This window comes from Carassius carassius, chromosome 32 (assembly GCF_963082965.1).
Source record: "Carassius carassius chromosome 32, fCarCar2.1, whole genome shotgun sequence".
In the NCBI taxonomy this organism is placed as follows: domain Eukaryota; kingdom Metazoa; phylum Chordata; class Actinopteri; order Cypriniformes; family Cyprinidae; genus Carassius; species Carassius carassius.
Window position 1 is genome coordinate 14261050 of NC_081786.1, and position 72089 is coordinate 14333138.

The window sequence follows — 72089 nt, forward strand, 5'->3', positions numbered from 1 at the left end:
ACAAACTACTCCTAGAAATTTTATGACATCAATGTTATTTTTGTGGTCAGTCTAATCTAAAGACCTGTGTGATGTTTAGTTGTGAAGATCTTGAGTTTTCGTTAAAAGGCATGTCCATGGCGCCGTGACGAAGTTCGATGTGTCGCCATGGGAATAAAAGATGTTATAACTCAGGCATAAAATGTCCGATCTTGCCCAAACTTCACATGTGTGATAAGGGTCCTGGCCTGAACAGATCTGAAGGCCAATATTCCATTGGGTGTGGCAAAATGGCTCGATAGCGCCACCTATACACTTTCAACTGAGTGCATATACACTTTCAACGGAGTGCGCCTCAAGCTATGTTTCACGTACATGTACAAAAATCGGTACACATGTAACACACCAATATCTACGAAAAAGTCTCTTGGTACGAAATCCGAATCCAAACAGGAAGTCAGTTATTTAGAATGTTCTCTGCAAAATTGGTGTTGTTTTTGGCATTTTCAGGGGTTGTACTTTACCAAACTCCTCCTAGAGATTTATTCAGATCAACATCAAACTTGGTCAGTTAAATCTAAAGGCCTTTGCGAAGTTAAATTGGGAAGGTCTTGAGATTTCGTTAAAGGGGGTGTCCATGGCGGCCTGACAAATTTTGATGTTTCGCCATGAAAAAGGAAGTTGCTGTAACTCAGACATACAATGTCCAATCTGCCCCAAACTTCGCATGTTAGATAAGACTTCTACCCTTAACAGATCTACATGCCCATATTCAATTATAGTCATAGTGCCACCTGCTGGCAACAGGAAGTGACATATTTTACGCTGAGACAAACTACTCCTAGAGAGTTTTTGACATTAATGTATTTTTGTGGTCAGTCTAATCTAAAGGCCTCTGTAATGTTAAATTGTGGCAATCTTGAGTATTTTCGTTAAAGAGCGTGTCCATGGCAAAAATGACTAAATTTGATGTCTCGCCACAGCAAGAGAAGTTGTTGTAACTCAGGCATAAAATGTTTGATCTTCCCCAAACTTCACATGTTCGATAAGAGTGCAGCCCTGAACATATCTGAAGGCCAATATTCCATTATAATTATAGCGCCACCTGCTGGCAACAGAAAGATTGGCACATATATGGAATAAACTTTGATATATTCCACTTATATTTATGAGTTTAAATGCATATTTCTCACCGTTCACCTATTTACTAAAGCCACTCGCTGCCGGTGAACCCGGGTGCGAGGGCCCGTTCATCGCTGCTTGCAGCTTTAATTATTATTATTATTATTCTTCTTCTTCTCTAAGATGAATCGCATTTTTGAGAGCCTAAACATGCTCGAAAAGTCATGAAACTTTGCACACACCTCAGAACTGGCGAAAATTTACGTCTGATATGGGTTTCAGAAGTGGGTGTGGCAAAATGGCTCGACAGCACCACCTATACACGTTCAACGGTGTGCGCCTCGAGCTACGTTTCACGTACATGTATGAAAATTGGTATACACATGTATCTCTTCAATACCTACAAAAAAGTCTCTTGGAGCAAAATCCGAAACCCAACAGGAAGTCGGTTATTTTTAATTTTATGAGCAAATTTTGTGTCATTTTTGTCATTTCCATGCGTTGTATTTTAACGAACTCCTCCTAGAGATTAATTCAGATCAACACCAAAGTTGGTATGCCTAATCTAAAGGCCTTTGCGATGTTAAATTGCGAAGATTTTGAGTTTTCGTTAAAGGGCGTGTCCGTGGCGGCCTGGCGAATTTCGATGATTCGCCATGAAAAATGAAGTTGCTATAACTCAGACATACAATGTCCAATCTGCCCCAAACTTCACATGTTTGATGAGACTCCAAACCTGAACAGATTGACATGCCCATATTCAGTTATAGTCATAGCGCCACCTATTGGCAACAGGAAGTGACATATTTTACACTGCGACTAACTACTCCTAGAAATTTTATGACATCAATGTTATTTTTGTGGTCAGTCTAATCTAAAGGCCTGTGCGATGTTAAGTTGTGAAGATCTTGAGTTTTCGTTAAGGGGCGTGTCCATGGCGCCGTGAAAAAATTCAAAGTCTCGCCATGGGAATAAAAGATGTTATAACTCAGGCATAAAATGTCCGATCTTCCCCAAACTTCACATGTTTGATAAAAGTCCTGGCCTGAACAGATCTGAAGGCCAAAATTCCATTGGGTGTGGCAAAATGGCTCGATAGCGCCACCTATACACTTTCAACTGAGTGCATATACACTTTCAACGGAGTGTGCCTCAAGCTATGTTTCACGTACATGTACAAAAATCGGTACACAAATGTAAAACACCAATATCTACGAAAAAGTCTCTTGGTACGAAATCCGAATCCAAACAGGAAGTCAGTTATTTAGAATTTTCTCTGCAAAATTGGAGTTGTTTTTGCCATTTTCAGGGGTTGTACTTTAACGAACTCCTCCTAGAGATTTATTCAGATCAACACCAAACTTGGTCAGTTAAATCTAAAGGCCTTTGCGATGTTAAATTGCGAAGGACTTGAGGTTTCGTTAAAGGGCGTGTCCATGGCGGCCTGACAAATTTCGATGTTTCGCCATGAAAAAGGAAGTTGCTGTAACTCAGACATACAATGTCCAATCTGCCCCAAATTTCACATATTAGATAAGACTTCTGCCCTTAACAGATCTACATGCCCATATTCAGTTATAGTCATAGCGCCACCTGCTGGCAACAGGAAGTTACATGTTTTACGCTGCGACATACCACTCCTAGAAATCTTTTGACATTAATGTATTTTTTGTGGTCAGTCTAATCTAAAGGCCTGTGCAATGTTAAATTATGGAGATCTTTAGTTTTTGTTAAAGGGCGTGTCAATGGCGCCATGACAAAATTTGATGTCTCGCCACAGCAAGAGAAGTTGTTGTAACTCAGGCATAAAATGTTTGATCTTCCCCAGACTCCGCATGTTCGATAAGAGTCCTGGCCTGAACACATCTGAAGGCCAATATTCCATTATAATGATAGCGCCACCTGCTGGCAACAGAAATATTGGCAAATATATGGAATAAACATTGATATATTTCACTTATATTTATGAGTTTAAATGCATATTTCTCACCGTTCAACTATTTACTAAAGCCACTCGCTGCCGGTGAGCCGGGGTGCGAGGGCCCGTTCATCGCTGCTTGCAGCTTTAATTATTATTATTATTATTATTATTATTATTATTATTATTATTATTATTATTATTATTATTATTATTATTATTATTCTCTAAGATGAATCGCATTTTTGAGAGCCTAAACATGCTCGAAAAGTCATGAAACTTTGCACACACCTCAGAACTGGCGAAAATTTACGTCTGATATGGGTTTCAGAAGTGGGTGTTGCAAAATGGCTCGACAGCGCCACCTATACACGTTCAACGGTGTGCGCCTCGAGCTACGTTTCACGTACATGTATGAAAATTGGTATACACATGTATCTCTCCAATACCTACAAAAAAGTCTCTTGGAGCAAAATCCCAAACCCAACAGGAAGTCAGTTATTTTTAATTTTATGAGCAAATTTTGTGTCATTTTTGTCATTTCCATGCGTTGTATTTTAACGAACTCCTCCTAGAGATTAATTCAGATCAACACCAAAGTTGGTATGCCTAATCTAAAGGCCTTTGCGATGTTAAATTGCGAAGATTTTGAGTTTTCGTTAAAGGGCGTGTCCGTGGCACCTGGCGAATTTCGATGATTCGCCATGAAAAATGAAGTTGCTATAACTCAGACATACAATGTCCAATCTGCCCCACACTTCACATGTTTGATGAGACTCCGAACCTGAACATATTTACATGCCCATATTTAGTTATAGTCATAGCGCCACCTATTGGCAACAGGAAGTGACATATTTTACACTTCGACACACTACTCCTAGAAATTTTTTGACATCAATGTCTTTTTTGTGGTCAGTCTAATCTAAAGGCCTGTGCGATGTTAAGTTGTGAAGATCTTGAGTTTTCGTTAAGGGGCGTGTCCATGGCGCCGTGACAAAATTCAAAGTCTCGCCATGGGAATAAAAGATGTTATAACTCAGGCATAAAATGTCCGATCTTCCCCAAACTTCACATGTTTGATAAAAGTCCTGGCCTGAACAGATCTGTAGGCCAATATTCCATCGGGTGTGGCAAAATGGCTCGATAGCGCCACCTATACACTTTCAACGGTGTGCGCCTCGAGCTACGTTTCATGTACATGTATGAAAATCAGTATACACATGTATCTCTCCAATACCTACAAAAAAGTCTCTTGGAGCAAAATCCGAAACCCAACAGGAAGTCGGTTATTTTTAATTTTATGAGCAAATTTTGTGTCATTTTTGTCATTTCCATGCGTTGTATTTTAACGAACTCCTCCTAGAGATTCATTCAGATCAACACCAAAGTTGGTATGCCTAATCTAAAGGCCTTTGCGATGTTAAATTGCGAAGATTTTGAGTTTTTGTTAAAGGGCGTGTCCATGGCGGCCTGACAAATTTCGATGTTTCGCCATGAAAAAGGAAGTTGCTGTAACTCAGACATACAATGTCCAATCTGCCCCAAACTTCACATGTTAGATAAGACTTCTGCCCTTAACAGATCTACATGCCCATATTCAGTTATAGTCATAGCGCCACCTGCTGGCAACAGGAAGTGTCATGTTTTACGCTGCGACAAACTACTCCTTGAAATTTTATGACATCAATGTTATTTTTGTGGTCAGTCTAATCTAAAGACCTGTGTGATGTTTAGTTGTGAAGATCTTGAGTGTTCGTTAAAAGGCGTGTCCATGGCGCCGTGACGAAGTTCGATGTGTCGCCATGGGAATAAAAGATGTTATAACTCAGGCATAAAATGTCCGATCTTGCCCAAACTTCACATGTGTGATAAGGGTCCTGGCCTGAACAGATCTGAAGGCCAATATTCCATTGGGTGTGGCAAAATGGCTCGATAGCGCCACCTATACACTTTCAACTGAGTGCATATACACTTTCAATGGAGTGCGCCTCAAGCTATGTATCACGTACATGTACAAAAATCGGTACACACATGTAACACACCAATACCTACAAGAAAGTCTCTTGGTATGAAATCCGAATCCCAACAGGAAGTCGGTTATTTAGAATTTCTCTGCAAAATTGGCGTTGTTTTTGCCATTTTCAGGGGTTGTACTTTAACGAACTCCTCCTAGAGATTTATTCAGATCAACACCAAACTTGGTCAGTTAAATCTAAAGGCCTTTGCGATGTTAAATTGCGAAGTTCTAGAGGTTTCGTTAAAGGGCGTGTCCATGGCGGCCTGACAAATTTCGATGTTTCGCCATGAAAAAGGAAGTTGCTGTAACTCAGACATACAATGTCCAATCTGCCCCAAACTTCGCATGTTAGATAAGACTTCTGCCCTTAACAGATCCACATGCCCATATTCAGTTATAGTCATAGCGCCACCTGCTGGCAACAGGAAGTGACATGTTTTACGCTGCGACAAACTACTCCTAGAAATCTTTTGACATTAATGTATTTTTTGTGGTCAGTCTAATCTAAAGGCCTGTGCAATGTTAAATTGTGGAGATCTTCAGTTTTTGTTAAAGGGCGTGTCCATGGCGCCATGACAAAATTTGATGTCTCGCCACAGCAAGAGAAGTTGTTGTAACTCAGGCATAAAATGTTCAATCTTCCCCAGACTCTGCATGTTCGATAAGAGTCCTGGCCTGAACACATCTGAAGGCCAATATTCCATTATAATGATAGCGCCACCTGCTGGCAACAGAAAGATTGGCATATATATGGAACAAACTTTGATATATTCCACTTATATTTATGAGTTTAAATGCATATTTCTCACCGTTCACCTATTTACTAAAGCCACTCGCTGCCGGTGAGCCTGGGTGCGAGGGCCCGTTCATCGCTGCTTGCAGCTTTAATTATTAGTTTTATTATTATTATTATTATTATTCTCTAAGATAAATCGCATTTTTGAGAGCCTAAACATGCTCGAAAAGTCATGAAACTTTGCACACACCTCAGAACTGGTGAAAATTTACGTCTGATATGGGTTTCAGAAGTGGGTGTGGCAAAATGGCTCGACAGCGCCACCTATACACGTTCAACGGTGTGCGCCTCGAGCTACGTTTCACGTATATGTATGAAAATTGGTATACACATGTATCTCTCCAATACCTACAAAAAAGTCTCTTGGAGCAAAATCCGAAACCCAACAGGAAGTCGGTTATTTTTAATTTTATGAGCAAATTTTGTGTCATTTTTGTCTTTTTCATGCGTTGTATTTTAACGAACTCCTCCTAGAGATTAATTCAGATCAACACCAAAGTTGGTATGCCTAATCTAAAGGCCTTTGCGATGTTAAATTGCGAAGATTTTGAGTTTTCGTTAAAGGGCGTGTCCGTGGTGGCCTGGCGAATTTCGATGATTCGCCATGAAAAATGAAGTTGCTATAACTCAGACATACAATGTCCAATCTGCCCCAAACTTCACATGCTTGATGAGACTCCGAACCTGAACAGATTGACATGCCCATATTCAGTTATAGTCATAGTGCCACCTATTGGCAACAGGAAGTGACATTTTACACTGCGACTAAATACTCCTAGAAATTTTATGACATCAATGTCTTTTTTGTGGTCAGTCTAATCTAAAGGCCTGTGCGATGTTAAGTTGTGAAGATCTTCAGTTTTCGTTAAGGGGCGTGTCCATGGCACCGTGACTAAGCTCGATGTGTCGCCATGGGAATTAAAGATGTTATAACTCAGGCATAAAAGGTCCGATCTTGCCCAAACTTCACATGTGTGATAAGAGTCCTGGCCTGAACAGATCTGAAGGCCAAAATTCCATTGGGTGTGGCAAAATGGCTCGATAGCGCCACCTATACACTTTCAACTGAGTGCATATACACTTTCAACGGAGTGCGCCTCAAGCTATGTTTCACGTACATGTACAAAAATCGGTACACACATGTAACACACCAATATCTACGAAAAAGTCTCTTGGTACGAGATCCGAATCCAAACAGGAAGTCAGTTATTTAGAATTTTCTCTGCAAAATTGGTGTTGTTTTTGGCATTTTCAGAGGTTGTACTTTAACGAACTCCTCCTAGAGATTTATTCAAATCAACACCAAACTTGGTCAGTTAAATCTAAAGGCCTTTGCGAAGTTAAATTGGGAAGATCTTGAGATTTCGTTAAAGGGAGTGTCCATGGCGGCCTGACAAATTTCGATGTTTCGCCGCTGTAACTCAGACATACAATGTCCAATCTGCCCCAAACTTCACATGTTAGATAAGACTTCTGCCCTTAACAGATCTACATGCCCATATTGAATTATAGTCATAGCGCCACCTGCTGGCAACAGGAAGTGACATATTTTACGCTGAGACAAACTACTCCTAGAGATTTTTTGACATTAATGTATATTTGTGGTCAGTCTAATCTAAAGGCCTGTGTAATGTTAAATTGTGGCAATCTTGAGTTTTTGTTAAAGAGCGTGTCCATGGCAAAAATGACAAAATTTGATGTCTCGCCACAGCAAGAGAAGTTGTTGTAACTCAGGCATAAAATGTTTGATCTTCCCCAAACTTCACATGTTCGATAAGAGTGCAGCCCTGAACACATCTGAAGGCCAATATTCCATTGTAATGATAGTGCCACCTGCTGGCAACAGGAAGATTGACACATATATGGAATAAACGTTGATATATTCTACTTATATTTATGAGATTAAACGCATATTTCTCACCGTTCACCTATTTACTGAAGCCACTCGCTGCCGGTGAGCCCGGGTGCGAGGGCCCGTTCATTGCTGCTTGCAGCTTTAATTAGGGCCCGAGCACCGATGGTGTGAGGACCCTCTTGGAATTGCTCCGTTTATTATTATTATTATTATTATTATTATTATTATTATTATTATTATTCTTCTCTAAGATGAATCGCATTTTTTAGAGCCTAAACATGCTCGAAAAGTCATGAAACTTTGCACACACCTCAGAACTGGCGAAAATTTACGTCTGATATGGGTTTCAGAAGTGGGTGTGGCAAAATGGCTCGACAGCGCCACCTATACACGTTCAACGGTGTGCGCCTCGAGCTACGTTTCACGTACATGTATGAAAATTGGTATACACATGTATCTCTCCAATACCTACAAAAAAGTCTCTTGGAGCAAAATCCGAAACCCAACAGGAAGTCGGTTATTTTTAATTTTATGAGCAAATTTTGTGTCATTTTTGTCATTTCCATGCGTTGTATTTTAACGAACTCCTCCTAGAGATTAATTCAGATCAACACCAAAGTTGGTATGCCTAATCTAAAGGCCTTTGCGATGTTAAATTGCGAAGATTTTGAGTTTTCGTTAAAGGGCGTGTCCGTGGCGGCCTGGCGAATTTCGATGATTCGCCATGAAAAATGAAGTTGCTATAACTCGGACATACAATGTCCAATCTGCCCCAAACTTCACATGTTTGATGAGACTCTGAACCTGAACAGATTGACATGCCCATATTCAGTTATAGTCATAGCGCCACCTATTGGCAAAAGGAAGTGACATATTTTACACTGCGACTAACTACTCCTAGAAATTTTATGACATCAATGTCTTTTTTGTGGTCAGTCTAATCTAAAGGCCTGTGCGATGTTAAGTTGTGAAGATCTTGAGTTTTCGTTAAGGGGCTTGTCCATGGCGCCGTGACAAAATTCAAAGTCTCGCCATGGGAATAAAAGATGTTATAACTCACGCATAAAATGTCGGATCTTCCCCAAACTTCACATGTTTGATAAAAGTCCTGGCCTGAACAGATCTGAAGGCCAATATTCCATCGGGTGTGGCAAAATGGCTCGATAGCGCCACCTATACACTTTCAACGGAGTGCGCCTCGATCTATGTTTCACGTACATGTACAAAAATTGGTACACACATGTAACACACCAATACCTACAAAAAAGTATTTTGGTACGAAATCCTAATCCCAACAGGAAGTCGATTATTTTGAATTTTCCCTGCAAAATTGGTGTTGTTTTTGCCATTTTCAGGGGTTGTACTTTAATGAACTCCTCCTAGAGATTTATTCAGATGAACACCAAACTTGGTCAGTGTAATCTAAAGCCCTTTGCGATGTTAAATTGCGAAGGACTTGAGGTTTCGTTAAAGGGCGTGTCCATGGCGGCCTGACAAATTTCGATGTTTCGCCATGAAAAAGGAAGTTGCTGTAACTCAGACATACAATGTCCAATCTGCCCCAAACTTCACATGTTGGATAAGACTCTTGACCTGAACAGATCTACATGCCAATATTCAGTTATAGTCATAGCGCCACCTATTGGCAACAGAGAGTGAAATATTTTACACTGCGACAAACTACTCCTAGAAATTTTATGACATCACTGTTATTTTTGTGGTCAGTCTAATCTAAAGACCTGTGTGATGTTTAGTTGTGAAGATATTGAGTTTTCGTTAAAAGGCGTGTCCATGGCGCCGTGACGAAGTTCGATGTGTCCCCATGGGAATAAAAGATGTTATAACTCAGGCATAAAATGTCCGATCTTGCCCAAACTTCACATGTGTGATAAGGGTCCTGGCCTGAACAGATCTGAAGGCCAATATTCCATTGGGTGTGGCAAAATGGCTCGATAGCGCCACCTATACACTTTCAACTGAGTGCATATACACTTTCAACGGAGTGCGCCTCAAGCTATGTTTCACGTACATGTACAAAAATCGATACACACATGTAACACACCAAAATCTACGAAAAAGTCTCTTGGTACGAAATCCGAATCCAAACAGGAAGTCAGTTATTTAGAATGTTCTCTGCAAAATTGGTGTTGTTTTTGGCATTTTCAGGGGTTGTACTTTAACAAACTCCTCCTAGAGATTTATTCAGATCAACATCAAACTTGGTCAGTTAAATCTAAAGGCCTTTGCGAAGTTAAATTGGGAAGATCTTGAGATTTCGTTAAAGGGAGTGTCCATGGCGGCCTGACAAATTTTGATGTTTCGCCATGAAAAAGGAAGTTGCTGTAACTCAGACATACAATGTCCAATCTGCCCCAAACTTCGCATGTTAGATAAGACTTCTGCCCTTAACAGATCTACATGCCCATATTCAATTATAGTCATAGTGCCACCTGCTGGCAACCGGAAGTGACATATTTTACGCTGAGACAAACTACTCCTAGAGATTTTTTGACATTAATGTATTTTTGTGGTCAGTCTAATCTAAAGGCCTGTGTAATGTTAAATTGTGGCAATCTTGAGTTTTTGTTAAAGAGCGTGTCCATGGCAAAAATGACAAAATTTGATGTCTCGCCACAGCAAGAGAAGTTGTTGTAACTCAGGCATAAAATGTTTGATCTTCCCCAAACTTCACATGTTCGATAAGAGTGCAGCCCTGAACACATCTGAAGGCCAATATTCCATTATAATGATAGCGCCACCTGCTGGCAACAGAAAGATTGGCACATATATGGAATAAACTTTGATATATTCCACTTATATTTATCAGTTTAAATGCATATTTCTCACCGTTCACCTATTTACTAAAGCCACTCGCTGCCGGTGAGCCCGGGTGCGAGGGCCCGTTCATCGCTGCTTGCAGCTTTAATTAGAATTGCAATTATAATTTTTTAAACCATTGCTTTAAATTGCGTTGTTGCCTATATCGGCGCGTTCGGCCGAAAAATAAGTAAATCGTAACGCAGTAAACCCCTTTTACATTCAGCATCAGAGGAGCATAGTAAATATAATGATTAGCATCTTGGTCTGCTCTAGGAGATAACATCGTCATCGAACCTGGTCTGTCTTACACCGAAAGACGTTAACGTTAGTACCAAACACTTGTTGCACTGCAACAACTCGCTAATCGAAAAACATAAGCAATATAAAATAGATCAACTTACCGTGTGCTTTTTTTCGTTGGAAAACAGCAGCTCGCTATTCTTGGTCCTCGTTGAGAAGCATTGCGTATTCAAATCATAATCTTTCAGTTTAGTAAATAACTCATGATTGCGTAATCATGAGTTATTTACTAAACTGAAAGATTATGATTTGAATTTGTGAGTGACAGACAACTAGAAGGGTGGGGGCACACTGGGGGGCCAATCAGTTTTCAGGAGGGGCCAGTGCCCCCATGGCCCCTCCCCTGGCTACGCCACTGCCTTTCGGGGTGAACAGTCTCTTTAAAGTTGTATTTAACCGAGTGATTATGGGAATTATGTAATTTTGTAAATATAGTAAATATCATAACATAATTTTACCCCTGGAAACATAATTAAGTATAAAGTTACAGTATACTGACTGACTGTTTTTATTGTACTTATGTAGCAACATAAGACTAATCACTGACCACTATTTTAAGTCACCACTGGGGGCCGCGATATTTTTGTCAAAATTTAAACACGCGATGATGATTTGAACCTGAAACCCAGTATGCATGACTGCTGAAATCTAAAATTGCTTATTATTGCATACCTGAATATTATTATTGCAAAACAGAATATATATATATATATATATATACACACACACACACACACACACACACACTGGCATAGTGTATATATCAAAACAAAACATATAAAGTTGAATGCACAGAAAAACAAAAACATACAGTTCAATGTTTTTTTTTATTAATGTTATTATTTTTATTATTAGTTTGCCTTTTCAGTGCTGATTAATTTGAATGACATACATAGCCTTATTCACAAGCAAACATCAATGACCATTTGAAATGTATACATTGTTTTTATATTGAAATATAAAAAGAGTTGCTGTACTAGAATAGCATCTGCAGTTGATAGAATGTGAGACCAGAAGTTTTTCTATTACATCTATCCTTCATACACTTCATACATTGAAAGAAATGATTCAGTCACTATTCACTTCCAATAAATGGATGAAAACCCAAGTCCCTACCTTTTGCATAACATCTCCTTTACGTTCCACAGAAGATAACTTTCATAACTTTAACAAAAAGTACTGTACAACACCATCTTGCAAAACTTCCTGCTTAATGCAGAAGTTAATTGCTGAGAAAGATTCAGCAGAAGCAGCTGTCATACAAGCATTATGTTATTTTACAATGTGCTAATGCAACAAGGAAATAAACATGATTGAATAATTGTCTAAAGGACCACCATAAAACACACAGCGTCCCCTTGGAATTATAAGGTTCTATCTGCATTCCGAGTAGTTTTGAGATTTTGAGCTTCAATGTTTTTGCATTCCATTCGACTATATAGATACAACTTTGTTGTTTATTTAAATAAAAAGTCCCAAACTGTACAGAACATTAAAAAATCTATCACATAATATAAATAAGTTGTCCCTGAATAAGAATATGTGAATAACTAAATTTTGACAAAAATATCAAATAGAACCTTATAATTCCAAGGTCATGTACACACCTTGTTAATTAAACAATAGAAAAATGGCAAGATATTACTGGGAATCTAAACACATATTTTCTTAAAAGTCTGGATTTGCAAATCCTTACATATAAAAAGAAAGATATAAATATCTTGTAAAAAGATATAAGAGATCAAGAAAAGGGCAGTTTATTGGTAATTTCAAAGTTTAAGTGCACATTTCCAGGGGATGTGTGGTTCAAGTTCCCCATTCTGGAAATCAAACCACTGCAAAATAATACTTGGGTTTCCTTTGTGGCATAAGAACTGGCCCACAGGAATGCTCCTCACAGAGCTACTTCAAAACAACCAACGTAGTACAATAAATATGTGTTGTCATATTAACATGAGACAGAAATAAACTATCAAGAGCAATTTGACGAAGAGCAATTTATATTCCTGATATTCCAAACTCCTCAGCAGCACCACAATCTCTCCCTTATTTAAGATAGACAGTGAAGCTCTGTCATCTGCATTGTCTAAAATAACAATTGAGCTGTCTTCTGTTCTTATCACCTCTTGGTTTGGTCAGAACTACCACAGCATCCTCTTGGCTCATTTGTCATCCTTATTCTAGAGAAGACTGTCTACTGATATGACATCATGTTTTCATTTGTTCAACACAAGAATGAACACCACATCTTATCAAAAATAACAACCCTTTTACAGATAATATGCTTTTCTAACCAATATAGATATTTCACTTACACAAGTGCAAACATTTAAAGGCATCATGCACATTCCTTTTTCGGTGATTTTTTTCTTTAAAAGACAATATTATAATACATGAATCAAATATCAGGTGGAAGAAGCTTAATATTTCAGTATATAAAGCATTTATCATATGCATTGAACAATTTGAAGAGATGGAATTATCTCGTTTATCTGCAAAGGGCAGCAACTGAAGATCATGTCAATAATTTGATTACCATTTAAAGGGATGGTTTACCTAAAAATGAAAGTTCTGTCATCATTTGCCCAGTCTCACGGTAACTCCTGTGGAACACAAAAGAAGAGATTTTGACTGGTTTGTTTAAGGCATTTTTATAATAATTTTTAAAACAAACAAACAAACAAACAAAAGTCATACCTTTGGAACAATATGAGGTTGAGTAAATGATGACAGTATTTAAATTTTTAGATGAACTATTCCTTTAAGAATCCAAACAGAACCTAATTTGGAATTGAAATTAATTTCAACTAGAATCTAAATCTAGATTATAATTGGTTAAAATAAACAGACAATAAATATTTCACAGCAGTTTTCTAATCTACAGTATATAAGATTACAATTTGCTAAAATAAGCAGACACCAAATATTTCTCAGCAGTTTTCTGATCTTCATTTTTCACTCTGATGTCTGCTCTTCAGTGACATAGCTGTGCTTAATGTGTTGCGTGAACAGTTTTTGCTTTGCTTGACCTTTGTGAAATGGTTCTGGATGTACTTGCGGAACATTGTAGTGGCGAAGCAATACACCAGCGGGTCCAGTAGGCAATTGAGCCCCATAAGCATGAGGGTGATCTGGTGAGCATCGTTTAATCTTTGGTGAGTTTTGTCTTCCCAATCTTTCCTCAAGTGCAGCACAGACAACACCCAGGGTCCCTGCACCACGTGGTGGGGGAGGAAACAGATCACAAAGACGCCTATGACAGTACACAGCATCCTCAAAGCTCTGCGCTTAGTACCACCGGGACGCTTTCCTGTGCTGGCTCGAGGCTGACTGATGGGCTGCTTTAGAAGAGCTCGAGCAATCAAAATGTTGCAGACAATCACCATCAAGAAAACAAGAAAGAACACGGCAATAATGATGAAGTGGGTGACGGCCACTGTTTTTATTGTAGAGTCTTCCTCATTTTGATAACCCTCAAAACAGCGAGAAATGTTATTGTCCTTCTGGATTCCCGTATTAGTGAGATATTTAATTGAAGCTGCAAGAGTGATGACCCAGATGAGCGCTGAGATGATTGCTCCACGTTTCCAGCAGTCAGAAGAAGCAGCCACCAGTGGCCTGGTAACGGCCCAGTAACGGTTAATGCTGATGACAGCAAGGAAGAGAATAGAGCAGTATGTGTTGATGAAGAAAAGAGAGCCTGTGATACTACAGAGGAATTCTGGGCTCCTCCAGTTGCCGTGATTCTTGTAGTAGTCAATCCAGAACGGTAGAGCGACCACAAACAGCAGGTCTGCAACAGTCAAATTGGTCATGTAGATTCGAATCTCATTCATGGCTTTACACTCCCGCATATGGTGCAGCACATAAAGAGCGTAGCAGTTGGCCATCAACCCCAAGGGAAAGACCAGTCCATAGAATATAGGAAAGAGAGTGTAACGGAACTCTGAGTCAAGGAATGTGTTGGCAGGGCTGTTATTTCCAACAGTCATAAAGTCAGTGTTAGGAGTCGTCATCTTGTTCTCCTGAGAACAAAACAGACCCAAAAAGCAAAATACAATTAAATTTGGTTCCTTCTAGTACACTTTGAAGTAGTCATCTTAAAATGATATTGGCTGAGCTGTAGATGGAGGAGGTACTATCCCCCTCTCTTGATTATAATGGTTCTCTATACTTTTTTTTTTATGGTAAGTGTTGCCTTAGAAGTAAAGTTTCTGCACCACATTGAAATAATGAAACTGAAATAGTTTGAAACGGTTTCAAACATGTTTCCCAAACACCTTAACCCCTGGCTTCCACTGGCTGACCAAACTAACAGTCCTGCCCTGAACTCAGACACTGGTTTGGACAATGTTTGATACTGTCACAAAACATGATGTTTACACTTTCATCCTTTAACTTGTTTTTTTTTTAGGGGGGGGGGGGGGGGGGGCTGTTCACACAGAACACACTTTTCAGTAAATTTCTAGGCCTATACTTTGGTATTGAGAGTTCAAAATGTCACTTTTATTAACTAGAAATATGGGAGTGGAGCATTGAGAGCAGTAAATCTTATTACTCATGTTCTAGAAAGCATTCAGTTTTTTCTCATCGTTGCATGTTTATCTGCAATCTCTTACTGAAAGCAGGAAATGAATTTGTGAAACTTTTTTTTAAAACCACAGCCACCATATCATTTCAAAATATGTTTTTACCATGACTTACAATGCCAGATACTATCAAGTACTTTTTGTTCAGCATTTCTGTGTTATATTTTATGATTTTTCAGTATATAATGTAGAAATAATGTAGAAGCTATTCTATTCAAGTTATCTTGACCTCAAAAAAGCATGAGAATATTTTTGCTGTTCCACCCAGGCACTTCACTGACCCTGCTACCCTTTGTGACCTACAAAGGGGACATTCGGCACTACACAGCATATAAGACCCTGTTTGTGAAAACCCAGCTAAAGTTATTTTGTTGGTGATTTAATCTTTTATATATAAAAGCATCCTACATAAGGTAAAGAACATTGTTAAAAATGTGATATTGATATCTTTATTACTGACTAAGACCATGTCAAAAATCGAAATCATAGTAAAAATTAATGGTTGAAATCAAACTTTGATGCTTGTTTTCTCATAAATAGATTTTGAGACTTTAGCCTTGTCTTCACAGAGAGAGTCACACCAATTTATACTCAATTGAACCTGCAGCTTTTCAGCAACAATACAATACAGTATACAGTTTCAACAAATTATACAATGTCTCACAATAAAACAGTGACAACATTATATAGCAGACATTTACCTGAATATATGCTTAGCGTATTTTCTAGTCTAGTTGTTCGATATATGCCTACAAACGCTGTGACAACTAGCCCCGGCCTCCCTATAATTGTTTACAATAGCAATAACACAACTCGTAATTGTAAGCAGGACCATAGACCACATAGCATTACTTATTCACATTACATCGAATTTTTTGTTTTACACTAATAATAAATTGTTCATGTGTACTTTTAAGTTAAATATTACACTCTATTGGATTTTTTATTTGCACTGCATATTAATCACACGGTGGGCTTTTCCAGCATTACATGTGTCAATATTGCATCTTCACCTTATAGGCAGAACAAACGACATTAAAATATCGTAGTCGATGTCGAAACACCCAAAAACTGTCGAGTTTTACATAACTGATATTTATAACAATAATTCTGCTGCTCTTGGTTGGTATCTGCTCACAGTGAATATCATAACAAGATAGCGCGCGGTCTCCTGCGAGTGACGCCAAACTATTCTAGTCTCTGACACATGAAAAAGCTTTTACGCGTGCTTTTCTTATTCTTTAACAATTAACAACTCTTTTAAATTAGCAAAACTACACTTATATCTTATCCTACCTTGTAGTTCCCGGTGAATGTGACGCTCGAAAGCAGCGCTCTGAGCGTTCAAGCCTTCAGCGCTCAGCTTTTCATATTTCACACATTGTCACACCTCCCGCTGTCACTTCCTATTTTCACCCCGGTTATATTCCAGAGAACGCTGTGATAACACTTCGTTTTCAGTATTAATAAAATGTAAAGTTACGCAGCTATGCATCACCTCTTCATGAGATTGGACGAAAAAACGCACAGGCATGGGGTACTTTGAAGAAAAGATCAAACCAATAGTTGATGAATCTCTGCTTTGTTTTGCTGATCTCTTCTCTGTTTTTATTTTTAGGGGTAACTGTTAAAGTAGATCTCTACCAGGGACCTTCAAAGTTCCCTTTCATAGGTCACTTCGATGCTGCGGTGACGTCACCACGTATGGGAACACCTTCGGTGTGACGAATGTCTGAAGCCCTATACCATCCCGCCAATCCTATTGGCCAAATAGCGTGTGGCACCGCCCAGCATGCGTAAGCATATATATACCTGGTGCCGCGCACCATTTACCTCAGATTTCATTCCTTCAGTACGAAGCGAATCTTCTGTGCCCTATTGTCTCGCATTCTCAGCGATCATCTACGAGCAGTATACTCCTCTCCGCGGACGCGATGAGCTTCAAAAAGAGCAAGGACCCGTGTACCAGGTACATCGTTAAGGGGAACACTCATGACAGGTGCGTAGTTTGCCTAGGCTTACACCACGCACAGGAGGCGCTTAGCGGCCTTTCTTCATGCCCCCATTGCGATGGCCTGCGGCTCAGGGTGCTTCGCTCTAGGGTAGATGTGTTCTCCGATGTCGCCGTGTCTAACCCCCGCCACACCACTTCTGCGACTGCCGAGGCACTGCACGAGGTGATAGCTTGGGGTGACATGTGTGACATGGAGTTTGAGGACATTTCAGCGATGGAAAATTATTCTCCACATCGCTCGCTCTCCCCTACCCTAATACACAGAAAAACTTTTGAACCTGTCGTCTTTTCCTGTGAGGATTTACGGCCCACACCGGAGGCATGTAGTGCCATCTCCTTCGGTTGTGACCGCCATGATGACGACGTTCCACTGCGGCCTCGGGGTCTGAGGACTTCGTGGCCGACACGAGCCCTCTCCCTCCTAGTGGACAGGAGAGGCGTGTTTCCCCCTCCTACAGTGAGCTGTTGGATGTGGTTTCCCGTGCAGTGGGTACATTGGGGCTGGAATGGGAGGTTGAGAAGGCCGGGGCCCAACCTTCTTCGAAGCTGGACGACCGTTTCCTAACTAGTCGGACACCTGCGCAGCCCCGGATGCCTTTACCCTTTTTCCCGGATCTCCACCAGGAGGTTTCGAGGTCCTGGAAACAGCCGTTTTCGGCGCGCATCACGAACGCTGCGGCTGCGGATTTCACCACCATTTCGGACATGGCGGGCCATGGCTATACAGCGATACCGCCGGTGGAAGAGACTCTCGCCGAACATCTTGCGCCTAATTCGGCCGCGGCGTGGAAGTCTCGCCCCCTCCTCCCCTCGAAGGCGTGTCGAGTCACGTCTAGTTTAGTGGGGAAATCCTATATGGCCGCTGGCCAAGCGGCTGCTTCGCTTCATTCTATGGCGGTCCTTCAGGCCTACCAAGCGGAGCTGTTAAAAGGATTGGACGAAGGGGAGGGCATTACACCTGAGGCGGTTAAGGAATTACGGCAAGCAACTGATTTGGCGCTTCGTGCTACCAAACATACTGCTCGAGCAGTGGGCCGTTCCATGGCTGGATTAATTACGGTTGAGCGCCACCTCTGGCTTAATCTCACCGATATAAAGGAAAAGGATAAATCTTTCCTCATGGATACCCCTGTGTCTAAGGACGGTTTGTTTGGAGAGGCTGTCACTTCAGTGGTGGAGAAATTCAGAGCAGCGAAACAGCAATCAGCCGCTTTCCGCCAGCTGATTCCCCGCAGACCCAGAGAGGTTGAACGCCGTCAGGCGCCCGCGTGTTCTCGCTCAACCTCCTCTCACCGCCAGCGAGTGCCCTCTCGGGAAGAGCCTTCACCTATGGCGCCCCCTCGCAAGGATTGGGGCCTTAGGGTTGTTCCACCGGCTCAACAACGCCAACGAAAAAGGTTGAACCTGAGTTCGACGGCCAATGCCTCTCGTTCTCGGGCACCGAACAGCAGCTCCTGATTTTTTCGCTGCCTGCCAGGGACTGTGCCCTCCGCTAGAAAGCGCTGTTGGACCGCTTTCGCACATCCAACACTCTCATTGCAGTCCCCACGCTCAAACCCTGACTGTTTCGCCGCAAACAGCGCCTCGAACAGCATTGGAGCGAACTGTAACACCAATCGCTTCCTCAGACACTCTGCACGATCCAGTTTTCAGAGCTCGAGGAGCGCTTCAAAGGGTCGTCATCGAACGGCCCGTCATGACGGCTCGCACAGCCGCCGCTATTTCGCTAGCGGCAGAGCCCGATGCTCAATCTGTTTGCCTAATTCCTGCCGTGGACACGTTTCAGGATTACGTACAACGAGATGCAACGACTGCTATGCATATACTTCCCCTGTGCACGAACACCGTGAGTCTTTCGTGCCCGGACATCTCTATGTGTGCAACAGCGTTGCAGGAAACGAACATTTTCAAACCGCTAATATTGTTTCGGGCCGCGTGGGAACGCTTGCCCGGCATTTCTCAATGGGTGTTACGCACAATTTGTCACGGATACACCATTCAGTTTCGGAAAGGCCCGCCCCCTTTCCGCGGAATTCTCTCCACGGTGATGAAACTGATGGACATGGCGGTGCTGAGACGGGAAATGTTAGCTCTACTGAGCAAAGGGGCTATAAAAGAAGTACACCCCTCTCAGATGGAGTCAGGGTTTTACAGCCGTTATTTTGTGGTACCAAAAAAGGACGGCGGATTACGACCCATTCTGGATTTACGCCGTCTGAATCTTGCACTCAGGTCGAGCAAATTCAAGATGTTGACGGTAAAGTCTATTTTGTCTCAGATTCAACCAAACGACTGGTTTGTCACGATCGATCTGAAGGATGCTTATTTTCATATTCAGATCATCGAGAGACACCGGCAGTTCCTCAGATTCGCTTTAGAGGGCAAAGCGTATCAGTACCGCGTTCTTCCCTTTGGCTTAGCGCTAGCTCCCCGTACGTTCTCAAAATGCATGGACTTAGCTCTGGCCCCGTTGCGGCTCCGGGGCGTCCGTGTGTTGAACTATCTGGACGATTGGCTGGTGTTAGCGCAATCTCAGACTCAAGCACACTCTCATCGGGATATTGTGCTGAATCATTTACACAGCCTGGGCTTACGCACGAACTTCCAGAAAAGTGTGTTGGTCCCCTCTCAACGGATTACTTTTCTGGGAATAGAATTGGACTCTCGCGCGATGACAGCAAAGCTTTCTCTCCCGCGCGCTCAGTCGATTACGTCATGCGTTCAGCACTTCAGGGCGGGTCACACAGTGACGGTGAGACTGTGCCTCAGACTGTTAGGTCTAATGGCGGCGGCGCTTCCCATGCGCCCGTTTCAGTGGTGGACGAAACGACAGAATATTTCACCCCGTTGTCCTCCGCATCGAACGATCTCGGTGACGCGGAGGTGTGTAATGTCGTTAAAACGATGGACGTCAGCCGAATTTCTCCTCACCGGGGTTCGGCTGGGAATTTGTGCTTCCCGAGAGACTGTCACGACAGATGCGTCTTTGACCGAGTGGGGAGCTGTTTGTCATGGGCGCCCAGCCCACGGAGTGTGGACAGCGGCACAACGCAGCTGGCACATAAACAAATTGGAATTACTGGCGGTTTTTCTGGCTCTCCAGTATTTTTCGAGTCAACACTATTTTTCGACAACACTGCGGTCGTGGCTTATCTGAACCATCAGGGAGGATTGCGTTCTCGCCCCCTGTGCAGGCTGGCGAGACGTATTCTTCTTTGGTCTCACGACAGATTTCTGTCGATCCGGGCTGTTCACATCCCCGGACGACTGAACTTCGGAGCGGATTTACTATCCAGACAGGCTCTGGAACAGGGGGAATGGAGATACCCCCAAACGGTGAATCACCTATGGCAGATTTTCGGGGGAAGCGAAAGTGGATTTATTCGCGTCGAGCACGACTACGCATTGCCCGCTATGGTTCTCCCTATGCCCTCCATCACCCCTGGGTCTGGGTGCGCTAGCTCACAGCTGGCCCAGGACCAGTTTGTATGCGTTTCCTCCGATTCGTCTGATCCCAGCGGTATTATGCAGAATACGGCGGGACAGAGTGTGACAGCTGCTGCTGGTGGCTCCGCGATGGCACACACAGCCGTGGTTTGCGGATCTCATCAATCTGTTAGCGGGCTCTCCGTGGGAGATTCCCCTCAGACGGGATTTATCATCGCAAGCACAGGGACGGATCTGGCATCCGAGGCCAGATCTGTGGAATCTGTGGGCGTGGCCTCTGAGCGGAGTGAGTTGATATGTCCTGGTCTTTCTGCTGAAACTACCGAGACTATACTGAACTCTAGAGCAGTTTCTACGAGACGCTTATATGCTTTCAAGTGGAAACTGTTTATGACATGGTGTGAAACTCATGATGTGGATCCAGTTTACTGCCCTGTGGCTTCAGTACTGGAGTTTCTTCAGGACCGTTTTTCGGATGGATTGACACCAGCCACCCTGAAGGTTTATGTGGCAGCTATCTCAGCTCACCATGAGTATATAGGTGGTGTTTCAGTGGGTCGTCATCCACTGGTTTCTTGCTTTATACAGGGTGCGCGACGGTTGAGACCTTTCCGCCCTGTGCGAGTTCCTTCATGGGATTTATCCATTGTGTTACTGGGTTTGTCAGGGCATCCGTTTGAGCCCCTGGAAACTGTATCGGATAAGCTCCTGACTCTGAAGACACTTCTTCTCATGGCTTTATCCTCCCTTAAGAGAGTTGGGGATTTACAGGCTCTCTCTGTCTCACCCTCGTGCATGGAGTTTGCACCAGGTTCTGTGAAAGTGTTGTTGCGACCTAGGCCTAATTATGTTCCTAAGGTCGCGTCTAATCCTTTTCATTTTCAGCAAGTGGTCCTGGAGGCTTTTTCTCCTGCTGCGGCAGAGTCTGGGGATCTAAGTCTTTGCCCTGTGAGAGCGTTAAATACTTGGATCAAAAATTAAATACTTGTGGATCGTACTGCCCCATGGCGTGAGTCTGACCAGCTGTTTGTCTGTTTTGGACATAAGAATAAAGGCCATGCAGTTACGAAACAGCGCATGTCCCATTGGCTGGTGGAGGCTATTTCCTTGGCCTATGAGGCACGCGGTCTCGCTTCGCCCTTAGGAGTAAAAGGTCATTCCACGAGAGCAGTGGCTTCTTCTCAAGCCTTTCTCAGTGGATCTTCTATGGATGATATCTGTGCTGCGGCAGGCTGGTCCTCACCGAGCACTTTTATCAGGTCTTACAGTCTGGATGTGAGGATGGCTCCTGGCTCCCGGGTTCTCTCCGCTTGAGCAGATGCTTCCTTGGATCCAAGCTATCAGGTACGTCAGGCGTGATGGTATAGCGTTCCCATACGTGGTGACGTCACCGCAGCATCGAAGTGACCTATGAAAGGGAACATCTCGGTTACGTATGTAACCTTGGTTCCCTGAATAGGGAACGAGATGCTGCGGTTCTGGCCATGCCATACCTTGATAGCTTTCTTCTTCTTCTTCGTCATGAAATCTGAGGTAAATGGCGTGCGGCACCAGGTATATATATGCTTACGCATGCTGGGCGGTGCCACACGCTATTTGGCCAATAGGATTGGCGGGATGGTATAGGGCTTCAGACATTCGTCACACCGAAGGTGTTCCCATACGTGGTGACGTCACTGCAGCATCTCGTTCCCTATTCAGGGAACCAAGGTTACATACGTAACCGAGATGTTTTATGCTGTTCAGTCAAAACCTGGAAAACTAAGTCCAAAGTACATGCAGTGAGCACAGTAGAATCCTCTAAGATGATCATTTGGCTCACTGCCCTTGATTAGTCATCATTTTTGTTTATCATTATTCAAGAGAAGTAGTTTTTCCCAATAGGAATTTAAAGGGGTTCCAAAAAATGTGTGACCTGGGACCTCGCTAGACCATTATTCAGACTCATATTGATAAAAGAGTATGGACAAATTCATTGGAAAAACTCTCTTTAACTTGCCCACATTCTTTCCCAGGGCTAAATATATACACACACATTTTTTTATTAACATTTATGGTCACTTTAGTTTGGGGACCAATTCTCACAATTAACTACTAATTTTGCTTTAATAAACTCCAAATTTCTGCTAATTAATAGCTAGTTATATAGTTGTTAAGTTTAGGTGTGGAGGAGGATAAGGGATCAAAAATATGATCATACAGAATAAGGCATTATATGTTTTATAAGTGCTAATAAACAGACAATATCTTAGTAAAAACCATCTAGACAATCTTCTGGAATTGCCGTAAATGTTTTTCTCATGTCCTATCATCAGAAGGAAGGGACTATAAACAAATTTTAACACTGCTAAACATACAAGCACTGAGACCCACCCTTATTATTTTGAAATCAAGCCACGGCCCTGAAAACATCTAAATGATTAGAGACTCCCTGAATCACTCTGTTGTTCAGTGGTTTTGTAATGGAGGAAGCAGCAAATCGACGTAAACCATATAAAAAATGACTGCAGATACTGAACTGGCTAAGGGTTTCTCCTCGGTGCATTTGACACTTGGATTGAGACACTTTATTAATTATGTAATTTTGTAAATATAGTAAATATCATAACATAATTTTACCCCTGGAAACATAATTAAGTATAAAATTACAGTATACTGACTGACTGTTTTATTGTACTTATGTAGCAACATAAGACTAATCACTGACCACTATTTTAAGTCACCACTGGGGGCCGCTAATGCACGCGATGATGATTTGAACCTGAAACCCAGTATGCATGACTGCTGAAATCTAAAATTGCTTATTACTGCATACCTGAAGAACAGTATATATATATATATATATATATATATATATATATATATATATATATATATATATATATATATATATATATATATATATATATTATCTATAAAAACAAAACATATAAAGTTGAAATTACAGAAAAACAAAAAAACAGTTCAATGTTTTTTTTTATTATTGTTATTATTTTTATTATTACTTTGCCTTTTCAGTGCTGATTAATTTACATGACATACATAGTCTTATTTCACAAGCAAACATCAATGACCATTTGAAATGTATACATTGTGTTTATATTGAAATATAAAAAGTGAAAGTGACATGACATTCAGTCAAGTATGGTGATCCATACTCAGAATTTGTGCTCTGCATTTAACCCATCCAAAGTGCACACACACAGAGCAGAGAACACACACACTGTGAACACACACCCGGAGCAGTGCGCAGCCATTTATGCTGCAGCGCCCGGGGAGCAGTTGGGGGTTCAGTGCCTTGCTCAAGGGCACCTAAGTCATGGTATTGAAGGTGGAGAGAGAACTGTACATGCACTCCCCCACCTACAGTTCCTGCCGTCCCGAGACTCAAACTCACAACCTTTCAATTGCCAGTCCGACTCTCTAACAATTTGGCCACGACTTCCCTCTTAAAAAGAGTTTCTGTACTAGAATAGCATCTGCAGTTGATAGAATGTGAGACCAGAAGTTTTTCTATTACATCTATCCTTCATACACTTCATACATTGAATCATCTCTTGAAAGAGATGATTCAGTCACTATTCACTAAATGGATGAAAACCCATTTCCCTACCTTTTGCATAACATCTCCTTTACGTTCCACAGAAGAATGTCACACAGGTTTGGAAAGAACATGTGGGTGAGTAAATGAGAACTTTCATAAATTTAACAAAAAGGACTGTACAACACCATCTTGCAAAACTTCCTGCTTAATGTAGAAGTTAATTGCTGAGAAAGATTCAGCAGAAGCAGCTGTCATACAAGCATTATGTTATTTTACAATGTGCTAATGCAACAAGGAAATAAACATGATTGAATAATTGTCTAAAGGACCACCATAAAACACACAGCGTCCCCTTGGAATTATAAGGTTCTATCTGCATTCCGAGTAGTTTTGAGATTTTGAGCTTCAATGTTTTTGCATTCCATTCGACTATATAGATACAACTTTGTTGTTTATTTAAATAAAAGGCCCAAACTGTACAGAACATTAAAAAATTTATCACATAATATAAATAAGTTGTCCCTGAATAAGAATATGTGAATAACTAAATTTTGACAAAAATATCAAATAGAACCTTATAATTCCAAGGTCATGTACACACCTTGTTAATTAAACAATAGAAAAATGGCAAGATATTACTGGGAATTTAAACACATATTTTCTTAAAAGTCTGGATTTGCAAATCCTTACATATAAAAAGAAAGATATAAATATCTTGTAAAAAGATATAAGAGATCAAGAAAAGGGCAGTTTATTGGTAATTTCAAAGTTTAAGTGCACATTTCCAGGGGATGTGTGGTTCAAGTTCCCCATTCTGGAAATCAAACCACTGCAAAATAATACTTGGGTTTCCTTTGTGGCATAAGAACTGGCCCACAGGAATGCTCCTCACAGAGCTACTTCAAAACAACCAACGTAGTACAATAAATATGTGTTGTCATATTAACATGAGGCAGAAATAAACTATCAAGAGCAATTTGACGAAGAGCAATTTATATTCCTGATATTCCAAACTCCTCAGCAGCACCACAATCTCTCCCTTATTTAAGATAGACAGTGAAGCTCTGTCATCTGCATTGTCTAAAATAACAATTGAGCTGTCTTCTGTTCTTATCACCTCTTGGTTTGGTCAGAACTACCACAGCATCCTCTTGGCTCATTTGTCATCCTTATTCTAGAGAAGACTGTCTACTGATATGACATCATGTTTTCATTTGTTTAACACAAGAATGAACACCACATCTTATCAAAAATAACAACCCTTTTACAGATAATATGCTTTTCTAACCAATATAGATATTTCACTTACACAAGTGCAAACATTTAAAGGCATCATGCACATTCCTTTTTCGGTGATTTTTTTCTTTAAAAGACAATATTACAATACATGAATCAAATATCAGGTGGAAGAAGCTTAATATTTCAGTATATAAAGCATTTATCATATGCATTGAACAATTTGAAGAGATGGAATTATCTCGTTTATCTGCAAAGGGCAGCAACTGAAGATCATGTCAATAATTTGATTACCATTTAAAGGGATGGTTTACCTAAAAATGAAAGTTCTGTCATCATTTGCCCAGTCTCACGGTAACTCCTGTGGAACACAAAAGAAGAGATTTTGACTTTGACTTTGTGTTTAAGGCATTTTTATAATAATTTTTAAAACAAACAAAAGTCATACCTTTGGAACAATATGAGGTTGAGTAAATGATGACAGTATTTTCATTTTTAGATGAACTATTCCTTTAAGAATCCAAACAGAACCTAATTTGGAATTGAAATTAATTTCCACTAGAATCTAAATAAATAAAGCAGACAATAAATAAATATTGTTAAAATAAGCAGACAATAAATATTTTTCAGCAGTTTTCTAATCTACAGTATATAAGATTACAATTTGCTAAAATAAGCAGACACCAAATATTTCTCAGCAGTTTTCTGATCTTCATTTTTCACTCTGATGTCTGCTCTTCAGTGACATAGCTGTGCTTAATGTGTTGTGTGAACAGTTTTTGCTTTGCTTGACCTTTGTGAAATGGTTCTGGATGTACTTGCGGAACATTGTAGTGGCGAAGCAATACACCAGCGGGTCCAGTAGGCAATTGAGCCCCATAAGCATGAGGGTGATCTGGTGAGCATCGTTTAATCTTTGGTGAGTTTTGTCTTCCCAATCTTTCCTCAAGTGCAGCACAGACAACACCCAGGGTCCCTGCACCACGTGGTGGGGGAGGAAACAGATCACAAAGACGCCTATGACAGTACACAGCATCCTCAAAGCTCTGCGCTTAGTACCACCGGGACGCTTTCCTGTGCTGGCTCGAGGCTGACTGATGGGCTGCTTTAGAAGAGCTCGAGCAATCAAAATGTTGCAGACAATCACCATCAAGAAAACAAGAAAGAACACGGCAATAATGATGAAGTGGGTGACGGCCACTGTGTTTATTGTAGAGTTTTCCTCGTTTTGATAACCCTCAAAACAGCGAGAAATGTTATTGTCCTTCTGGATTCCCGTATTAGTGAGATATTTAATTGAAGCTGCAAGAGTGATGACCCAGATGAGCGCTGAGATGATTGCTCCACGTTTCCAGGAATCAGAAGAAGCAGCCACCAGTGGCCTGGTAACGGCCCAGTAACGGTTAATGCTGATGACAGCAAGGAAGAGAATAGAGCAGTATGTGTTGATGAAGAAAAGAGAGCCTGTGATACTACAGAGGAATTCTGGGCTCCTCCAGTTGCCGTGATTCTTGTAGTAGTCAATCCAGAACGGTAGAGCGACCACAAACAGCAGGTCTGCAACAGTCAAATTGGTCATGTAGATTCGAATCTCATTCATGGCTTTACACTCCCGCATATGGTGCAGCACATAAAGAGCGTAGCAGTTGGCCATCAACCCCAAGGGAAAGACCAGTCCATAGAATATAGGAAAGAGAGTGTAACGAAACTCTGAGTCAAGGAATGTGTTGGCAGGGCTGTTATTTCCAACAGTCATAAAGTCAGTGTTAGGAGTCGTCATCTTGTTCTCCTGAGAACAAAACAGACCCAAAAAGCAAAATACAATTAAATTTGGTTCCTTCTAGTACACTTTGAAGTAGTCATCTTAAAATGATATTGGCTGAGCTGGAGATGGAGGAGGTAGTATCCCCCTCTCTTGATTATAATGGTTCTCTATACTTCTTTTTTATGGTAAGTGTTGCCTTAGAAGTAAAGTTTCTGCACCACATTGAAATAATGAAACTGAAATAGTTTGAAACGGTTTTCAAACATGTTTCCCAAACACCTTAACCCCTGGCTTCCACTGGCTGACCAAACTAACAGTCCTGCCCTGAACTCAGACACTGGTTTGGACAATGTTTGATACTGTCACAAAACATGATGTTTACACTTTCATCCTTTAACTTGTTTTTGTTTTGTTTTTTTTTAGGGGGGGGGGGGGGCTGTTCACACAGAACACACTTTTCAGTAAATTTCTAGGCCTATACTTTGGTATTTAGAGTTCAAAATGTCACTTTTATTAACTAGAAATATGGGAGTGGAGCATTGAGACCAGTAAATCTTATTACTCATGTTCTAGAAAGCATTCAGTTATTTCTCATCGTTGCATGTTTATCTGCAATCTCTTACTGAAAGCAGGAAATGAATTTGTGAAACTTTTTTTTAAAACCACAGCCACCATATCATTTCAAAATATGTTTTTACCATGACTTACAATGCCAGATACTATCAAGTACTTTTTGTTCAGCATTTCAATGTTATATTTTATGATTTTTCAGTATATAATGTAGAAATAATGTAGAAGCTATTTATAAGTTATCTTGACCTCAAAAAAGCATGAGAACATTTTTGCTGTTCCACCCAGGCACTTCACTGACCCTGCTACCCTTTGTGACCTACAAAGGGGACATTCGGCACTACACAGCATATAAGACCCTGTCTGTGAAACCCAGCTAATGTTATTTTGTTGGTGATTTAATCTTTTATATATAAAATCATCCTTCATAAGGTAAAGAACATTGTTAAAAATGTGATATTGATATCTTTATTACTGACTAAGACCATGTCAAAAATCGAAATCATAGTAAAAATTAATGGTTGAAATCAAACTTTGATGCTTGTTTTCTCATAAATAGATTTTGAGACTTTAGCCTTGTCTTCACAGAGAGAGTCACACCAATTTATACTCAATTGAACCTGCAGCTTTTCAGCAACAATACAATACAGTATACAGTTTCAACAAATTATACAATGTCTCACAATAAAACAGTGACAACATTATATAGCAGACATTGACCTGAATATATGCTTAGCGTATTTTCTAGTCTAGTTGTTCGATATATGCCTACAAACGCTGTGACAACTAGCCCCGGCCTCCATATAATTGTTTACAATAGCAATAACACAACTCGTAATTGTAAGCAGGTCCATAGACCACATAGCATTACTTATTCACATTACATCGAATTTCTTGTTTTACACCAATAATAAATTGTTCATGTGTACTTTTAAGTTAAATATTACACTCTATTGGATTTTTTATTTTTACTGCATATTAATCACACGGTGGGCTTTTCCAGCATTACATGTGTCAATATTGCATCTTCACCTTATAGGCAGAACAAACGACATTAAAATATCGTAGTCGATGTCGAAACACCCAAAAACTGTCGAGTTTTACATAACTGATATTTATAACAATAATTCTGCTGCTCTTGGTTGGTATCTGCTCACAGTGAATATCATAACAAGATAGCGCGCGGTCTCCTGCGAGTGACGCCAAACTATTCTAGTCTCTGACACATGAAAAAGCTTTTACGCGTGCTTTTCTTATTCTTTAACAATTAACAACTCTTTTAAATTAGCAAAACTACACTTATATCTTATCCTACCTTGTAGTTCCCGGTGAATGTGACGCTCGAAAGCAGCGCTCTGAGCGTTCAAGCCTTCAGCGCTCAGCTTTTCATATTTCACACATTGTCACACCTCCCGCTGTCACTTCCTATTTTCACCCCGGTTATATTCCAGAGAACGCTGTGATAACACTTCGTTTTCAGTATTAATAAAATGTAAAGTTACGCAGCTATGCATCACCTCTTCATGAGATTGGACGAAAAACGCACAGGCACGGGATACTTTGAAGAAAAGATCAGACCAGTAGTTGATGAATCTCTGCTTTGTTTTGCTGATCTCTTCTCTGTTTTTATTTTTAGGGGTAACTCGTTAAAGTAGATCTCTACCAGGGACCTTCAAAGTTTTATGCTGTTCAGTCAAAACTGGAAAACCAAGTCCAAAGTACATGCAGTGAGCACAGTAGAATCCTCTAAGATGATCATTTGGCTCACTGCCCTTGATTAGTCATCATTTTTGTTTTTCCCAATAGGAATTTAAAGGGGTTCCAAAAAATGTGTGACCTGGGACCTCGCTAGACCATTATTCAGTCTCATGTTAATAAAAGAGTATGGAAAAATTCATTGCAAAAACTCTCTTTAACTTAACTTTAACTAAATATATACACACACATTTTTTATTAACATTTATGGTCACTTTAGTTTGGGGACCAATTCTCACAATTAACTACTACTTTTGCCTCAATAAACTCCAAATTTCTGCTAATTAATAGCTAGTTATATAGTTGTTAAGTTTAGGTGTGGAGGAGGATAAGGGATCAAAAATATGATCATACAGAATAAGGCATTATATGTTTTATAAGTGCTAATAAACAGACAATATCTTAGTAAAAACCATCTAGACAATCTTCTGGAATTGCCGTAAATGTTTTTCTCATGTCCTATCATCAGAAGGAAGGGACTATAAACAAATTTTAACACTGCTAAACATACAAGCACTGAGACCCACCCTTATTATTTTGAAATCAAGCCACGGCCCTGAAAACATCTAAATGATTAGAGACTCCCTGAATCACTCTGTTGTTCAGTGGTTTTGTAATGGAGGAAGCAGCAAATCGACGTAAACCATATAAAAAATGACTGCAGATACTGAACTGGCTAAGGGTTTCTCCTCGGTGCATTTGACACTTGGATTGAGACACTTTATTAATTATGTAATTTTGTAAATATAGTAAATATCATAACATAATTTTACCCCTGGAAACATAATTAAGTATAAAATTACAGTATACTGACTGACTGTTTTATTGTACTTATGTAGCAACATAAGATTAATCACTGACCACTATTTTAAGTCACCACTGGGGGCCGCTAATGCACGCGATGATGATTTGAACCTGAAACCCAGTATGCATGACTGCTGAAATCTAAAATTGCTTATTATTGCATACCTGAAAAACAGAATATATATATTATCTATAAAAACAAAACATATAAAGTTGAATGCAAAAAAAAACAAAAACATACAGTTCAATGTTTTTTTTTATTATTGTTATTATTTTTATTATTAGTTTGCCTTTTCAGTGCTGATTAATTTACATTACATATACATAGTCTTATTTCGCCCGGGGAGCATTTGGGGGTTCAGTGCCTTGCTCAATGGCACCTAAGTCATGGTATTGAAGGTGGAGAGAGAACTGTACATGCACTCCCCCACCTACAGTTCCTGCCGTCCCGAGACTCAAACTCACAACCTTTCGATTGCCAGTCCGACTCTCTAACAATTAGGCCACGACTTCCCTCTTAAAAAGAGTTTCTGTACTAGAATAGCATCTGCAGTTGATAGAATGTGAGACCAGAAGTTTTTCTATTACATCTATCCTTCATACACTTCATACATTGAATCATCTCTTGAAAGAGATGATTCAGTCACTATTCACTTCCACTAAATGGATAAAAACCCAAGTCCCTACCTTTTGCATAACATCTCCTTTACGTTCCACAGAAGAATGTCACACAGGTTTGGAAAGAACATGTGGGTGAGTAAATGAGAACTTTCATAACTTTAACAAAAAGGACCGTACAACACCATCTTGCAAAACTTCCTGCTTAATGCAGAAGTTAATTGCTGAGAAAGATTCAGCAGAAGCAGCTGTCATACAAGCATTATGTTATTTTACAATGTGCTAATGCAACAAGGAAATAAACATGATTGAATAATTGTCTAAAGGACCACCATAAAACACACAGCGTCCCCTTGGAATTATAAGGTTCTATCTGCATTCCGAGTAGTTTTGAGATTTTGAGCTTCAATGTTTTTGCATTCCATTCGACTATATAGATACAACTTTGTTGTTTATTTAAATAAAAAGTCCCAAACTGTACAGAACATTAAAAAATCTATCACATAATATAAATAAGTTGTCCCTGAATAAGAATAAGTGAATAACTAAATTTTGACAAAAATATCAAATAGAACCTTATAATTTCAAGGTCATGTACACACCTTGTTAATTAAACAATAGAAAAATGGCAAGATATTACTGGGAATCTAAACACATATTTTCTTAAAAGTCTGGATTTGCAAATCCTTACATATAAAAAGAAAGATTTAAATATCTTGTAAAAAGATATAAGAGATCAAGAAAAGGGCAGTTTATTGGTAATTTCAAAGTTTAAGTGCACATTTCCAGGGGATGTGTGGTTCAAGTTCCCCATTCTGGAAATCAAACCACTGCAAAATAATACTTGGGTTTCCTTTGTGGCATAAGAACTGGCCCACAGGAATGCTCCTCACAGAGCTACTTCAAAACAACCAATGTAGTACAATAAATATGTGTTGTCATATTAACATGAGACAGAAATAAACTATCAAGAGCAATTTGACGAAGAGCAATTTATATTCCTGATATTCCAAACTCCTCAGCAGCACCACAATCTCTCCCTTATTTAAGATAGACAGTGAAGCTCTGTCATCTGCATTGTCTAAAATAACAATTGAGCTGTCTTCTGTTCTTATCACCTCTTGGTTTGGTCAGAACTACCACAGCATCCTCTTGGCTCATTTGTCATCCTTATTCTAGAGAAGACTGTCTACTGATATGACATCATGTTTTCATTTGTTCAACACAAGAATGAACACCACATCTTATCAAAAATAACAACCCTTTTACAGATAATATGCTTTTCTAACCAATATAGATATTTCACTTACACAAGTGCAAACATTTAAAGGCATCATGCACATTCCTTTTTCGGTGATTTTTTTCTTTAAAAGACAATATTATAATACATGAATCAAATATCAGGTGGAAGAAGCTTAATATTTCAGTATATAAAGCATTTATCATATGCATTGAACAATTTGAAGAGATGGAATTATCTCGTTTATCTGCAAAGGGCAGCAACTGAAGATCATGTCAATAATTTGATTACCATTTAAAGGGATGGTTTACCTAAAAATGAAAGTTCTGTCATCATTTGCCCAGTCTCACGGTAACTCCTGTGGAACACAAAAGAAGAGATTTTGACTGGTTTGTTTAAGTCATTTTTTATAATAATTTTTAAAACAAACAAACAAACAAAAGTCATACCTTTGGAACAATATGAGGTTGAGTAAATGATGACAGTATTTTAATTTAAGAATCCAAACAGAACCTAATTTGGAATTGAAATTAATTTCCACTAGAATCTAAATCTAGATTATAATTGGTTAAAATAAACAGACAATAAATATTTCACAGCAGTTTTCTAATCTACAGTATATAAGATTACAATTTGCTAAAATAAGCAGACACCAAATATTTCTCAGCAGTTTTCTGATCTTCATTTTTCACTCTGATGTCTGCTCTTCAGTGACATAGCTGTGGTTAATGTGTTGCGTGAACAGTTTTTGCTTTGCTTGACCTTTGTGAAATGGTTCTGGATGTACTTGCGGAACATTGTAGTGGCGAAGCAATACACCAGCGGGTCCAGTAGGCAATTGAGCCCCATAAGCATGAGGGTGATCTGGTGAGCATCGTTTAATCTTTGGTGAGTTTTGTCTTCCCAATCTTTCCTCAAGTGCAGCACAGACAACACCCAGGGTCCCTGCACCACGTGGTGGGGGAGGAAACAGATCACAAAGACGCCTGTGACAGTACACAGCATCCTCAAAGCTCTGCGCTTAGTACCACCGGGACGCTTTCCTGTGCTGGCTCGAGGCTGACTGATGGGCTGCTTTAGAAGAGCTCGAGCAATCAAAATGTTGCAGACAATCACCATCAAGAAAACAAGAAAGAACACGGCAATAATGATGAAGTGGGTGAAGGCCACTCTTTTTATTTCAGAGTCTTCCTCGTTTTGATAACCCTCAAAACAGCGAAAAATGTTCTTGTTCTTGTCCTTCTGGATTCCCGGATTAGTGAGATATATAATTGAAGCTACAAGAGTGATGACCCAGATGAGCGCTGAGATGATTGCTCCACGTTTCCAGGAATCAGAAGAAGCAGCCACCAGTGGCCTGGTAACGGCCCAGTAACGGTTAATGCTGATGACAGCAAGGAAGAGAATAGAGCAGTATGTGTTGATGAAGAAAAGAGAGCCTGTGATACTACAGAGGAATTCTGGGCTCCTCCAGTTGCCGTGATTCTTGTAGTAGTCAATCCAGAACGGTAGAGCGACCACAAACAGCAGGTCTGCAACAGTCAAATTGGTCATGTAGATTCGAATCTCATTCATGGCTTTACACTCCCGCATATGGTGCAGCACATAAAGAGCGTAGCAGTTGGCCATCAACCCCAAGGGAAAGACCAGTCCATAGAATATAGGAAAGAGAGTGTAACGGAACTCTGAGTCAAGGAATGTGTTGGCAGGGCTGTTATTTCCAACAGTCATAAAGTCAGTGTTAGGAGTCGTCATCTTGTTCTCCTGAGAACAAAACAGACCCAAAAAGCAAAATACAATTAAATTTGGTTCCTTCTAGTACACTTTGAAGTAGTCATCTTAAAATGATATTGGCTGAGCTGTAGATGGAGGAGGTAGTATCCCCCTCTCTTGATTATAATGGTTCTCTATACTTCTTTTTTATGGTAAGTGTTGCCTTAGAAGTAAAGTTTCTGCACCACATTGAAATAATGAAACTGAAATAGTTTGAAACGGTTTTCAAACATGTTTCCCAAACACCTTAACCCCTGGCTTCCACTGGCTGACCAAACTAACAGTCCTGCCCTGAACTCAGACACTGGTTTGGACAATGTTTGATACTGTCACAAAACATGATGTTTACGCTTTCATCCTTTAATTTGTTTTTTTTAAGGGGGGGGGGGGGGGGCTGTTCACACAGAACACACTTTTTGCTGTTCCACCCAGGCACTTCACTGACCCTGCTACCCTTTGTGACCTACAAAGGGGACATTCGGCACTACACAGCATACAAGACCCTGTCTGTGAAAACCCAGCTAAAGTTATTTTTGTTGGTGATTTAATCTTTTATATATAAAAGCATCCTTCATAAGGTAAAGAACATTGTTAAAAATGTGATATTGATATCTTTATTAGTGACTAAGACCATGTCAAAAATCGAAATCATAGTAAAAAATTAATGGTTGAAATCAAACTTTGATGCTTGTTTTCTCATAAATAGATTTTGAGACTTTAGCCTTGTCTTCACAGAGAGAGTCACACCAATTTATACTCAATTGAACCTGCAGCTTTTCAGCAACAATATAATACAGTATACAGTTTCAACAAATTATACAATGTCTCACAATAAAACAGTGACAACATTATATAGCAGACATTTACCTGAATATATGCTTAGCGTATTTTCTAGTCTAGTTGTTCGATATATGCCTACAAACGCTGTGACAACTAGCCCCGGCCTCCATATAATTGTTTACAATAGCAATAACACAACTCGTAATTGTAAGCAGGTCCATAGACCACATAGCATTACTTATTCACATTACATCGAATTTTTTGTTTTATACCAATAATAAATTGTTCATGTGTACTTTTAAGTTAAATATTACACTCTATTGGATTTTTTATTTTTACTGCATATTAATCACACGGTGGGCTTTTCCAGCATTACATGTGTCAATATTGCATCTTCACCTTATAGGCAGAACAAACGACATTAAAATATCGTAGTCGATGTCGAAACACCCAAAAACTGTCGAGTTTTACATAACTGATATTTATAACAATAATTCTGCTGCTCTTGGTTGGTATCTGCTCACAGTGAATATCATAACAAGATAGCGCGCGGTCTCCTGCGAGTGACGCCAAACTATTCTAGTCTCTGACACATGAAAAAGCTTTTACGCGTGCTTTTCTTATTCTTTAACAATTAACAACTCTTTTAAATTAGCAAAACTACACTTATATCTTATCCTACCTTGTAGTTCCCGGTGAATGTGACGCTCGAAAGCAGCGCTCTGAGCGTTCAAGCCTTCAGCGCTCAGCTTTTCATATTTCACACATTGTCACACCTCCCGCTGTCACTTCCTATTTTCACCCCGGTTATATTCCAGAGAACGCTGTGATAACACTTCGTTTTCAGTATTAATAAAATTTAAAGTTACGCAGCTATGCATCACCTCTTCATGAGATTGGACGAAAAACGCACAGGCATGGGATACTTTGAAGAAAAGATCAGACCAGTAGTTGATGAATCTCTGCTTTGTTTTGCTGATCTCTTCTCCGTTTTTATTTTTAGGGGTAACTCGTTAAAGTAGATCTCTACCAGGGACCTTCAAAGTTTTATGCTGTTCAGTCAAAACCTGGAAAACCAAGTCCAAAGTAAGGGAGAGCAGGGGCGAAAGTACCATTTTTCAGAAAAAAATAATTTTAAAAGATAATGTTATAGACAGAGATATATTTCTGCTGTGGCCAGTAACTGGGAAGTGTGGTCTATCAATACCAGGTGGTATTTTGTAGAAATGTAGAAAGACTTTAGTATAATTTCACTTTGAACATAAGTTGCACATTGTTAATTTTGACCCCATCAGTTGGGACGAAAGTAACACACAAGTGGGTCAAAAGTAACACAACAATATAAGCTAGATTGTTTTCGGTTACTCTTATTTTTTATTAAGTATACCTGACTATGACCTTGTTAATATGTAACTACAAACATATTTTGTCTTTTATCTTTGAAAAAAAAAACATTTCAATTACATTTTCATATTTTCCTTTTAAATTTAAGTTTCATCAAATGTCTCAAAACCCGATTGTACAAACTTGATTTTTTTTTAAACATATTTTTATTTCAGTGTATTTTTATAAAACATTTTTCAACAGAATGAACAATATAAAAATTGAATTACATAAATTCTAAACATAATGTAATAGTAGGCCTATTCATGTTTCCATCCGGTTGTTTTTATGCATCAATTCAAAATGTGCATTAAAACATCTGGAAACACTGCTAATTCTTAGGTGGAGGTTTCAAAGGTAAAGTATGCCTAAACCTAAATATAACTAAGGTAAATGTGATTTAGCAGCTGTCCAGAGAGTGATGTTCCTCTCTGTCCAGAAAAGCCCTCTCATAAACATCTGGATAAAACCAGACCTCTGTCTGTCTGTCTGACCTTCACTCTTGACACATTCTTTTGGTATAATATGACATAAAAATTTTAATAAATGATACAAGACACAGAAATTTACAGTATAACATGCACCGGAACAAAATAAATACTTCTTGTAACTGTAGCGGGACAAAAGTAACAATCGTTACTTTCGTCCCGACAGAAACTCTTGACATTTAAACCTGATTTACTTTTATACTGAAAAATTCTGAAAATGCAAACTTTAGGATGTGTTAAAGCACTAAATAACCTGTAGATTGATCATTACCTTGACATATGAAACGAAAAAAACAACACGACTAATTAAAAAAAATTACCGCTTCAATAATTTACTTTTTGTACTCGAAAACAGTTTTACGGACATAACTGAGGAAAACGATAACAAAATCATTTGATATTTTTCAGCTCCATCAAGGGTTGCGTGTTGAACATGCTGTCATAGATTGGAATGCAAATGCAGTAAGAGGCTCTGAGAAAACCGCTTTGTTACTTTCGTCCCACGAAAGCGTTAGCACTCGTTAGCTTGTCATTAGCGTTTTCACTCGAACCTATCGCTGTTTTTCTTTTCTCCTCTCCTCTCTCTCGCTCCAGTTTTTCACAAGTTCATCAGACAACCGCAGTAAGAATATTTCATCAAGCACGGTGAGTAATGGCCTCTCCTGTTATTGTTACTTGCACCTCTTGCCACATGTACGGTTTATCTATCTCTGTCGCTGATGAGGGATTCACATGTGATAAATGCAGGGAAATAGTTAGGCTGACAGAGAAGATTTCAGAATTAGAGACACGCATCCAAACTTTAATTGAGGACAGTAAGAATGTTAGGGTTCTAGATACGGCTTTGGATGAGTCTAGCTCAGAGATTCCTGTACATTGTTCGGTTCCGGAAACAGAGCCCCTGCAGCAGGGCAACTGGGTGACGGTGAGGCAGCGTAGTCGTGGGTCAAAACACCACTCTTCTGTTCTGATCAAAACATTAAACAGGTTCTCCCCACTCAGTGATGCACCCACTGAGAAACCTGATGAAAGTGCTCTAGTTATTGATGATTCTATTGTACGGAACGTGAATATAGAGACACCAGCCACCATAGTCAAATGTTTACCGGGAGCCAGAGCGCCTGACATCTTGGCAAATTTAAAAGTGCTGGCTAATGCTAAACGTAAATACAGTAAGATTGTTATTCATGCCGGCGCTAATGATGTTCGACTTCGCCAGTCGGAGATCACTAAAAATAACATTAAAGAGGTGTGTGAACTTGCAAGCACGATGTCAGACACTGTAATATGCTCTCGTCCCCTCCCTGCTTACCGTGGTGACGAGATGCATAGCAGATCGTCATCACTCAATGGCTGGATGTCTAATTGGTGCCCACAGAATAACATAGGTTTCATAGACAATTGGGCGAGCTTTTGGGGCAGACCTGACCTGTTTAAAAGAGATGGTCTTCATCCCTCCTGGGGTGGCGCCACTCTTCTCTCTAGAAATATGGCAAATAGTCTTAGTGTTTATACTTGACTAACTGGGGCCCAGGTCAGGAAGCAGACAGACTGGCTAAACTGACCGTCTGCTAGCTGCCTCACGTCACAGAGGTCAGTTAATTCTCAGCACATAGAGACTCTTTCACCTAGATATCACACTATAGAGACTGTGTCTGTTCCCCGAACTAGAAAATACAAAAAACGTCCAAACCAAGTTAAGATTAACAATTTAAGCAATATGGATAAACAAATGATAAAGCTTGGCTTATTGAATATCAGATCCCTTTCTACGAAAACACTTTTTGTAAATAATATGATCACTGATCATAATATAGATGTACTCTGTTTGACAGAAACCTGGCTAAAACCTGATGACTACATTATTTTAAATGAGTCCACCCCCCAAGATTACTGTTATAAACATGAGCCGCGTCTAAAAGGCAAAGGTGGAGGTGCTGCTTCAATTTATAACAACGTTTTCAGGATTTCTCAGAGGGCAGACTTCAATTATAACTTGTTTGAAGTAATGGTGCTTCATATAACATTATCCAGAGAAACAAATGTTAATGATAAATCCCCTGTTATGTTTGTACTGGCTACTGTATACAGGCCACCAGGGCACCATACAGACTTTATTAAAGAGTTTGGTGATTTTACATCCGAGTTAGTTCTGGCTGCAGATAAAGTTTTAATAGTTGGTGATTTTAATATCCATGTTGATAATGAAAAAGATGCATTGGGATCAGCATTTATAGACATTCTGAACTCTATTGGTGTTAGACAACACGTTTCAGGACCTGCTCATTGTCGAAATCATACTCTAGATTTAATACTGTCACATGGAATTGATGTTGATGGTGTTGAAATTATTCAGCCAAGTGATGATATCTCAGATCATTATTTAGTTCTGTGCAAACTTCATATAGCCAAAATTGTAAATCCTACTTCTTGTTACAAGTATGGAAGAACCATCACTTCTACCACAAAAGCCTGCTTTTTAAGTTATCTTCCTGATGTAACCAAATTCCTTAGCATATCCAAAACCTCAGAACAACTTGATGATGTAACAGAAACTATGGACTCTCTCTTTTCTAGCACTTTAAATAAAGTTGCTCCTTTACACTTAAGGAAGGTTAAGGAAAACAGTTTGACACCATGGTATAATGAGCATACTCGCACCCTAAAGAGAGCAGCCCGAAAAATGGAGCACAGCTGGAGGAAAACAAAACTAGAGGTATTTTGTATTGCTTGGCGGGAAAGTAACATATCCTACAGAAAAGCATTAAAAACTGCTAGATCCGATTACTTTTCTTCTCTTTTAGAAGAAAACAAACATGACCCCAGGTATTTATTCAATACAGTGGCTAAATTAACGAAAAATAAAGCCTCAACAAGTGTTGACATTTCCCAACACCACAGCAGTAACGACTTTATGAACTACTTTACTTCTAAAATCGATACTATTAGAGAGAAAATTGCAATCATTCAGCCGTCAGCTACAGTATCACATCAGACACTATACAGTATCACATCACGTTACTTTCGACCCCGCTCTCCCTACATGCAGTGAGCACAGTAGAATCCTCTAAGATGATCATTTGGCTCACTGCCCTTGATTAGTCATCATTTTTGTTTATCATTATTCAAGAGAAGTAGTTTTACCCAATAGGAATTTAAAGGGGTTCCAAAAAAATGTGTGACCTGGGACGTCGCTAGACCATTATTCAGTCTCATGTTAATAAAAGTCTATGGACAAATTCATTGGAAAAACTCTCTTTACTTGCCCACATTCTTTCCCAGGGCTAAATATACACACACACATTTTTTATTAACATATATGGTCACTTTAGTTTGGGGACCAATTCTCACAATTAACTACTACTTTTGCCTCAAACTCCAAATAAGCCCTCTCATAAACATCTGGATAAAACCAGACCTCTGTCTGTCTGTCTGACCTTCACTCTTGACATATTCTTTTGGTATAATATGACATAAACATTTTAATAAATGATGCAAGACACAGAAATTTACAGTATAACATGCACCGGAACAAAATAAATACTTCTTGTAACTGTAGCGGGACAAAAGTAACAATCGTTACTTTCGTCCCGACAGAAACTCTTGACATTTAAACCTGATTTACTTTTATATTGAAAAATTCTGAAAATGCAAACTTTAGGATGTGTTAAAGCACTAAATAACCTGTAGATTGATCATTACTGTGACATATGAAACGAAAAAAAACAACACGACTAATTAAAAAAAATTACCGCTTCAATAATTTACTTTTTGTACTCAAACAGTTTTACGGACCTAACTGCGGAAAACGATAAAAAATCATCTGATATTTCTCAGCTCCATCAAGGGTTGCGTGTTGAACATGCTGTCATAGATTGGAATGCAAATGCAGTAAGAGGCTCTGAGAAAACCGCTTTGTTACTTTCGTCCCACGTTACTTTCGACCCCACTCTCCCTACATGCAGTGAGCACAGTAGAATCCTCTAAGATGATCATTTGGCTCACTGCCCTTGATTAGTCATCATTTTTGTTTATCATTATTCAAGAGAAGTAGTTTTTCCCAATAGGAATTTAAAGGGGTTCCAAAAAATGTGTGACCTGGGACGTCGCTAGACCATTATTCAGTCTCATGTTAATAAAAGAGTATGGAAAAATTCATTGGAAAAACTCTCTTTAACTTGCCCACATTCTTTCCCAGGGCTAAATATACACACACACATTTTTTATTAACATTTATGCTCACTTTAGTTTGGGGACCAATTCTCACAATTAACTACTACTTTTGCCTCAATAAACTCCAAATAAGCCCTCTCATAAACATCTGGATAAAACCAGACCTCTGTCTGTCTGTCTGACCTTCACTCTTGACATATTCTTTTGGTATAATATGACATAAACATTTTAATAAATGATGCAAGACACAGAAATTTACAGTATAACATGCACCGGAACAAAATAAATACTTCTTGTAACTGTAGCGGGACAAAAGTAACAATCGTTACTTTCGTCCCGACAGAAACTCTTGACATTTAAACCTGATTTACTTTTATATTGAAAAATTCTGAAAATGCAAACTTTAGGATGTGTTAAAGCACTAAATAACCTGTAGATTGATCATTACTGTGACATATGAAATGAAAAAAACAACACGACTAATTAAAAAAAATTACCGCTTCAATAATTTACTTTTTGTACTCGAAAACAGTTTTACGGACCTAACTGCGGAAAACGATAAAAAATCATCTGATATTTCTCAGCTCCATCAAGGGTTGCGTGTTGAACATGCTGTCATAGATTGGAATGCAAATGCAGTAAGAGGCTCTGAGAAAACCGCTTTGTTACTTTCGTCCCACGTTACTTTCGACCCCGCTCTCCCTACATGCAGTGAGCACAGTAGAATCCTCTAAGATGATCATTTGGCTCACTGCCCTTGATTAGTCATCATTTTTGTTTATCATTATTCAAGAGAAGTAGTTTTACCCAATAGGAATTTAAAGGGGTTCCAAAAAAATGTGTGACCTGGGACGTCGCTAGACCATTATTCAGTCTCATGTTAATAAAAGTCTATGGACAAATTCATTGGAAAAACTCTCTTTACTTGCCCACATTCTTTCCCAGGGCTAAATATACACACACACATTTTTTATTAACATATATGGTCACTTTAGTTTGGGGACCAATTCTCACAATTAACTACTACTTTTGCCTCAAACTCCAAATAAGCCCTCTCATAAACATCTGGATAAAACCAGACCTCTGTCTGTCTGTCTGACCTTCACTCTTGACATATTCTTTTGGTATAATATGACATAAACATTTTAATAAATGATGCAAGACACAGAAATTTACAGTATAACATGCACCGGAACAAAATAAATACTTCTTGTAACTGTAGCGGGACAAAAGTAACAATCGTTACTTTCGTCCCGACAGAAACTCTTGACATTTAAACCTGATTTACTTTTATATTGAAAAATTCTGAAAATGCAAACTTTAGGATGTGTTAAAGCACTAAATAACCTGTAGATTGATCATTACTGTGACATATGAAACGAAAAAAAACAACACGACTAATTAAAAAAAATTACCGCTTCAATAATTTACTTTTTGTACTCAAACAGTTTTACGGACCTAACTGCGGAAAACGATAAAAAATCATCTGATATTTCTCAGCTCCATCAAGGGTTGCGTGTTGAACATGCTGTCATAGATTGGAATGCAAATGCAGTAAGAGGCTCTGAGAAAACCGCTTTGTTACTTTCGTCCCACGTTACTTTCGACCCCACTCTCCCTACATGCAGTGAGCACAGTAGAATCCTCTAAGATGATCATTTGGCTCACTGCCCTTGATTAGTCATCATTTTTGTTTATCATTATTCAAGAGAAGTAGTTTTTCCCAATAGGAATTTAAAGGGGTTCCAAAAAATGTGTGACCTGGGACGTCGCTAGACCATTATTCAGTCTCATGTTAATAAAAGAGTATGGAAAAATTCATTGGAAAAACTCTCTTTAACTTGCCCACATTCTTTCCCAGGGCTAAATATACACACACACATTTTTTATTAACATTTATGCTCACTTTAGTTTGGGGACCAATTCTCACAATTAACTACTACTTTTGCCTCAATAAACTCCAAATAAGCCCTCTCATAAACATCTGGATAAAACCAGACCTCTGTCTGTCTGTCTGACCTTCACTCTTGACATATTCTTTTGGTATAATATGACATAAACATTTTAATAAATGATGCAAGACACAGAAATTTACAGTATAACATGCACCGGAACAAAATAAATACTTCTTGTAACTGTAGCGGGACAAAAGTAACAATCATTACTTTCGTCCCGACAGAAACTCTTGACATTTAAACCTGATTTACTTTTATATTGAAAAATTCTGAAAATGCAAACTTTAGGATGTGTTAAAGCACTAAATAACCTGTAGATTGATCATTACTGTGACATATGAAATGAAAAAAACAACACGACTAATTAAAAAAAATTACCGCTTCAATAATTTACTTTTTGTACTCGAAAACAGTTTTACGGACCTAACTGCGGAAAACGATAAAAAATCATCTGATATTTCTCAGCTCCATCAAGGGTTGCGTGTTGAACATGCTGTCATAGATTGGAATGCAAATGCAGTAAGAGGCTCTGAGAAAACCGCTTTGTTACTTTCGTCCCACGTTACTTTCGACCCCGCTCTCCCTACATGCAGTGAGCACAGTAGAATCCTCTAAGATGATCATTTGGCTCACTGCCCTTGATTAGTCATCATTTTTGTTTATCATTATTCAAGAGAAGTAGTTTTTCCCAATAGGAATTTAAAGGTGTTCCAAAAAAATGTGTGACCTGGGACCTCGCTAGACCATTATTCAGTCTCATGTTAATAAAAGTGTATGGACAAATTCATTGGCTAAATATACACACATACATTTTTTATTAACATTTATGGTCACTTTAGTTTGTGGACCAATTCTCACACTTAACTACTACTTTTGCCTCAATAAACTCCAAATTTCTGCTAATTAATAGCTAGTTATATAGTTGTTAAGTTAAGGTGTGGAGGAGGATAAGGGATCTAAAATATGATCATACAGAATAAGGCATTATATGTTTTATAAGTGCTAATAAACAGCCAATATCTTAGTAAAAACCATCTAGACAATCTTCTGGAATTGCCAGAAATGTTTTTCCCCTGTCCTATAATCAGAAGGAAGGGAATATAAACAAATTTTAACACTGCTAAACATACAAGCACTGAGACCCACCCTTATTATTTTGAAATCAAGCCACGGCCCTGAAAACATCTAAATGATTAGAGACTCCCTGAATCACTCTGTTGTTCAGTGGTTTTGTAATGGAGGAAGCAGCAAATCGACGTAAACCATAAAAAAATGACTGCAGATACTGAACTGGCTAAGGGTTTCTCCTCTGTGCATTTGACACTTGGATTGAGACATTATGGTGTTTAATTTCATTTGCATGCTATCTGCTGGCTGTTGAATTAGGCAAACTCTCATTTATAATTCTGTCATGAGTATAAATAACTATTTTCTGAGTAGCCTTATCTCTGAAGATAGCCTTACAGAAAATTACATTTCCAAAATTGTGAGAGCAATGGTTAATTTGTGTGTTTATAAGCTGAAATCAGTCACTTTTTCTAGCAAAAACAATGCATGTTGGATCAAGGTATTCAATAAAAACCTGACAGATAAACAGGATAGAGGTTTTGCTTGTTCTACTGTTTGTTTAATGAGGTTAATAAAATGTTCATATTTATTATCTATAACAACAACTCATAGTTGATCTTGTAACCAGGGCCGGCAATCTCAACCGACTGGCCGATGCCAGCCTAAAAAGACGCTCAAGACACTTCTGCGCGTCACAAAAGCTTATCATTTTCACGTGTTTTTAAGTCTTGCCAATTTAAACATTCAAGAAAGTTTAAAGCATTCAAACACAAAAGATGCAGAAAAGACTCAACTGAATAGGCTACTCACTCTATGTTCGGTGTGCACGCAGAGGGCTGTGTCTCACGATCAGTAACACCGAACCGAGCTCTCCTTCACATCCTCCTGCCCCTGAATGAACAAATACATATTGCAGTTTAACCTTGCAAACAGAAAAAGATTTGAAAAAGCCTAATTCAGCACCAACACGCAGTGTTCTATACACATAGGGCTCACACAGACAGACCGTCTCAAACCCCTTGAACACTGAATTTGCCTCTTCTTGCTCTTTTACTGACAAATACATACAAAATGATGTCAAAATACCGGTCTTGGAAAGTATGTTCGAAAAAACTCGGTTGTGTGTTAAGTGAAAGTAAACAGTGGAGAAAGAAATCGGATGTGTATCATGATAATGGATGCATTGTCTCTTAAAATAACTACACCTAATTTTAATTTGAATGTTAATCCAAGAAAATGAAAGAAAGATCGTTTATAATTTACTGCTCTTGTCTGAATTACTTTGTAGTTTTAATAAGAATTAATCCACAGCCAAATAAAGCGAACTTTGACATATTATACCCCAAAAAGTACTATAGACTACCATGTTTTGCTTAAGTTTTTTTTTTTCTTTAATTGCTAATTAACCACAGACTTAACAAAATTGGGCATTGCTTGCTAATTGGTCAACAAAGTATTGATAGTTGTGTAAATATTGACATGCTAATGGTTGTCTGAAGTTTTGTTTGATTGTTATCCATTACACACCTTTTTATCATTTATTTTATTACCATTTTCTAAACTATAGCAAATAAACTGTGATAATATGAGAAATGTTGAAGGTATCTAAATACATATTGGTCTGACTGTATATTTTATTTTACATTGAAGAATATGAAGTGCTATTTTACATTTGATTATTCGGTTTCTGTACTTCGACACCTACAAACTTGAAAAAGCTTAAACATTGTGTAGATAGCACAAATAAATAAACAGAACTACCATTTCAAACATGGCCTACAGCCTGACCCAGAAACCCCAACCACGGGCATGCTTGTAACATGCAAATTATGTCTACAGCAGAAATGCACCTAAAAATCTCTAAATGAATAAGTGGTATCTGCTGATGAGAACTTGAAAACTATTTTTACTCATGTTCACAGTTACAGTATTTGGGGAAGTCCGGTGTGCTACAGTCAAGTCTTGCAATATTAAATATATTATATATAATATTGCAATATGCAATATTATAATAATGCAATATTATCAGGAGTATATAATAAGTAACATTTTGACCACATGTAAAAAAAATTCTGAAAAACTCAACTGCTGAGTGTTTTGAATTAGAGTTTACAGTTTCAAATGGAGTTAGCTGATTGCAAACATCTTCATAATGACTCACATGAAAGTGTTAGGAAGGATGAAGAAAACTCAAATTAGTAAAAATAAAGAGAACTAATATTGTTTGATAATTAGACCACTAATGGGTCCTTAATGGCTGACAAAGGGGCAAGTGAAATGATTATATAAGTAATGCATCATTAGTGGTTTGATCACACAAGATACTCACAGACCTACTTTGTTTCTAACAGTGATGTCAGTACTAAAATAGTACACTATTTTATTCTCTAATGGGCACACCCAGAAAAAAAAACTGTTTTAAATAAGTTTTGTCATTGTACACTGTACTGTAATACTGTATACTTCCTGAAATGTTTAATATTATAGCAAGTCGCTGGGGTTTATTTGTTAGAATAGCCAAAAAAAACATTGTGTGGTTCAAAATTATTGATTTTTCTTTCATTCCAAAAATCATTAGGATATTAAGTAAAGATCATGTTCCATGAAGATATTTTGTACATTTCCTACCATAAATATATCAAGGCAAATTTTTGATTAGTAATGTGCATTGCTAAGAACTTAATTTGAACAACTTTAAAGGTGATTTTCTCAGTATTTTGAATTTTTTTTTGCACCCTCAGATTCCAGATTTTCAAATAGTTGTATCTCGGACAAATATTGTCCTATCCTAACAAACCATACATCAATGAAAAGCTTATTTATTTCAGATGGCAGTTTCGAGAAACTGCCCCTTATGACTGGTTTTGTGGTCCAGGGTCACATATACTTTGTAAAGATGCATATAACACACAAACGAATGCAGTCATACATTCCTATACCCTGCTAACAATCCTCTGAGACTTTGCTCATTGGCTAAACGATGGCCCCTTAGCGTTGGCCCTGCATGGGCAGCCCTCACTTAGCCCCTAAGAAGCCCTCACTATGCCCCCACAGGGCCCACATTATTAATCTACAACAATAAGTTTGTTGCACTATAAATAATTTCCGGCTACTATAACTAAAGTTTTTGGATAAAACAATTATTGGTAATATCTGAAATGGATGCGGTAACCACATCTGTATTGTCAAAAATGTACAATAGTCAATGGGATTTCAAATCAATGGATTTATCAAATACAAAATAAAAAACATTTAAGTCCGGTCATACAGCTAATTTAACATTTTGAAAGGAAGTTCTCAGGTTACGAATGTAACCATGGTTCCCTGAGAGGGAACGATACACTGCGTCCTCTAGGGGACACTTTGGGGAACACTTCGTCGTGACCCGTGTCTGAAGCATACTTTGAAAAACACCAACGTGTTGGCCGGCGACAGCCTCTGACGTCACTACCGGCGCGACTATAAATACGCGCCAGTAGGACCCGTCACTTATCTTCTTCGTGAAGCTTGCATCCGAAACATAACAGGGAGCTAGAGGACTCAGTGTCTCGTTCCCTCTCAGGGAACCATGGTTACATTTGTAACCTGAGACGTTCCCTGTTAAGGGAACTTCAAACTGCATCCTCTAGGGGACACTTTGGGGAACAGTATACCCATGCTGCCATGCTGAGGGGAGTGCAGGCCAGAACCATGGCAAACACTAAGTACCAACTCTACCATTTCACTGGGAGTCGCCCCTGGGATGGTTAGACGGGTGTCCATGACATTATCCCTTATGGCCAAAGGCCTAAGCTACATATCCAACTTACCTGTAGGGCCCCTGTAGAGCTGAAGGCTTGGAATCACGAAAAAGATTCCTTTAAAGGGATACGGCTAAGAACCAGCATGTTCTTTACCAAGTCCTGCCTGTCACACAGGAGCTACCGCTAGTTTTCGCAAAAACTTGCCGAAAGAGCTGTCTCAACAATTCTCCAGTAGCAACGCCCTGTTCTAGTATCAGAGAATACATGGGTGGAGTGGCGCCCAAGATGAACGGGGCTTAAACCGACTCAAGAAAGGGCACGAAGCAACTGCGCGAAGCCCCCACCATATAGGATTTTAGAAAGAACGCAGAGTACTAGCATGCGAACTTACCACAGTATGGATTTCAGAAAGTGTGCAAAGACTTCACGTGCACACTTACCATAGCATGGATTTACAAATACTGTTCTAGGGAGGGGCTCTTGTGGCACTCTGATAGAGCAACTCATAGATGGAATGGCCCGGGAGCAGAGCAATTGGAGGAAGAAATGTACAGATGAAGCCTCGGCCACGCCTGTACCATGGCGTCCAGCCCCAGTGGAGCTGGATGAGTAAGAGGAAGCCAGAGGGGATAGTGTGATGCTCTCTCTCGCACACAGATCCACCCAAGTCTGGCCAACCTCTCCAACTCTGCTTCATCACCTCAGTGCGAAGGCGCCATTCCCCGAGCCTCAGTCCCTGCTTCAACAGGATGTCTGCTCTCACCGTGCATCTCAAAAACAGTATGTAGTACTGGAGCGCTCTGGTGAAAAAACCGAGCATTCAGTCTCATATGAGAGGAGGACTCCGAGCTCAGAGTAGCACGCTCATAGGCGACCCTTTTTTTGGAAAAAGGGGAGCGCTGCTAAACTATCACGAGAATTGCCCAAACAGCCCCTCATGTTGCGGGAAGCGATGCTTGAGGTGTATAACAAATACACACTGGCTGAATGAAGCCCAAGGAACCCAGGGCTAATCATCTTAAGAAAGGGAACAGAGCGGAGCGCGTAACCCCTACTGTACAGGATTTCAGAAAGTGCGCAGAGTCTTGCGTGCACACCTGGCCGGACATCCATGAAATTCCCTGCAGTGCTTTGCCAGTTCTGATGATCAGCCAGGCTCCTGCCGAAAGCCTGTGATCTTAGCCACCTAATACCAGAGCACGAGGCCGGAACTGAGCACTGTAAAGGAAACTCACAGAGTTTGTTAGTAGACATATAACCAGCAGCAATATAACACCCAGATATAAGCAGATAAAGAAAGGGTAATCGCGCGGCGGCGGGACATGCTTTTACATCAATGAATGGTGGTGTACAGATGTAACGGTGTTAAAGAAGTAGTGCTGTCCTGATCTAGAAATGCAGTTTGTCAACTGAAAGCCGTTGTATTCGCCGCGGGAGTTTCACTCGTTCATTCTGGTTAGTGTTTACATTCCTCCACAAGCGCATGTGAGCTCAGCTTTACAGAAACTCGCTGATCAGATCACAGACACAGAACAACAACACCCGGACTCTGTTTTAATCATTCTTGGGGACTTTAATAAAGCCAATCTCTCCCGTGAACTGCCAAAATACAGACAGCATGTTACATGTCCCACCAGAGACAGTAATATATTGGATCACTGTTACACCACAATAAAGGATGCATATCACTCTGTTCCACGAGCAGCTTTGGGACGTTCTGATCACTGTCTGGTTCATCTTATACCGACCTACAAGCAGAAACTTAAATCTGCTAAACCCGTAGTAAAGACTGTGAAGAGATGGACCAGCGAAACAGAGCAGGATTTACAATCTTGTTTTGACCTCACTGATTGGAGTGTTTTTGAAGCTGCTTACACCGATCTGGACGAACTCACTGAGACTGTAACATCCTATATTAGTTTCTGTGAGGATATATGCATTCCTACCAGGACTTATTTAACATTCAACAATGATAAGCCATGGTTTACAGTAAAACTCAGACACCTTCGTCAGGCCAAAGAGGATGCCTACAGAAATGGGGACAGGGTCTTGTACAATCAGGCCAGGAACACACTGAACAAAGAGATTAGAGCGGCTAAAAAGACCTATGCTAAAAAGTTGGAAGACCAGTTTACTTCCAACGACTCAACTTCAGTGTGAAGAGGACTGAGAGCCATAACAAACTACAAGATACCATCCCCTTGCACTTAGGCTAATCAACGACTTGCTAACGACCTGAATGAGTTTTATTGTAGATTTGAAACCGCCAACACCCACTCTGACCATCTCCCTACACAACCATTAACACCTCCTGCAATCCCCCTCACCATACCTCCTGCTCTTCAAATCTGTGAAGATGATGTGCGCCAGGTCTTCAAGAAAAACAAAAGAAGAAAAGCACCAGGCCCAGATGGCGTTACACCAGCTTGTCTGAAAATCTGTGCTGACCAGCTGGCCCCCATCTTTTCACAGATCTTCAACAGATCCCTGGAGTTGTGTGAAGTGCCTTCCTGCTTCAAACACTCCACCATAATCCCCATTCCAAAGAAACCCAAGATAACAGGACTTAACGACTACAGACCTGTGGCTCTAACGTCTGTCGTCATGAAGTCGTTTGAAAAACTGGTTCTGGCTTATCTGAAGGACATCACTGGACCCTTACTGGACCCCCTGCAGTTTGCTTACCGAGCAAACAGGTCAGTGGATGATGCAATCAACATGGGGTTGCACTTCATCCTGCAACATCTGGACAAAACAGGGACTTATGTGACGATCCTGTTTGTGGACTTTAGTTCGGCTTTCAACACCATCATCCCAACAACCCTCCAGACCAAACTGACCCAGCTCTCTGTTCCTAGCTCTATCTGTCAGTGGATCACCAGCTTTCTGACAGATAGGCAACAGTTAGTGAGACTGGGGAAATTCATGTCAAACAGCTGCTCCACCAACACTGGTGCCCCTCAGGGATGTGTTCTCTCCCCTCTGCTCTTCTCCCTGTACACCAACGACTGCACCTCTAAAGAGCCCTGTGTCAAGCTCCTGAAGTTTGCAGACGACACTACAGTCATCGGCCTCATCCAGGACGGTGACGAGTCTGCTTACAGACAGGAGGTTGAGCAGCTGGCTGTCTGGTGCAGTCTTAACAACCTGGAGCTGAACACGCTCAAAACAGTGGAGATTATTGTGGACTTTAGGAGAAACCCCCCTGCACTTTCCCCACTCACCATCATGAACAGCACTGTGGCTGCAGTGGAGTCATTCAGATTCCTGGGAACCACCATCTCTCAGGACCTGAAGTGGGACAATCACATTGACTCCATTGTGAAAAAAAGCCCAACAAAGGTTGTACTTCCTTCGCCAGCTGAGGAAGTTTAACCTGCCACAGGAGCTGCTGAAACAGTTCTACTCAGCCGTCATTGAGTCAGTCCTGTGTACTTCAATTACTGTCTGGTTTGGTTCAGCTACAAAATCAGACATCAGAACACTACGGAAAACTGTTCGGACTGCCGAAAGGATTATTGGTGCTCCTCTGCCCACCCTTCAAGAACTGTATACATCCAGAGTGAGGAAAAGGGCTCAGAAAATCACTCTGGATCCTTCACATCCAAGTCACCCCATCTTTGAACTTTTGCCATCTGGCCGGCGCCTCAGAGCCGCAAATACCAGAACAGCAAGGCACAAGAATAGTTTCTTCCCCCAGGCAATCTACCTCATGAACAGTTAAATGCTCCCCAATTATGCTTATAAATGTGCAATATCCCTATATTTATTTGTTAACCCTCCATCCTAGAACATTCCTGCATCTCACTCAATCCTATTCCATTATCATTTATAGCACAATTTTTATACACTTATTTATTTGCCAATTTGTAATTCTCCTTTTTTTTAATGTTTTTTCTTTTTTTTGGTCTGTGTGTTGTTGTCTCTGTGTACTGGAAGCTTATGTCACTAAAACAAATTCCTTGTATGCGCAAGCTCACTTGGCAATAAAGCTCTTTCTGATTCTGATTCTGAACCCAGCAGAGCACTAACTTCAGTATCAGAATGGGTTAATGACAACGCATCTTCCTCCTGAAGTTCACTCTCGTTTGCCACCGAAGAGTGTGAAAGGAAAAGTCCCTCTCTACACTCCTCAGCGAGATCCACCTGTGATCCCCATGAGCTCATTCTCCTCCGTGCAACGGCGGGTCCTGAGCCGCGGGAACCAGATGGCTGTCCCTCTTTCCTCGAAAAGAGAGACAAACGAGAGCGGAGCTTTTTCACAGAAAAACGCTCGCAGTGCACGCAGATTGCCCCCTCAAGGACATAGCGCGTGCTCTTGATAACAATGATAGATCGCCCTTATCATTTTGGCTCGTTTCTCAGATGCACGCTTCAAACAAAACAGTCAATGAAGACGAAGAAGATAAGTGACGGGTCCTACTGGCGCGTATTTATAGTCGCGCTTGTAGTGACGTCAGAGGCTGTCGCCTGCCAACACGTTGGCGTTTTTCAAAGTATGCTTCAGACACGGGTCACGAAGAGGTGTTCCCCAAAATGTCCCCTAGAGGACGCAGTTCGAAGTTCCCTTGACAGGGAAGTAAAAATTATCTGGATAAAGTGGAGCCTTACTGTTTTGCAAGGTACTTAATGTTCAGTGTTCTCCCACTTGAAAAAGACAGCCCACTACAAGAACAATTCAACTGGATTTCAATCACTGACCACACTTTTGTACTTGTTTTCCCTTTTTTATTTTAAAAGTTCAATGCAGTGTTCATTCAGTCAGGTGAAAAACATTTAAACACAAATTCACACACCACTTTAAGAGCAAGCAAGTAGATGCAGTCAATACGCACAGAATTTAAACCCTTGTTTTTAAATTGCCATAAATCAAACAGACAGCATATATTCAAACATTTACCATTTACAAAGTAAATACACATTTATTTATTTATTTATTCAAATACATTCTTATAATGATATAATGTGCAGTAAACAAAAAAATCCAATTTCAATCAAAAGAAAAGTATGAAAGCTCACCAGCTACTGTACATCTCCATTGATTATAGTGGGCTTCATTCTGCACCAAAGAGTTTGCTTCAGTCCAGTAATGGCAAGTTTGCCACTTATCAGTGCTCCTTTTAGTGTTGCCAATTGCTTTCAGTTGAAAGTAGCTAAAACTTTTAGCTAAATGTCACTAGAGGACATCATAATGGCAAATTCACTGATCTATATAAAGATGAACGTAGATCAGTGGGCAAGATGAGAACTTAGCCCATGCCCACACGTACACTGGTATTTTTATAAACAGAGTTTTTCCTTCTGTTTTTTTTAAATCTCTGTCTACTTGAAAATGCATGCTATGAAGCACTGTCAAAAGCCTAGACTCTGGTTATTAATTTACTACATACAGTAATGTGTACATTTGTACTGTTGAAATTGTTATAGACCAAATGTCATGCAGAAAAGATGCAGACCTGTGAATTCTCAGTCATCGTCTTGGAAACCATAGCCATAGTTTAAATCAGGAAATAATTACAGAGTACACTGTTGTAGGCCTATTGACAACATGACAGTAGGACTTGTTATTCTGATGGCATTGTTTGTTGACATAAAAGCTTAGACGAACAAAAAATGTTGATCAAGTTACAGGCTTTTGCATGTGTACTCCACTGTGTGCTGCTGTTTGTGCAAACTGTTTTGAGAAATGTACCAAGAGTGCGTTTCCAGGAAGTCCTATCTTTACCGAGTTTTAAAGAACTTGCGACCACAGTTGGCTAATAATACTTTTGGGAAACACACCCTGTGTGACTGAGAAGAACTTTAATGCATTCAACAGAGGGCATTTGTTAAATGTTAGATATCTTCATAAAAGAGAAGTTAGATACTGAATGAATACTCCAAACTAATAAATGCTTATATAAAAAATGCTTTATGCATTAAGGCACATTATACCGTATGTCTGCAGTTATGAGTGAAAAGATCAATCCTGCATCAAATTAACTTGCTATCAATCAAGGGTGTCATGCACTTATTATTTTTGAGGGGGCACAAGCCACACGAGTGACACACGAGTGAAGGAGTTTCAAGGGAGGTGGGGGGGGGGGGGTTGACATGCATGTCTTTTGACACACAGCAGAAGGCTTATGTTTTATGTATTTTTCATTTTTTATTTGAAATATTCCCAAACTTCTTAAGTGTGTCATGAAATAAGCCTATCTCAATTCTCAAATATGTGTAAGTGATTGCATTTTTGTACCTTTATAGATCATGTAAGTTGATTTATAATGGGAGATGGGCTTAACTAATGTTAATGTAGCTAACCTATTACATAAACCAGATTGAGTACCAGATGTGAATGTCATAATGTCATAAAATATTTAATATATGACTACAAACGAACGTTCTAATCACACTGGTGTTATCTTATCAAATATAAAAAATGAATTTAATTGAATTTCAAAAATAAAAAATACTATTCGGCTTATTTTTTGTCATTTAGTGAAACCTGACACTCAAAGAGCAAAACCGCAACCCAAATCTGCACAAATATAGACTAAGCACATTCTCAGCCTCCCACTTATTGCAAAACATCACACATTGTTTTGCAAGACACTAAATACATTTCTGTGCATTACACACAGAAATCTAACATGATGTAATTTCTTTACCATTTTAAGGCACTGCTTTCCAAAATACTACACATTTGGACCAACTGATCAAAAACGGCCATCAGGCATGAAATATTGCAACTAACAATTAACAACTCAACAATCAAGGTGTAACCACTATTAAAAGGCGATTTTTGTCTTCAAGAAAAATGAAAGGCAGTGGTGCAGGTGCAAAATGCAGCCTAATTGCAATGATGTACTGAAGCATAAATAAATATTTTCATGAATGTGCAGTAGGCTACTTGTCTCGTGTTGTGTTTGGTCCATACATTCATGTACTTTATATCTCAAAAAAAAAATATATATATATAGAAATGTTACAAGTTCCAAATAAAAGTGAGCATCCCTATGCCCTACACCCTTAGAAGGTTAGAGCCCTTGAAGTGTGTTCTTTGAAGATCATCATCTTCGCAGATGTCTCAATTCACTTTCAAAGGAGAGTACAGTAGATATCGAGGACTGTATGCAGTTCATTCAACACATCTATCTAGCGGATCAAACACTGTATATGGTAATATGATGCTTTAAACATGTTTGGCTCAGAAGTTTCTATAAATCCATCATCCGCTGGTCTGGTTTTAATTGTAGGCGGTCCAGATTCAGTCCTAAGACTCACATTTCATTTGGGAAATCCAATATATACTTTTTAAATTCTGAATGAGGTTTGTTTTACTATTTTCAAATTCGACTTTCAAATTTAACACTATTTTCAAACACTATTTTGTGGGTGGGACTAACTGAAACTGACCAAGCATTATTTTGACAAGCATATGGTAGGTAGGCTACCTATAGGAAGAGGGAAAATTAATAAACTGCCTGTAATTGAACATGAAAACTCACGTTAAATATATTTTAAAGCACATATATGAAGTTATAGTAAAACTATACATTTATAATTATTATCTTTTGATAAATAACATTCGTCTGGAAAATTACTAGCTTCTCACTGGTGGGCCACAGCTGAAAATAGTAGCTTCACCACTGGTGCAGGGCATTACGGTCTCCTATAAGCGTTTGGAACTCCTTGAAGGAAGTGACTAGCCTTGTCCAAATACCCACACATTCTATGAAATATTTCCTATGTAAGTGTTCAAGTGAGGATGAAGACCACAAGTGTGTGAACAACCTCTCATTACCTGATGGGACACACTTATAGTACTGTAAAAATGCAAGGGTTTACATAGCTTTATTTTAACTTTAATTTTAAATACTTTGCATTTTAAAATCAACTTACTGAACTAAATGTCTGTTCAGTAGTCCCTACAACATGACAATTTTAATTTGTGATAAAAAAATAATATTGTGATAAAAAGCAGTTCCAAATTTTACGAATGTAATGCACTGCTAATCGATGCAGCAATAAAACGTGTAGCATTTTGTTTTACTACCAAATTATATGTAATATCTCATTATTATTAATATTTAACTTAAATTGGAAAGGTTTCCGTTTCCGTGACCTCTCGCGATCTTGTCAAAAAGTCTCGCGATTTATTTCCACAATATGATGCATAAATGGATACACTAAGCCTTGAATACCGAGGTAGTATTCGAGATGTGTGGATTTAGTGGGCACTGCGCTTATTTAAGATCTGGACAGTCTTGCGCACTTTCTTCCTGTCGCGCGCACTTGATCTCAAGTGGCCAAGACTGCAAGTGTGGACAAAACTACTGACCAAGTGTTACCTTGACAATGCTGCACGTGCAGCATGGGTGCAGCATTCAGCACTCCGTCTGTTGTTGCAAATAGCCTACTTCTTCTTATTCTTCTTTTTATTCAAATATTGTCTAATTGTTTCTTATTTACTTTTTCAAAATAAACTTGCTTGCACTACCATCTTAAATCATATTTCTTTCACTGACGAAAAATATTTTGTCACATTAAAATAGACTAATTTAATTAGCCCATTCTATTTACTTTATGTTAACTCGAAATCAACCCCAACTTTGCTTTAAAAAGCATCTCAAGCTCTCCTAACCGTGGATTACATGATCACAAACAGAAATCACTTCCGTGAAGTGACCATCGCATGTTCCCTTCTTTAACGGACTTCCGGAAGGGCCCTTCGTGAAGAGATTCATTTGTTCAATTTCGTTTGGAACCTCCCTACAAATGACGTCCCTTTCCCGAAGTGCCCTTCAAGAGCGCAAAAAAGGCCGTTTGGAATTCGCCCCATGACGTAACTCATTGTCCATCTTACTTTGTAGATCTCATAGTGGCCACATGAGGGCACCAAGGAATCAAGAATATTGTCTCATGCCTTTATTTCTGTTTTGATTTCAAATGTTTCTCGTTTCCCATTACATGTTAGTAAAATTGTTATATTCTTCAGTTAGCAAGATTACTATATTTTTAAGCCTCAAAAAGCATAAAACCCAAAAAGCTAAATCTGTTTAAAATTCCCAATTATAGGACCCAATCTAGGGTGGGGCTGCAACATCAGTTCTAATATTCTTTTTTACTTTTTAAAAAACTATTTCATACCACAAGTGGAGTGCAAGCAAGAACACAAAACGACTGCATGCTATGGCAAATATTAACATTAAAAGTTAGCTATGGCTATACAATAACAGAAAATACAGAGCAGCTTCTCCCCCTTCAGGCACAGCAATCCCTTTTATATGCTCTCACAGTGCTCATCAGTCTAGAACGATCCAGTCCGTGAAAGATGAAGAGACATACAAAAGACTAGCACAGCAACATATATTCACAGAATTATGCAACTTTCCTTTTTATAAAAAAAAGAAAGAAAGAAACACAAAGCTCATAACAAAGAGGGGTGGAAAAATACTTGAGTTTACGGTTGAAGTGGGTTACCTCATGCTATGCTACTTTAGTTTATTTAATATATATTAACTTTAACAACAAACAGCCCTAGCCCTGATGGAGCCACAGGCTAAATCCTGGATTAAGGATAACGATAGTCTTTAACCAAACTGCTGTTATGATGGGTAGCACTGCCTGCAACAGAGATGAGAAACATACTGATGGAGCAGAACAAAACAAAGGGCACAATAAAAACACACTCTGCGCTCTTGTCTATGAGCCATCTTTATGAAACATTCTCACTGTGGTTTTTATGGTCTCTGAGATGAATTTTTTTTTTTTAAATGTTCAGGACTTTACACTTGGGTGGCACAGAATCAGGATAACGAAACGGGGTCTTAGATGTAATTTTATAACATTTCAGCAAATGTGGGATTTGTGTCTTTTTTACTAAATGTAAGCCTGCATGCACACAAAGTTCTCTAGATGGAATTGTTTCTTATGAAGTTCATAATCATAGCTCATATACAGTCCAATTGTGTTACAAGATAGTTAGTCTTTATATGTGTGTTACTGAGCACTGATTCTTTCTAGAATTAAACCAGTACTGCGTGTGGCTCGGAGACGCATAAACTTTATTCTGCTGTGGCTCCATATGGAACCATTTTTGATCACAGAAATAACTGGCAATAGTGCGCCTAAAATGACAAGTCACATTTATTTATGTAGCTCTTTATACAGTAAAGATTATTTCAAAGCAGGATCACATTAATAACAAGAAAATTAAATCAAATTTTACAATTATAAAACACATTCAATTTCCGCTGTAAAGCAACTTTACAGAAGACATGTCATCATTAAGCTTAATTTAGTTATTTCAAATTAGTTCATTAACTTGTTGAAATGTTTAACAATTATGAAATAATCTCAATTCAGCTATATGCAGCTTTACAGAAGGCTTGAACTCAATGTTGATTCAATAAGTTAATGTAAGTTACTCAGTATTTGCTACATTCTGTATCACACATCGCACTCACAATCATGTTGTTGGTAATAAAAATTGGAATTTCACATAACTCCGGAGCTATGGCACTTTTAGTGAATAAAATGCACTCTGTCTGGACAATGCACCATTATTTTTATTGCATTTCTTAAAAAATTCAATCATTCGGTCCTGCAGATGGAATCGGGGGAAGAGATGGATCAAATGCACCCAGGTGCTCTTTGGGGAATGTTGGCCTGAAGCCCAAAGGCTTCATGCGATATTGTGGAGATAGACTGAGCCACATTTCAAAAGAAGCTGAAAAACCTTTCACTGCATACATCCTCTCACATTTAGGTGACATAAGAACACGCTTTGCATACATCTTGGGACTGCACCGTTGACAATATGAGCAAGACATGACGATCCATCTTATGTGTGGTCTCACTCATGATCCTAGTTGGCAGAGAGTCTTAATACTATGGATGATATTATGGATGATTCTGCAGTTAAGATAGAACAGCTTGTATAAGTATCTAAGTACACTACTACCAGCACAAGAGAAAGAGATAAAGAGACAGACCAGAAAGAATACTCAAAACTTCTCTGTGGTGTTGTGACACACTGATACTGGGGCATGTCCCAGCATGCCTTGCTTTTGTATCATGCATTTCACATGGCTGAGGTTGTTCTTTTAAACCAATTAACATCAGCACGATGAACAGATTTTTGGGGATACAAATAAATGCGATGAAGAAAATTTAATGAATAGATATTTTGTTTGTGATTTCCATAAATCTTTCATTTTCTTTATACAAAGCAATTCCACCTTGCAAGTAACACATAAAACATATTAACAGTGTATATTCTTCTGTCCTAAATAGCTGGAGTGGTTATATGACAAACTGTCTAATATTATGTAAGAGCATATTTTTACAAAGTGTGAGCTTGTGATGTTCTCCCCACCTCCAGCTTTTCCTGCTGTGACATGCAGTGGCCTTATACAAAAATAATTAAAGAGTGAAGGACTTTGTTTTGATTTAAATGATGACAGCTTGTGTAGGAGTGAGAGATCTGAAAGCCACTTGTGCTTTATCTCCTGACATTCACATTCTTTACAGGTGTTCAGATGTGCAGATTAACAAAAGTAAAAAAATACCTTGTAATATTATCTTCATATATACATTTACATTTAATAATTTTGCAGACGCTTTTATCCAAAGTGACTTACAATTTTTTTTAATGATGAAGTCAAGTAGCTTCAAAAGAGATGAGCTTTCAGCTTTTGCTTGAAAGTTGTTAGGGATTCCGCATTCTGGATTGGGGTGGGAATATCATTCCACCAGCCAGAAATGGTGCGAGAATGTTCTGGAAAGTGATTTTGATACTCTCTGTGGTAGTACCATGAGGCGTCGCTCACTAGCGGATCTCAGACTTCTAGAGGGGATGTAGATTCGTAATAGTGAGTGGAAGTAGGCATGTGCAGAACCTGTGGCTGTTCTATATGCAGGCATCAATATCTTGAACTTGATGCGAGCCGCAACTGCAAGCCAGTACAAGGAGATAAAGCGAGGTGTAACATGGGCTCTTTTGGGCTCGTTGAAGACCAGTTGTGCCGCTGCATTCTGAATCATTTGTAGAGGTTTGATAGTGGTTGATGGAAGTCCAGGCAGAAGAGCATTAGAGTAGTACAGCCTAGAAATGACAAGGGCCTGGACAAGAAGTTGTTCAGCATGCTACATTAGAGAGGGTCTGATCTTTCTGATGTTGTGCAATGCAAACCTGCAAGATCGAGCGTCTTTGCAATGTAGTCTTTGAAGGTCAGCTGATCATCAAAGGTTACACCAAGATTTCTGACTGAAGTTGATGGGGTAATTGTAGAAGAACTGGATGTTGAAATCATGCTGTAGAGTTGAAGTGGTAGGAAAGACAAGAAGTTCAGTCTTAGCCAGGTTGAGCTGTAGGTGATATTCTTTCATTCATGCCAAGATGTCCGCCAGGCAAACTGAGATCCATGCAACTACTGTTGGATCATCTAGTTGAAATGAAAGGCAGAGCTGTGTGTCATCAGCATAGCAATGGGAGGAGGAGCCATGTGCCTGTATGATGGGACCCAGTGATGTTGTGTATATGGAGAAGAGGAGGGGTCCAAGAACTGATCCCTGAGGAACCCCAGTGAACAGTTGATGTGCTTTGGATACCTCCCATCCCCAGGCCACCTTGAACGACCTACAAGTGAGATAGGATTCAAAACAGACAGAAGGATCTAATGATTGACAGAGTCAAAAGCAGAAGATAGATCCAGCAGAATGAGAACTGATGATTTGAATCAGCTTTTGCAATCCGCAGGGCTTCCGTGACTGACAGTAGTGCAGAATTGACTACTGATTGTTCTGGTTTTGACTGTAAAGAGTGATTTTCCTAGTAATTTATTTCAAACTTTCTCCAAACCTTTCTATAGAAGTCATCACTGAGTATTGTTGTATCTTATATGGCATCCATGCTAACCTATAATGTTTGATATTGCAACATGAATATACAACCCGAATTCCGGAAAAGTTGGGACGTTTTTTAAATTTTAATAAAATGAAAACTAAAGGAATTTCAAATCACATGAGCCAATATTTTATTCACAATAGAACATAGATAACGTAGCAAATGTTTAAACTGAGAAATTTTACACTTTTATCCACTTAATTAGCTCATTTAAAATTGAATGCCTGCTACAGGTCTCAAAAAAGTTGGCACGGGGGCAACAAATGGCTAAAAAAGCAAGCAGTTTTGAAAAGATTCAGCTGGGAGAACATCTAGTGATTAATTAAGTTAATTGATATCAGGTCTGTAACATGATTAGCTATAAAAGCTTTGTCTTAGAGAAGCAGAGTCTCTCAGAAGTAAAGATGGGCAGAGGCTCTCCAATCTGTGAAAGACTGCGTAAAAAAATTGTGGAAAACTTTAAAAACAATGTTCCTCAACGTCAAATTGCAAAGGCTTTGCAAATCTCATCATCTACAGTGCATAACATCATCAAAAGATTCAGAGAAACTGGAGAAATCTCTGTGCGTAAGGGACAAGGCCGGAGACCTTTATTGGATGCCGTGGTCTTCCGGCTCTCAGACGACACTGCATCACTCATCGGCATGATTGTGTCAATGACATTACTAAATGGGCCCAGGAATACTTTCAGAAACCACTGTCGGTAAACACAATCCGCCGTGCCATCAGCAGATGCCAACTAAAGCTCTATCATGCAAAAAGGAAGCCATATGTGAACATGGTCCAGAAGCGCCGTCGTGTCCTGTGCGCCAAGGCTCATTTAAAATGGACTATTTCAAAGTGGAATAGTGTTTTATGGTCAGACGAGTCCAAATTTGACATTCTTGTTGGAAATCACGGACGCCGTGTCCTCCGGGCTAAAGAGGAGGGAGACCTTCCAGCATGTTATCAGCGTTCAGTTCAAAAGCCAGCATCTCTGATGGTATGGGGGTGCATAAGTGCATACGGTATGGGCAGCTTGCATGTTTTGGAAGGCTCTGTGAATGCTGAAAGGTATATAAAGGTCTTAGAGCAACATGTGCTTCCCTCCAAACAACGTCTATTTCAGGGAAGGCCTTGTTTATTTCAGCAGGACAATGCAAAACCACATACTGCAGCTATAACAACAGCATGGCTTCGTCGTAGAAGAGTCCGGGTGCTAACCTGGCCTGCCTGCAGTCCAGATCTTTCACCTATAGAGAACATTTGGCGCATCATTAAACGAAAAATACGTCAAAGACGACCACGAACTCTTCAGCAGCTGGAAATCTATATAAGGCAAGAATGGGACCAAATTCCAACAGCAAAACTCCAGCAACTCATAGCCTCAATGCCCAGACGTCTTCAAACTGTTTTGAAAAGAAAAGGAGATGCTACACCATGGTAAACATGCCCCGTCCCAACTATTTTGAGACCTGTAGCAGAAATCAAAATTGAAATGAGCTCATTTTGTGCATAAAATTGTAAACTTTCTCAGTTTAAACATTTGCTATGTTATCTATGTTCTATTGTGAATAAAATATTGGCTCATGTGATTTGAAAGTCTTTTAGTTTTCATTTTATTAAAATTTAAAAAACATCCCAACTTTTCCGGAATTCGGGTTGTAGATAAATAAATGTTGTTATATGGCAATTACAGAGACAAATAAAATACAGCATAATTCTCCTAAAACAGGCAAATCAAAGCCATATGGTGAAGATTATCCTTGACTACGGCAGGTGTAACTATTGGTTGGTTACACTTCAACCACTCTGAGGCCACTAGGCTGTTTTTAGAATTTTATTTCTGCCATGTGCTTATTCAGGATCACTGCCACTGGAGAAAGAGTGATTTTAACTGCCATGAACAGAGTGTATATGAAGCTTGGACTGTGATGAAGTGAGTCTGGTTCATTGATGTCTACTAACTTGATACATAAACATTTGACATGATTGGAGTCACTCTTATCTTATATCAATAGGTCAAACGAAACAAAACACATTTATTATATAGTTATCAGTCCATATACAGTACATGGACTTGCAAACCCCATCTTAGAGTCTAGGTCAAGTTGTGGATTACAATCTAGGGGTGTTTGCGTTACCATGGTGGGCAGCGTTTACTTTTTATACACTTTTCATTTTGTTATAATACTAAATGTATGCCTGGTTCATTGAGTTCACTGTGTGCTTAAATAGTAAATTGCAGAACTAGGATGAAACTTGGCCACCATACTAACATACTGTTGCTCTCAGAATTAAATGTTTTCCATTCTTTTTGGACCAAAAGCAGGACTGTGTGCATTTGGAAGTGGATATAAATTTTTGCACTGAATTGACCATAGAAAATAACACTGTCACGCGTTCTTTCATCTCAACATCAAGCAAAAATAGTGGAGCGAGAGAGTTGTTTTTCTAATGAGAAACCTCAGTGCATTGCTTTGAAATTACTCTAATGAAGAGTAAAAAGAATGCAACCTAAAACAGTGTGGGTCCTAAAAATATAAGGGTGTTTGTGATTTTGGTGGTAGCTTGTGGGCTGAGGCTGTAAACCAGCAATCAGATGCTGGTTCATATCCTGCTTTGGAAACCCAAGGAAGTCAACTTTCTATTGGACTGCTGCCTTTTCAGCAGTGCTTGAATTATTTCTGACCACAATTTTTTATATAAGTTCTTAAGTGAAACACCTAATATCACGCCATTCTATATATGTTGATGGAAATATGTTTAATTTAACCCTCGACTGCACTGGTGCGTTTGGGTAACTTTTTTTTGCAAGCACAATATACATACAACATGATTTTTAATCATATAATTATACTAATATAATTATAATTTTATTAAATATAATTCCATTTTACTAGTGAGAAATAATTTAATATAAACTGCCTGACAGTAGAATATGCTCACCTTGTGCAGTGACGTCACACATTTATTCAGTATCCTACAGAAAATATTCCCGTTGTCAGGTTGTTTTCTATTTACATTTTTGTGTTTAATTTTTACATCTAGTTGTGTGTTTATTTACATTTAAAAAAAATAACACCCTTATAAAAAAAAAGTCCAGCTCTACTTGCGAACTGTTTCCGTTATTCCCCAAGCTAAGTTTCCTCTAGAGCTCAGCGCTGGTCTGATCCGCCGCTCTTTCCCTCTAATCGGCGAAGGCGGGACTGTATTAGCCGGGCAGGGCGTTCTTTCTGCGGTCACAGGCGGCGTAGTCGTTCTAGGGGTGGGTCTTTCTTGGCAAAGGAAAACCCACCTTTTTCATTGTTTGGATCTCGAAGGTATGTGATAGTTTGATCTTGCGGCGCAAGGGAGGGGGTGGAGAAGGAACTAGCGAGGACCCTGCTGAGAGCTGCTCTAGTCATCCTCAAAAAGTCAAATGCGACTGAGTTCTTTGCCCTTCCAGAAAGCTACCTCCGATTGGTCACCGTTCTTCTGTTCAAAAGGTAAGAGAAAATCGAAGCGGGGCTATTAAGCTACTTTAGTGGAAGGGGAGCTGAATTTTGGAATCTTGCCCCCTAGACACAACTCCAAACTGCGGCAACTTTGCCACCCTCCTCCCCCTACTGTTCTCTGCAGCGGAGGAGCTCGATAAGCCGGACTGCGGCGATTTTACTCGAGCTATTTTGTGACTGATGTCGAAATGATAGCGTCGTAGAGATGCGAGAGTAAACTTATCCGGGCCTTTCCAAACGGCGGATGTTTAGTAGCCGAGCGGTAACTAAACATCATCGAGTATGTTCTGATTTTTAGGGGGCTTTACCAGAGATTCCCTCTGTATTCTGATTGAGGCGTTCTACGTCAGCAGCATTGCACTATGTAGCGAAATAAAGTTTACGTTTAAGTAAGAGCATTTAAGCTTGATTTGCACTTTATATGTTGCGCGCGAGCTGTTTGAAATGTCAAACCGAATTAAATTCCTCGCCACGTACACCAGACGTTCCCAAGAAGATTCTGAGTTTCAAACAGGAAAAGTCGCTTTCTCTGAGAACAATACCGCTGACTTTGTGGGAATTTGGGTCGGTTACAAGACAGCGTCTAAATAGAGTAATTCTTACAGAAAGTTTTGCAGTTTTCTATGTGCTTAACATTGAAAGCGTTTTTTTCCTCTCAAGTTTCTGCCGAATAAGCAAGCAAGACTCATTCCGGTGTGGGACTATGTTAAGGGCTTTGGTTGAAACTCAATGAAGCTCATGTTCGCCTGTCAGATATCCCTTGTTAAATTTGGATTTCTGGATCTTAACCTCTAGCTTTTTGACATGAGTCCCGAGTCCCCGACCTGCACTAAAGTTACTGTCGGACGCGGACGCGAATAGAAAATGTATTTCAAGCCGTGGCAATTAATGTTGACAGCCGCTATTAATAAGAGATGTGAGGTGCGTTCACACACAGTGACAGGCACAATTAAACACGTTTGTATTTAAACATACACCCAGCGTTACATGGCTCATATTTAGGCTTAATTTAGAAATGAAAAGTCCAGTTTTTGCCTTGGCCTTAAAATCAGGTGTTTATTTTTGACTTGCGTGCTGTAAGGACAGTGGGATGTCGAGTAGAGGTCAGGAAGACTGATGCTTTCCTCGTGTTTTGGCAGTCTGTGCATATTAGTGTATGTTCAAGTCCATGCCTTCACACTCAAATTTGTTTGATCTCACTGACTACGTTTACATGGACATCAGTAATCTAATTATTTAACTTATTCCGAATAAGACAATATTACGATTAAGGTGTTTACATGAGTTGCTTTTAGAATATTCCGTTCATGTTCCAGTGTTAGTATATGGATCGAATAATTTGCATACGTCATTACGTCACCAAGCAATGCAATTCAATTACTTTTTTTTTTTTTTACAATTTTATTTGTATGGCGCTTTTTACGATACAAATCGCTGCAAAGCAACTTTACAGAAAATTAATGTTTCTATAATATTTAGTAGTAGCTTATCAGTGGCCACAGCTTATGTACATATGCCAGAAATGTACGGAAAAATCAATTAAAGATGTAATCAAACAGACGACGAACAATATTAACAGCAATTATTATGATACAATCAAACTTATAGCAAAGTCTGGTAGTTATGTATGTTGTTTCAGGGTTGGCATCATCTAAGGTCCTCTGAGGAGTTGGCATCATCTCTTCTCAGGTGTTCTGGATCCAGACTGAACTATTATTACTAAACTATTATTGGCCTTATAGGTAACTAATAATATTTTGTAACTGATACATAACTTAATAGGTAGCCAGTGCAGTGACTGTAGAATTGGGGTAACATGATCATATTTCCTTGACCTGGTAAGGAACATCCGACATCTCCTCCAGAATTTCATGTATAAAAATATAGTTCGTCTTTGTTAAGATACCATATATATATATATATATATATATATATATATATATATATATATATATATATATATATATATATATAGTGCAGTTCATTATTTTTCATGCTATGTGTGTAAACAAACAACAGTGAAATTCCTAGTTAATTTGTTAGTTTTTTTGTTCAGGAATTTGAACAAGACATATCATTTACGTTTATGTGTAGATTTTCATATTTATGCACTATTCAGTACCGTTTTGTCGTATAAATAGTGCAGGTAGCGTGTTCTCACTTAAAATTCCAACAAGAAAAAGTGCACTTCAAAGTGTCCAACAATGCACTTGTTTAATCAAAAATACAAATTTGGAATGTTGATCACTTCACACACTTGAAAGTATACATGTATGTAATTTGGTGCACAACTAATGACTCCAGTAAAGGGGGTGTGTTCATTTGATCGATCCAACCAGTGGTGTTGCTTCTTTACAGCCCATTCTCCGATGCTATTGGATTGCACTATAGTTATATAGTGCTGTCCAATAGGCAGGAAAGCAGTTTTATGACACAAAAAAGGCAAATTTCAGTGAATGTAAAAAAAAAAAAAAAAAATAATAATAATAATAATAAAAAAATATACCTGCTTGTTAAATAGAGCAGAAATGATTTGTTGATTAAAATATTAATTCATGAAAAATCTTTAAAATATACAACAAATAATAAACACATGAGTATTCATTTGTAAGGTAAGCAGCAGTGGTGATGGTTGGGGAGCTGACAGAAAAATGAAACACTAAGCACAGAGAGACAGCAACCCCCATACAAGCTCCATTACATTAGGCAGGTGGGGCCCATAAAGCAAGAGAGAGGGAAGACGAGTACAGAGAGGACCTGCCATGACCTGTTCCAGACTCAAGTGCATTGACGGATTTCCAGTAAGGCTCTAGAACACTTGTCTGTGTGTGTTTCAGTATGAACTGTGAACTAGCTCACTCACCTAAAACCATTACAGTTTACTGGCACTTGTATCAAAGCAAATTAATCATATATTTGGAGGAGGTTTGAGATGCCCTCATCCTCAAAAATCATCAACAAAGAAAATACAACCCTGTCCCTGACTACATTAAGCATTAACTATAGGTGCTGTGTTTGGTTGTCACTTGCAAAATTTAGGTCCTGAAGCAAAACCAGCTGATAGCCACTGTGTTAGAGTATGTTCAGCTGGAGATCTGAAACACATTCTAGAGCCGGATGTATTTGCTTTCTGCCAGAAGCCAGCAGACACTCTTGTGTTGTTCTTTGTCCATTTTATGGTGTCTCTCTCCGTCTCTCATGTGTTTTGTGACCTGCTATGCCTTTTCACATGTCTCTCACCTTAGAAGGGCAAAGGTTGATTTCTGATGAGCTGTTATTGTTTGTTATACAAGAGTACATGTGAACTTTGTCAGCTGAAACAGGATGGGTGGGTGTTTATGAGAGCGTGAAGGCAGGGGCAGTTCTCGCTCAAGAGAAAGTATGGAGACCGTTTGCACAACGTTCAGTGATGAATGCCGGTGTGCTGTAATTCCTGCCCTCCCTCTCCACTTTTCTTAATGAGCAGGCCCTGCTTCTGGTTTTGCCAGTTTACTAATTGCTTTTCCACTTGGAGGAAGCATGCAGCAAAATGGATGTTATGGTTATCTGTGTCCAATAAGAGTAATTACCAGACTTAGCACCAGACCCAAGGATTATGGAGAGCTTAAATGACTAGTTTGAGGTTTAAATTGTATATTTCGGTTCAGTCCTGATGTTCCCTCTCTTAATCTTCTCTCTTTCTTTCTCACTCAAATGAACCGACAGACTCTGACACCGCATTGTCAGTAGGTCTTCATTCTGTTATGTTATGGGATAGTTTGGATTTGGAACTTTACATGACATCATTGTTCTCCTTTTTCTGCATGAATAAAGCTGTGATTTGGCACTTCTGCTTAAATGCAAAAGGAAGTAAAATTTGTTATGTATTTTACCACATAGATGTACTCTTTACATGTCAAATGGTAAGGTCACTTGGGGATTAGCTTTGGCATCCAGCAAATGTATTCACAGCACTGCCCTTGACATTAAAATGATCTTGAAAATGGCAATGGATATAGTATATGCATAATCTTGAAAGAAATGACAAAACTTTTTAAGTAATACTTGGTGTCCCTGTGAACTCTGACATATAATGAGGTGTTCATGGGGAAGGGTGACCAGATCTGGTGCACTTCTGAGTCACTCTTCAGTTTTATGTCAGGGAGTAGGAGAGCTTGCTGACAGATATCTATCTTGAGGAAGAGGTGTTAAAGTGTGAACGCACAAAGATTACAGCAGCTCCTCCCACTAACATACATAGGACTGATCTTCACACAGTACCACAGGACTCTAAACAAGGGTGTTTCTTTTGACTATGTATTTTTACACCTGGTTTTAAAGGGATTATGAAAATTGTTATCAGTTATGCTTCCAGACTTGTAAAATGCAAAGAAAGTTATTTTGATAAACCTTTTTCGTTCATACAAAACAAAACTAGATTCCATTGACTTTCTGTGTATAAACATTTTAATTAATATGTTCTTATAGTGATACAGCTTATGCTCTTCTGTGTCAGCCGCGCAACATGGATATGTTTTTTAAATGTATTTATGCTTTGATTTGAACGTAAACTGCCTGCGTTCAGCTCATATTCTCCAAAATGGCGCTACGGTGATGTGGAGGAGGCAAATTGTTGAATAAAGTAGTTATTTTTATTTTCTTGGTGTACAAAAAGTTCTCTCTAGGGATGCACAATAAATATTGGATGATATTTTATGCGCATATTGTCAGTAAAGCCAGATCTTTAATCAGCGGGAAATCTCTACATGTGATTTTACATGGAGCAGCATTTACTATACAGAGCCATTGTTCACTGATAAGCTGTGCAAAACATGCACAAAATATGATTGTGATTTTGTGCAGCTTGTCAGTGAACAACAGCTCTATGTAGTAAATGCTGCTTCACAAGTATTCACGCACATGTAGAGATTTACCGCTGATTACAGAACTGGCTTTACTGACAAGTTGCGCATTAAATATCAGCCAATATTTATTGTGCATCCATAGTATTCTGGTCGCTTCATAAAATTCGGATTGAAGCACTAATGAAAGATGGACTATTCTGATGATGTCTTTCATTCTTTTCTGGACTTTGACAGTGTTTTTTTTACTTGGCAGTGAATGGGTAAGTCACAAGCCTCCCGGTTTTCATCCAAAATATCTTAAATTGTGTTCCGAAGACTAACAAAGCTTTTACCACAGTTAAGCCGCGTTTCCACCGCAGGAACTTTACCCAGGAACTAGGGACTTTGGCCTGGTACTCAATGTGTTTCCACCGCAGGAACCAGGAACTAAATAAAGTTCCGGGTAAAAAAATGCTCCTCAGAAAGTACTTTTTCAAAGTTCCGGAACTTGGGCGCTAAACATCCTGATTGGTTGAGTTCACGCAGCATTGGTTAAATTAAATTAAATTAAATTTATGCATTTAACAGACGCTTTTATCCAAAACAACTTACAGTGCATTCAGGCTATCAATTTTTACCTATTATGTGTTAGCGGGGAATCGAACCCCCAACCTTGCGCTTGATAACGCAATGCTCTACCAATTGAGCTACAGGATCAAGTTCAACCACCATTTATTCGAATCAACATTTTCAAAATATTACTGTTATTGTGTCATGAAATGTAATTTTAAAAGTATGTAAGGCGAGAATGTAGTTGTTTAAAACTCAAATATGTGGTTTATTTATAAAGACAGCGCCTATTTAAAAATGTGTTTCGCCGATCTCTGAGACGGTGAGCTCGAAGCGACCAGCGGGAGCTCAGTCTTCATGTATCCGCCGAGAGCAGCCTCACCTCGGCTAGACCTTCTGATGTGTGCCGCTGGCTCTGATGTCTCTTTAGTGGTTAAACAAAAATATAATTAAGTTTTGGGTAAATCTAACAGGTAATCTTTGGTCTGTATTCATTTTATCTATATGTTAAAATGAAAATAAAAAAGGCAAATTTATATATTATTTCGTTTCATTGTAATGGCTGTATATATACACATATCTTTGAACTAAGAACATTTCTGCAGCTGTTATTATGTTTAAATAAAAACGAAAGGAGGCAGTGGTATTTGATATCCTATTTCGTTTTATTTTAAATGTACAGTGAGGAAAATTGCAGTAGCCAAGGCGAGCTGACTGATGTTATCAAGTACGCTGCTGTTTGCAGATTTACCGGACTTGAGTCGTCGTGGACATCAAACTCCCAAGTTGAATGCACGAAGTCTGAACTATTGAGGATGGATGTCCAAAATCAGTGCACTTTGTATTGAGAAACATGGACAGATCTACGCCACCAGTCTATTTGCCTAATCTTCCTGGTACTTTAGACCGCGGTGGAAACACAGAGAGCAGCAGGTCTGGGGGGATAATAGTTCCTGGGGAAAAAAGTTCCTGGTACAAATGTTCCGGGTAATTTTGGTTGAAACGCGGCATCAGTGTTGAAGCAGCCATGTCAGGGAGATGCTGTGTGTATCTTGGCAAAAGCAAAAGCACTTTATTTGGCCTTCTGAAAGTAGATGCATTTAGGAATTTAAGATTAAGCTGAATTTAAGGAATTTAAGATTAAGATGCATTTAAGATTATTTACAACAGAATATCAATGCATTTTATGGAAGACCGTTTCATGAGCCTAGGAGAGGAGGTAATTCTGACTTTGCTATGACAATCTGGCGCTTCTGAATCAGCTACTGGAAATATGTTTAGTTATTGGTTTAAGTATTTGCTATTGAATGTTCAAATGCAGAGTTTTGCACTTCTTCATCTCTTGTGTGTGTGTGTGTGTGTGTGTGAGAGAGAGAGGGAGAGACAGGGTCACAGAGTGGAGTCAGCTGTCTTAACCACTGCAAACAGATACGAGCTTCATCACTGTGTCTGGCACGCGACTGTTTCCCTTTCGGGCTTGAACTGATGATAAAACTAAGGACACTGTTAACTGTCTTTACATTTATTTTGAAAGATGAAGCTCGCGATTAATGGAAAGGGTCATTACATTTCCAACGAGTGCTTGCAGTGTTCGGCCAATCACAGTGCACTGGGTCAGTTGGCCAATCAGAGCAGACTACGCTTGTCAGAATGCAACACATTTGAGAGAGGCGTGGCATAGAGGACCTACAATAATGTACAGTATTTGAAAAATAATATGCTTTTAGAAATGTCAGCATACTCTGTTACACCAAATTCAAAAATTAATGATCTTGAAAAAAGCATCATATGACCCCTTTAGTACATCTTAATGTAAGCAGGGCCTGTAGAATTTGTTTTATACATTTAACCAAGACATTTATTTAATTTGTTGATGACATTTGGGTTGTGTTCTTTTTAGCACTAATGGGTTGTTCCACAAGGTGGCAACACTGGCCCAGGCTGATGTTTCACAGTAGAAAATAGCATTGACGAGTGCTTGTGTGACTGGGTTATGAGATATCACAACTTTAGTTTAAGAGTACAATGACATTTTTATCTGTCATGAAGAAAAATAGCACATACACTGGACTAAGTCTAAGAGTGTGTGTGTCTACTGTTTGCGTATGTGCACGCACATACTCTAGCACGTATACAAAAAATTAATCTTAGGGCTTAAGGGAAAAAGAGTTACGTTTTTGGAAGTGGAAAGAGAAAGTGTGTCTGATGGTCTCCAATACAGGTTCCTACAGGTCTAGTTGATGTCTAGTTGAAGTTTTTGGCATATTTTCACCCAGACAAACATTTGCCATCATTCTGTCAACAGTCTTTGAATGTATATATATATATATATATTTTTTTATCTGAATAGATTTCAGTTCCGTTTTAAATGGGTGTTCAATGTGCATTGACATGCCAAAAATGTTATTATATTCTGTTTGATGTGTGTAATGTATTGGCCATTGGTGACCCTTGTTGTAGGCATTGGCTATTAAAAAACCCACGCCACTTTTAGCATACAAGAACTCACAGCAGTTAAGTAATAAAGAGGCACACAGCCAGAACTGATATCCCAAGTACTGCACTGCGTCTGGGAT

General features: G+C 39.2%; 4 protein-coding genes across 9 annotated transcripts in view; 1 reads left to right on the plus strand and 3 right to left on the minus strand.

Moving 5' to 3' along the window:
- Positions 1-11627: 11627 nt before the first annotated feature.
- LOC132112784 (platelet-activating factor receptor-like) lies at positions 11628-16763 on the minus strand. Of its 3 annotated transcripts, none has more exons than XR_009425041.1 (3): positions 16693-16763; positions 13505-14832; positions 11628-13410 (listed from the first exon to the last, which is right to left on the minus strand). XR_009425041.1 is itself a non-coding variant. In XM_059520447.1 (3 exons), the coding sequence occupies exons 2-3, from the start codon at positions 14821-14823 to the stop codon at positions 13399-13401; spliced, it is 999 nt and encodes a 332-aa protein (XP_059376430.1). In that variant the 5' UTR covers positions 14824-14832; positions 16693-16763; the 3' UTR covers positions 11628-13398. The 3 variants fall into 3 exon arrangements, 2 of the variants coding, with proteins under 2 accessions (XP_059376430.1, XP_059376429.1); XM_059520447.1 differs by having other exon boundaries at positions 13837-14832; XM_059520446.1 differs by having other exon boundaries at positions 11628-14832.
- A 7801-nt stretch (positions 16764-24564) lies between these two features.
- Positions 24565-29358, minus strand: LOC132112785 (platelet-activating factor receptor-like). Of its 2 annotated transcripts, none has more exons than XR_009425042.1 (3): positions 29288-29358; positions 26086-27426; positions 24565-25998 (listed from the first exon to the last, which is right to left on the minus strand). XR_009425042.1 is itself a non-coding variant. In XM_059520448.1 (3 exons), the coding sequence occupies exons 2-3, from the start codon at positions 27415-27417 to the stop codon at positions 25987-25989; spliced, it is 999 nt and encodes a 332-aa protein (XP_059376431.1). In that variant the 5' UTR covers positions 27418-27426; positions 29288-29358; the 3' UTR covers positions 24567-25986. The 2 variants fall into 2 exon arrangements, 1 of the variants encoding a protein (XP_059376431.1); XM_059520448.1 differs by having other exon boundaries at positions 24567-25998; positions 26431-27426.
- Positions 29359-31878: 2520 nt separating this feature from the next.
- Positions 31879-35789, minus strand: LOC132113243 (platelet-activating factor receptor-like). Of its 2 annotated transcripts, XM_059521057.1 has the most exons (3): positions 35625-35787; positions 33152-34153; positions 31879-32747 (listed from the first exon to the last, which is right to left on the minus strand). In XM_059521057.1, exons 2-3 carry the CDS (start codon positions 34142-34144, stop codon positions 32736-32738), a joined length of 1005 nt encoding a protein of 334 aa, XP_059377040.1. In that variant the 5' UTR covers positions 34145-34153; positions 35625-35787; the 3' UTR covers positions 31879-32735. The 2 variants fall into 2 exon arrangements, with proteins under 2 accessions (XP_059377040.1, XP_059377039.1); XM_059521056.1 differs by lacking the exon at positions 31879-32747 and having other exon boundaries at positions 32882-34153; positions 35625-35789.
- Positions 35790-63784: 27995 nt separating this feature from the next.
- The window catches only part of luzp1 (leucine zipper protein 1), a 72867-nt gene continuing 64562 nt past the window's right edge, over positions 63785-72089 (plus strand). For both annotated transcript variants that reach the window (XR_009425043.1, XM_059520449.1), the window contains exon 1: positions 63785-64111. The gene's annotated coding sequence lies outside the window, so the exon portion shown is untranslated. The remainder of the gene's footprint in view (positions 64112-72089) is intronic.

Coding starts and splice junctions, on each gene's coding strand:
- LOC132112784 (XM_059520446.1), bottom strand. CDS start 14,823: ATGACGACTCCTAACACTGACTTTATGACTGTTGGAAATAACAGCCCT.
- LOC132112785 (XM_059520448.1), bottom strand. CDS start 27,417: ATGACGACTCCTAACACTGACTTTATGACTGTTGGAAATAACAGCCCT.
- LOC132113243 (XM_059521056.1), bottom strand. CDS start 34,144: ATGACGACTCCTAACACTGACTTTATGACTGTTGGAAATAACAGCCCT.